Here is a 72,089-nt window from a genome sequence, read left to right on the forward strand (position 1 = left end):
CAGCTTTGCTGAGGTTTACCAGAAGGTTAAGGCTGGGCAGAAGCTACTCTTGTTTTATAGGCCCATGATGTCAGGTGGGAGTGAGTGAGTGGAATCTCAGGTTGAAGAACGTCTTTTTGTTCTCATGCTCCAGATCAAAGTCTATCTTTCCTGCATAAAGCAAGGTTATATTTCTCCAAGGCTTCAGGAGATAAAATTCTGCCTTGTGTTAGATGTCACAGAATCACGGAATGCGAGAATTGGGAAGAACAACCTTTAGGGTCATTGTCCTCGGAATGTAGTGCTCTGTGGAAGTGCTACAAGGGCAAGGGGTGGAAGAAAGGATGGGTTCTCTGGCTTTTTGCTTTCACTCTCCACTTTTCCTATTTTATGTATAGGAATTCAGCATAAGGGTTTTAAGAGAATCATAATGAGTTTAGCTGCTAAACAAAATGTTACAAAACCCTTATTACTCAGTGTTTTTCAGTTAAGAAAAGGTCAGAAAGACAAAATTGGCTATTTTTTAAATTTATGGAACAGATTTTAATGAGCATCTTCTGAAGGCCAGATGTCGGTCTAGCTCTTGGGAATACAGTGATACACTCAAAGTAGACCGGATTCTTACAACAGCGTTGGCTCTTCTAGGTACCGGTGATTTTCTCTATCAACTCTGGAAAGCAGAATTTTCTAAAATCATGTATATTTTGTAAAATCTAAATCATGTCTTTCTGATTGTCACCTTTCTTAAGAATATTCACTGAAACTTGGTATGATCACAGGCTAATCAGATTTTCTTGTTTTTGTTTACTTCTGTCCTATTCCTATACTCTAGCTTCTCAGGGAAGGAGTTGGTGAGGAAAGATGGAACTAATAGTTGTGATGGTGTTGGTGGGTGTGGGGAATTTAAAATTTAAATTTGGTAGGAGGAAGTGATTTCATAGAACTGGAGGCAGCCTTGTGGGGAAGAGATTAAGGTTATGGTTGGTCGAATCCTAGAGAGAACTCTTACACCTACCAAAACTATTCCTAATGATACTACATTATAGAATTAACTATTTAAAGTTAACTTAAGCACAAATAGAAACATCTTTATAATTACTTCATAATCATAAATATGATTTTCTGCTGGATTCTGATGAAATCCTAAGACAGGTGTAGATAAGGAGAAATTCCTTGTCCTACTTCCAATCTAAGTACTTTCTTCCATCGTCCTGATCTTAGGAATTCTCTTCTTTGTCTTTGTTTTGCATTTCACCTAGATTAGTGAATTCCTCATTGGACCTAGTCACTTAATGTTGATAGTTAAGCCAGTTGCGGAGGATTCTCAGTCCCTCTTTGTAATTATTCAAAGTTTAGATTTTAAAAACATGACATCTTTGTTAACTGACTCTATTTTCTTTTTGTTTCCATCCAATGTGATGCTAGATCTCTAAGGATCAGCCTTCCTCCAGTTAAGTGAGCATTCTTACTGTAGCTGCTTTGGAAGGCCTGGAAGGGCAAGAGGTGAGTAGAGAGAGGAAGTGAAGAGGGAAATAAAAAGATGATCATTATAGGCCATCTTGGCATTTACCCTGAGGCCTGAGTTTTTTCTTCCTATTTCCAAAAACACACAACACTCTTTGATTACTTCTTATGTCCCACTCTGAGATGTCATCCCTGTGAGAAGCAGCCTGGAATTTTGTGGTTTGGCTATTGTAACTACAGAAAAGGTGTGTGTGTGTATATAAAATTTTTTTAAAATAGGGATGAAGGCCTAAATAGGGATTACTTCATTCACAGTCTGACCACTCTGCATTCTCTACTATTAGATCCCAGATAAAAATCAAAGCAGCTAGAAAGCTCATCACATAATATATACAATTTGAGGCCACGCACTATTACAGTCTTGTCTATTTCAAAATGTGTTTGACCTTCATTTATACAAAGGAAAAAGTCACAATGACAGCTGAACATGAAAACAATTCCAAGACATTGTGATATGGAGAATCAAAAGGAGAGACTTTGGAGGCAGAATTTGTGGGTGACTGATAATAGCACTGAGGTCCCTGGGACTGACTTTGCAAAGTAATTCTACAGTTACAGGGACTGTTCTATCTGTACAGCAAAGCAGTAACTGCTGTGCTTGGAATCAGACAGGCAAAAGTCTGGAACATATTAATCGCCCAGGTTCAGAGAGACAGAAGATTGGTGCACTTACTCTTTTCTTTGTAAAAGAGGGCATGCAGTTCCTCCACTACTCTTCTTTTCCAACCTACTGATGAATGTCATTTCTGCTTTTATTCACTATATCAAAGATGAATGATTTAAATTCTGTCCAAAAAGGAAGAATGTAAAAGAGCTAAAATTTGGTATCCTCTAATATATTGGACTGTTCCATATCTGTTTCTATACCTATATATCTCCTATATATCATCTATAACTGTATGTTTATCTATACTTCTTCCTGTGTCTATTTGTATCTATATCTATATCCAAAACACAAGGCAAAGAAGGAATGAGATAATCCAGATTTATCATTTCAGTGGCTTTCAATCTTGCCAGTTTAGTAGTTGGACGGAAATGAAGTTATCTTTTGGCACAAAAAGTCTTGATAATTGAGTTGAAAGTCTTCCAATGCTTAAACAAATACAAGATTTTTTCACCTTAATTTGGGAGGCAGTGAGGTAGAGTTTAAAAGGACCACATCTTTAGGATCATCTGTACCTGGGCTCAGACTCTACATTCGTCTCCTCACTGGCTAACCCTGGGAAAGCTACTTTTCTGTGCCTCAGATTTCTCTTGTGTAAAATGAGGATATTGCTGACATTGTAAGATTGTTGTAAACTTTAGAAGGAAGCCAGGATGTTCCAGAAGGGAAGAAGGAAACTGATAGAACAGAGTTAAACAGATCCTAGAGAGCTGATGCCTTGAATCTGGTGTTCAAGTAAAAGGCTCAGGTGTTGCTTTCTCTTATTTTATCCAAATTGGTTTTCCTCTTCTTTGTTGTTGCTGACTTTCCCGGTCATCTGTCCAGCATCACCACTGCATTACACTTCACTGTGGCTTTGCATTTTAGAACATGCTCTCTTTTCTCAGATGGTTGGAGTTAATTTAAGGCAAAATAGCTTCAACAGCTCAGCAAATACCAGGCTACTGAAGAAGACAATGTAGTTAGAAAAGAAAACATCAAAAGACAAGAAAACAGACCACTAGAAATCTTCAGCCTGAATCAAAGCTTAGGTAGGGAGGGCAACTGTGAAAATAAACCAGATGATAGCAGAATGCAGAAATGCTGCAGTTGCTGGTCAGACTATTTTAAGTATCTGTTTAGAAGTTAATGGGAGGGAAGACTGTCCTTTGTGTCAACATTTGAAAACTTAAAATTTGCTTCTACCTTGCCTTTTGGAGCAATGCCTATCCATTCTGCAGTCAATTAATTCAACCATTAGTGAAATGCAGTCCCATCTGGGACAAATCCGTTGCTCTAATAGTGAGAAAGTAACAAGGATTATGTTCTTCATTTGAAAGAGGGTAGTGCTGTGTTCTTATTCTTAGAGGGAGGAGACTTGGTTGCCGTTAACCTGTGAAAGCAAATTAACATTCATAACAACTCTCGTAAGTGGAAAGCTCAGGAAAGAATCCAACTCCTTTCATTCTGTCCATTGCAAACATACCAAAACTTTACTCTTATATAACATCTTTCACATAGGACTCTGTGGATAATTTTACCTATTTCCCCAAGATTTATTGTGTGAGGGGAAGAATTGTGTATCTTTAAGGGTAGACCCACTTGTGTTCTTGTCATCATTTCTGTCACAAAAACATTAATTTGATACCACTATCTATGTCCATGATAATCTTTGTCCTGTGAACAGATTCATTATGCACCACTTTTGGTTCCTTTTTACTGTGTTTATCAGAAACTGGAGATTGCACAGTAAGGGTGAGAATAAAACTTTTATTGAGTCAGTGAAAACTTATCGGCTTCCATGACAACGGTGGTAAGTGACATTGTAAAAGGGATCAGGGCTCAGCCCTGGTGCACAAGTTTATGTGAGTGAGCATGTTGGAGGGTACCTAGGAGGCTGGGGGAGGCATTGTCAGGGCGAAGGGTAGAGACCTAGCGTGCAGAGAGCACCTGAAAGTTTTCTTATGGATGGAGCTTACCAATTTTGTTCCAGTTGCTAGAACTAGCACCTGCTTCTGCTCATCAAAATGAACATTAATTGATTTTCTTTCAGAGGCGGTTTTATATAAAGAACAGGATGCAGGCTGGCTTCATTTGGAATACGAGCTCTGACTTAACCACTTTGTAGCTCAGTTTCCTTAACTGTGGAATGAATATAATAATAGAAACTCCTTCATAGGCTTCTTGTGTGAAGAAATGAGTTGTGAGGGTAAAGCACTTGGAAAAGTGCTAGGAACGCAGTGTGCATTTATACTGTGCAAGTTGCTTTGAATCACTGGTCCTCAGTTTTTCTCATCTGTAAATTGGAGATAACTGCTTTTCAGTATTGTTGTAGAGATAAGCAATAATGAACATCGAGTACTAGGTCCTGCCTTATAATGGATTAATAAATGAAGATGTTACCCCCTGTGCAGGTACAAGGTCGGTCTAGGAACCATTAAAGAAGAATAATGTTTATGCATTGCCTCCACCATTTGTTTGCTGACCGTCTCCAGCTTTTTAGCGGTGATAGAGATAATCGAAGCCCTCTAATGTTAAGCTCCTGTGGCCATTTCTCAGTTCTGAGCTGTCTTCTCTGCTTTTCTTTACTTTTTTGTACCTTTGTCACAGGCCCTAGACGATCATTTTGACTCCCCTACTACTCACTGTCCTATGTGGTCTTCTACAAGTCTGACTGCAGGCAGACTTATCCTGATAGGGCCTCCAAAGATAATTACACAAGTTCTTCCTTTTAAAAGCTTTACCTCTGATCCTTGGGAGGAGGCAAGAACAGAACAAAACAAAACAAAACACATGGCAAAATAACATGGATTTCACAATAGCACAGAGTAGTACATAGAGTCTTGACTTCTGGCTGACAGTTTCTAACTCCTTCTTGTATTGCTCAAAGACCCTTCTGCTCTTTTGTTTTATTCCTGCTTCTGGAATTTAACCAGCTGTATCTCTTGATGCTGAGGACTGGTGTTGTAATCTAGGCACCCATGAAACTGAATTCATGTCCTCTCAGAGGCTACTTGTGCCCAGCAGGCCATATGCATTTCTGAGACCTGTGTAATATTGAATAATGGTTGATCCTTAAGTTCCTCACCTTCCAGATCATGCAAATGATGCTCCCTTAGACTCTTGCTGTTTTCCCATTTGGGGAACTTCTTTTTCCGTTCTTCTCTATCTATTTGGAGGCAAAGCATTCTTCAAGGTTCAACCGAACACACCTGTATCACAGTGCTGCTCCTGAGTGTTTCAGCCTGTCAATAAATATACATTAGGCATTGTGCCTACTCTGATCAACCCTCTTTACCAAATCCCAGCCAAATTTCAGTTCCAAAATCCTATAGGATTTAGCGTTTGTCCATAATGGTTAATTTTTTTAAATAGTGAGTTAACATTCCATAGTATTTATATTTTTCTGAAAACTTTCATATCTGTGAGTTTATTTTATCCTCTTAGTAACCTTATCAAACAGGTAGGGAGATGTTTTTATTCTCCTTTGACATATAAGGAAACCAAGCCCCAAGGAACGTGTGTGTGTTTATGTGTTTGAAGGGAACTAGTAAATAACTTCAGTAAGACCTCATAGCTAATTTGTGGTTGAGCTGGGACCGAAATGCAAGGCTTCTTTTCTTCAAACCTGCACTTTACCCACGAGCTCATCCTATCTTCTCATACTCTATTGTGCCCTTTATGTTTTAACCTATTAATATGATTAGTTCCAAATTCTACCCACCCACAGACACCTGCAGGTGAAAGCTCTTATCAGTGATCTTTTAATTCTCATTCTAATTAATACAAAACCATTGTGTTTAATGAATGAGAAGTATGTTCCATATTAAGCTGGTAATATCAGTAATATGCATGCATAATATATACAGTAGATAAATGTAAGATTTGTCATTACACTTAAACGAAATACCAACCTTTCTGAAGTAGACAGAGCTCATTGGAGCTGCAGTAGCAGATCTTGTTATCTTGCCAGTTGATTAGAGACTGCAAATCAGGACAAACTGGCTGAAGCATTCCAAGGGTATAGGAGTTGCATCTGCACACATTTTTTGAGATAAAACACTGAAATTTTTGCTGAAACACAGTATTTCAAAGGGAGAGCATGAAGAAGAGTACTAGAACCCTAGACTGAGACTTAAGAACATCGGCCTGATGGAACACTTGACGTTTCCTTCCTTTGTGAGAGCTTTACCATGTTCCTCCTTTGCTCGAACGCTGTAAGGGCAAATTAAAAATTCTCCCTGTTGATTGTGGTGAATATTTCACAATGTATACATATATCATATTGTTAAGTTGTACATCTTCATATGCACATCTTTAATTGTCAATTATAACTTGATAAAGTTTGAAAAAAAAGGGAAAACAATTCTCCCTGTTGAAAATAGGGAAGAGACTCACCCCCCCCACCCCCGAACTCCTTCTGTTTTCTTTAGGAAATCTGTAATTGAAAATTCTTTTGCTGTTTCTTTGAAATGGATGTAAATCTTTTTAAAAGTTAAATAAGCTGCTTGTCAGCTTCACGGCCCAGGAATGTCTTTCTAAAGGACTTGGCTCTATCTCTGAAATGTAAGCATCAAGAAAGACAGTGCCCTTATCTCCCAGTTTCTGTGCGGGGCTAGAAATCTAACTGGAGCGGTGCCTTGATCCCAGTTGCAAAGCTACACTTGTCATAAACATGTGAAAAGTTTGTATTTCCTTTGGATAAAGCCAATTAGTTGACACAGACGGTCACCTCAATTACAAAGTGGATTTATGATAAGCTATGTGTGACAAATGGCGCTGTCAAGTTCTCTTACTGGAGGATTCTTTATCTTGAGAGCATGTATGTAATGGGTTGTGTCTGCTTAGCCATATAAAAGGATGAGATTTTTTCCTGTTTTTGCAGTCTCTTAGTGGATTACCTGGGATCACATTCTGGTTTAAATTTATTAAATAATAACATTGTTTTCTTCCGCCTACTTTGTGGAGAGGTTTTCTGGGTTAGGAAGAGATTGAAATTTTTTTTTTTTCCAATAATGTGTTTGCCTTTACATGAACAAAAACTTGTGAGGAAATAATTTGCATTACATGGCTCCAAACCAAGTATTAGTTTCTTTTTTGTTTTCTTTTTTGTTTGGTAGTTAATTTTTTTGGTGGTAATTAGCTTTGTTTGTTTGTTTGTTTGTTTATTTTTCTAACAGAGTTACTGGGGATTGAACCCAGGACCTTGTGATGCTAATCACACACACACTCTACCACTGAGCTATACCCTACCCTTCACCAAGTATTAGTTTCTTAAGAGCTATGTCTTCTGTCCATATTTTTGTATGCCACAAAACACTGAAAATATAATAATCTGGAACCCTTAGTTAAATCTGTGGTTACCTCTGTGCTGTGACCAATAGAAGGCCCCGGATAAATACTTCATCTAATTTGTGATATGGTCAACTTGCTAAATAACAAAATTATGCTACAAGAATTTTGTTTAATATTGAGTAGAACATAGCAGCATTGTGCTTGTTGCTGGCATTTAAAGCTATTGCTGGCATACTCATGAGAGCTGGAAAATTGAGACATTAAGTTCAAACTTCCCTGTTTCAGTTTGTGTAGACACAACTTGAAGAAGACCATTTGGGTTCAGTAATCCTCAGTGTTTTGAGACTTGTTCTACAATCTCTAACATATCGTCAGTTATACATTGATTTCTCTCAAGGGAAGTGGATAAACCAACCAACCAATTTTAGTTTTCTTTTTCCTGGTGTTGCCATCTTATCTTTTCCCCTACGCAAACATCATTGCTTTTTCTGTCGATATTTTTCTTGGCAGAAAGGTACCTCTGGTCTACTTAAGACTTTAACTCCTTAGTGAACTCACTCATCCATCCTCCATCTCTTAATACCAAAAGAGATGGCAGAGAAAGCTTAGGTTGTTCACCTTTTTGAAATGTCCAATTATCTAGTGGGTATCAGAAAAATGTATCCAGGCAAGGCTACAACCACATCCAGACCTGAGTCAAGACTAAAGGCTCCCCCACCAACAAACAAAAAACCAAAAATAATCTTAAAATGTCATGTTAGAAGCAGAAATAAAAATTGTTAAAGTTTTGATCTGGGGAAAAAAAATAAAAGACTGAAGCCCCAAGCTCTGTTATTAAGGATATAGGACTTGCACAGCCTGAATTGGGGAAACGAGTTCTCTGCAGGATGGGAAGGAGTGAAAAAGATCCTCAGTAGTGGTTTCTCTAACTGACTTAGCAGAAATAGTAAACTAGGGGTTTTGCAAATGCCTTATACATCTACTCTCCACTTTGTTCAGGCCATAAAATGTGGGGTTTAATTGAATTTCACAGCCAAGGAAAAAAATGAAATCAAACATAATAGAACACATGCAGGTCAACACATTGCCTTCAAGACAACTGGGCTAATGGGAGGTCAAGCCCATGTGGAGAATTTACAAATGAGATGACCCTGGTGAAATCTGGGCACAATAACACCCTGATTAGTGAGCACAGCTGCTCAGGATCCAGAATCATTCTGTGTCAGTCTCTGTTAAGCTTATTATTGCCTTCCCAAAGTTTGGTGTCTCATCACTGCTCCCTCAGCACTGTTCAAAAGTAGCAAGGGGGCAAATCGAACATCTACACATTCCCAAATGATCAGCTCAGATTTCAGAGATTTTTAAAAAAGGTTTAAACATCTCATCAGTTTTCTGATTATACTGATTTCTCTTCTCGCCTCTGCCACTTTCTTGATGATATTCTGTGTACTGAAATTTCATCACATGAGTAGTTCTACCTATGTTTACTCCTCAGAAACCTAGAGAAAGCAGAACTACCAGAGAGTCCACTGGGCTTAGAATTAGGTGTGGCTCTAATTGCCAGTTCCAACCCTTAGCAGCTGCTGAACTTGGGTAAGTTACTTGATGCTTTCTATGCCAGTTTCTTTACTAGTGGTGCAGGGTTAATGGAAATATTGTTCTGGCCAATAGGCACCACTGCACAAGTGTTAGGTACATTTGATTCTGAAAAAGGAAGTGTGGAAATAAAAGCAAAAGGTTTTCCAGATGGGTCAGGATTTGTATTTTTCAAAGTAGTCCCAAAGGGATAGAAATGCTTCCTGGGGATATGTCAGAATATAGAGAGGAGTATGAGTATTTCAAAAAAAGCTTTATATTTTCTGTCGTTAAACAAATCAAAACATCAGGGGAAAAAGTTCCACAGAATCTTCTTAACTATTGGAGGATACCCAGAAGAAAAAAGAAAAAAGTAGGAAAGAAGGAAAAGAAGAGAAAAATAATCACTGGGAAGGAAAAACAAATAGAAAGTAGAAAATAAGATGATAGAAGTAAGTCGAAATATAAAGAAAATAATTGTAAATTCTCTGGACTTGCCAGTTAAAGACAGTTTTTGTGCTGAATTAAAAGAAAAATTCAGCAAGAGGCTGCTTATAAAAGACAGACCCACTATGTTAGTCTTAAAATGGGAAAAAAAATTTGAAAGTGAAAGAATGGGAAAAGATACACCAAATACTAACCTAAAGAAAAAAATATTACATGGATTTAAAAACTTAAAAAGAATTATTACAAACAATTCATGAATCAGAGAATAGAACATAATGGATATCAGAAAAATACTTAAAATTGAATCATAAATAAAAGTGCTGCACATCAGACAACTAAATCAATATAGTAAGTCCTCAGTGATTATATTGGACAAAAAGAAAGACTGGAAATTAATGAACTAAATTTGCCACTCAAAGTTAGAAAAAGGAAAACAGAGTAATCTTGAGGAATGTGGAAGAGTGTAATTAATATATGTACAGATATTAATGAATAAGAAAAAAGGTACAGTACAGTAACTCAAGGTCAAAGTCAGATTATTTGAAAAGTATAAATTTATTATCATACTTTTTTATAGATATATTTTTGGCAAGATTGATGAAGAATAAAAAGGAGAAGGCTCACAGTAAAAAATATTAGAAATTTAAAAAATGGAGCATACATAGGTATAGCAGAAATTTTAAATAATGCAATATATTAAGACTTCTATAATAATAAATTTGAATGTAAACAAATGGACAATTTCCCAGAAAACTATACCTTACTAGTACTCAGAAACAAAAAGAAAACTTGAATAGATGTATAACCATTAAATAAATTAAATGAGTGGTTAAATAATTTAAAAAATGAAAAGTCAAAATCATATTGCCCAGATGACTTTTTAGAGGCAAGTCCTAGCAAATATTCAAAACCAGCTAATTCTAAGTTTATGCAAACTTATTCTAGAGCACAGAAAAAGACAATGCTTTTCAGCTTAAGTCAGGTATAATCTTGATTTTGAAATCAGATGTGAGAAAGAAGAATTAAAGACCAATCTCACTAATAAATCAAGATTAAATAGCCCTAAATTTAAAAATGTTTGAGTATTTCAAGAATGTTTTAGAAAATTTGTTAATGCAATTTACCACATTAACAGATGAAAGGAGACAAAACATATTAGATATAGGAAACAAATCAAACAACAACAAAAACAATGACTCCCAAACCTCTTAGCAAACAAGCAATTATCACAAGAACTTCCTTAACCATGTGAAGATATATAACAGAAACAGAGAACAAGTTTAATGCCTGATGAGAAAATATCAGTATTTCTTCTAAAGACCAGGACAAACCAATGATGCATTTATCACAGCTTCCATTTTATATTATATGAGAGGTTCTAACCTGTTGTAATAAGACACAAAAATGAAGTAAAAGGTATAAAAAATTCAAAAGGAAGGAACAAAACTATTGTTACTTTCAGAGTCTATCATTGCTTACATAGAAAATTCAAGAGAACCTGTGGCTGAACTAGTAGAATTAATCAGAGTTCAAAAGAGTGACTGGATACAAAACCAATATATAAATATCTTTAATGTGTATCTTGTTTTTATTTTGTATCGGCCACAAAACAGCAAATATAATATAAAAAGATAATATTTAAAATATCACAATTAAAAATGTGTAATATTTTTGTGGAGAAAATTTTAAATCTTTGTTGAAAGACATTAATGACCTAAAGAAGTGGAGAGAGATGATATGATTGTGAATGAGAGGTCTCAAATTATAAGGATCCTTATTCTCTAAAAATTAATTCATAAACTCATATCATTTGCATTCAGAGTACCAAAAGGATTTTCCATGGGCCTTGACACACTCATTCTAAAAAACCAGGGATTGAGAATGGTCAAGGCAGTTTTGAAGAAGGAGATTAAAATAGGAGGACTAAACTCACCAGATTTCAAGAATCCTTACAATGTTTTATTAATTAAAATAATGTGTTGCTAACACAGAGATAGAAATATTAACCACAATAGGAAGCCTGTACAGAGTTTGTATCTAAAGAAACTTCATATATGATAGAAGTAATACTGCAGGTCCAGGAGAAAGGAGCAACTATTTAAGTAATGATTCTGGGACAAGTAGTTACCCTTATGGAAAAAGTGAAATTGGATTCATTCCTTACAACATATTCTAAGATTGGTTCTATTTAGATTAAAAATCTGCAGGAAAAACAAAATTTAGCAGTTTTAGAACACAATATTAGAAAATATTGACAGGACTGTGGTAGAGAAGGATTTCTTTAGAAAATGAAAGGCAAAACGATAACGGCAAGGACTGATAAAATTAACTGAGTTAAATATTTAAATCTCTGCATCAAAAGATATGAAAAAACAGAGTGAGAAAGTATGTGTCGCAGATTGAGAGAAGATTTTTGAAACAAAAATAATATACAGGATCATTGTGCAGCACACTAAGCGAACTCCCAGAGGACAGGAAGATAAAGACAATTCAATTTAGTAATAGACAAAGAATATGATCAGATGGATCACCAAATAAAAAACTCAAAAGGCCAACAAATGTGAATAATGCATAATGTTAATAGTACTTAGGAAAATGAAAATTAGAGCTACAATGAGGTATCATTCAGTACCAATGAGACTGACAAAATTAAGACAATTAACAATTTCAGTTGTTGCAAGAAAGTGGAACCATGGGCCCTCTCATGCACTGCTGGGAGAAGTGTAAATTGATCCAATGACTTGGGAGAGCAATTGACAACAGTTGGTAAGGAAGTGCCTACCCTATGACTTACATATTAGAATGTTGACTGAAGCATTGCTTGTAATGGCGAAAAAATTAGAGACAACGTAAATGACCACTAAAAGGAGGAAGGATAAATCAATTCTACTGTGTTCATACAACAGAATCCTTTACAGTGGTTAAAATTAATTAAGTAGAGATAAATGTATCCATATGAATAAATCACAAAAACATAATGTTAAGTGAAGAAAGCAAATTGCAAAAGAAAACTGTGTCAGTTTAAGTGCTCTGAAATGCAGGCACCAAGACAAAATCAGACATGCAGCAGATAATTTAGTGGGGGAGCCATCTGTGAAGGAGAAAGGAAGGGAGCTGGAGAAGGCGGGGAGAGTCTTCAACCAAGATGCAGGTCTAAGTCCTATGGAGGAGCTATACAAATTTGCGCAACTTTCTTAAACTCTTGTGTATTTTTGAAAATGTAAAAACAGTATATTATTTAACTATGAAGGTAGGAGTTGAGAAATGAAAAGTGTTTGCAACAGTCCCTGGCACATAGTTAAGAACTATAAAGCATTTGTTCTGTTATTTCCACAGCACTACATAATACTCTAGATCTATTATTGATGTAACAGGCTGGAATGATGCCTAAACAGTAGAATTTAAGAACCAAAGTTGCCCATTAAATTAGACCTGACTTTGGCAGGAGTGGATCTGCATTAGCAATCCTCTTGTCCTCAGTTATTGGCTAGGAGTAGCCTAGGGCAGGGGAGGACCCAGAGGGCAGCAGCTGTGGCCATCAGGCAGTTGCTCTCCACTAGAGCAAGGAGATCTGAGTGGCACATTACCATGGCTACCACAAAGGCACACACTATGATTCTGATTATGTAAAGTTAAAATCTGTGATACAATTCTTCGCATTGTTTGTGGATGCATAGATATATGGGAAACATTTTAGGACATGCTTTGGAATAAGGGCCAAATTCAGGGTTATGGTTGACTACAGGGACCAGGGAAAGAGGAAAATGGGAAAAAGCAGGGCACACAAGGACTTCATTTCATAAATCTTTATTGTTAAACATCTAGATAGTGATTACATTGGTATTTATCATATTAACCTCTATTGTTTTTATTTTTCTAATGTATTTCTAAAATAATAATACACTAAACTAATTACTTAAGAAGCAATGTAGTGTGTATGAGTTACAAAAGTGGTTGGGAAATCTTGTTTTAATGGAAGAGCAGAAGTCAGGGAGATACGCACAAAACTCATAAGTTTCCATTTAAGACCACTAATGTGAATCAAGTTACATGAAACAAAGTGAAGAACAGTTTTTACTACAGATCAGCTTCCTTTTTTACTTTGAGGTACTGCAGAGGAAGATTTTTTTAACAGATGATTGAGTCTCAGATTAGTCTGTATAACAATTGCAAATGCCCTGAAGCACAGAAGGGACTTTTCTTGTCTTGAGGGGAGGGAAAGATGGAGTAACGCCATTGCTGTTCTTTTTCTGTCATTGTTTCATTACTCATATTTGGTCACTGGTATGAACATTTTGCAGAGATAGTTAAGAGTTTACATAGATCCTCCTGAGAATGGAAAAAAGAGTATTTAATTTTTAAATCCTGTTGTTTAGGCGTCTAAATTCCAGCTCATGTATCAAATGGATCTAGGGTATTATGCACTACGGTGGAAATAATAGAACAAATGCATTATAGCAGTTAACTATGTGCCAGGGATTGTTGTAAACATTTTACATCTCCTACCTCACTACCCTGAGTTAAATAATATACTAATTTTGAATTTTTGAAAATAAAGACAGAAGAGTTTAAAAAAGTTGCCTAAGTTTGTACAGCTGGCAGATTCCCTACAGTGGCTTTAAGGTACCGTATGATCTTGTCTACTGCCTACCTCAACCTCATATCATGCCTCCTACTTCCCGTATGATGAATGCCCCAGTGACATAGGTCTTTTTTCAGCTCCATAAACACATCGAGTCCTTTCTTGCTGTTCGGTGTTCACACATAATGATTCTGACCTGGAAAGTTATTTCTCTCACTATTCACTTGGTGAAATATTTGTTCAAAACTTTAGCCCAATTTTTATTTTTTGCTTTCTTATTGTTCAGTTGTAAGAATTTTTATATATTTTAGATACTAGGCCCTTTCAATTTTGAAACCGTCTTTTCAAAACCAGAGTTTTTAATATGTATAAACATATATTTGATGAAGAACTTGTATCTAGAATTCACCAGAGAATATATACAGATGGCCTATAAGCACCTAAAAATATACTCAACATCATTAGTCATTAGGTAAATGCAAACTAAAACCACACGTAGATACTACTATACTCCCACTAGAATGGAAAAGATAAAAATTACTGGACTAATGAAGTGTTAGTGAGGATGTGGAAAAACTGGAACTCTCAAAAACTGGTCATAGGTATATAAAATATACTTTTTGAAATGCATTTTCCAAATGCACTTTGAAAGATAATTTGATTGTTTCTTAAAAAGTTAAACATACATCTACCATGTGATTCAGTCATTCCACTCCTAGGCAATTATCCAAATAAAAAGAAACCATATGTCGAAGAAAAAATTTACTACACAAATGCTCATAGCAACCTCATTTGCATTGGTTCCAAACTGGAAACAACTCAAATGCTTATAAACATGTGAATGGATTTAAAAAAATGGGGGTATATAATGTAGTGGAATACATGCAACAACATGGATTGATCTCTAAATTTTTTTCGTATTTCCCTTATCTTATACACCTTTTGTCTCATTTATTCTGATAACTTTGATACGGATTTCAGAGAATTTTCTCCATAGACGATCATGTCATCTGCAAACAATGACATTTTTACTTCTTTTCCAATCTGAATATTTTTAATTTCCTTGGTTTGCTTTATTGTATGGCCAGAACCTTCAATACAGTGTTGTATAGAAGTGGTGAGATTAACATGCTTGCCTTGTTCCTGACTTTAGTGGAAAAGCATAGGAAGTTCATTTATATTCCTAGGTTACTAAGAAGCTTTATTAAGAATGAATGTTGAATTTTGTTACTTTTTTTTCTGCATTTATTGAGATTATCATATTTTTTCATCTTTTAGTTCATAATATGATTCATAACATTGATTGGCTTTCACATGTCAATTCAAACTTGCAGTCCCCCATATGTTATCCTCTTTATATATTATTGTATTTAGATTTGATCAGGTGAAATTTAGTTAGGAGATTTTGCATCTATGTTCCTGAGGTTTTTAATGTGTAGTAGTTTTCTTCGCCTGCTTTCAGTATGAGTGTGGTAATTGCCTAATTAGATAGGCTGGCAAGTATTCCCTCATCTTCTATTTTTTGGAAGAATTTGTGAGGAAATGGTATTTTTTTCTTCCTTGAATGTTTGGTCAAGTTCCCCAGTGAAGTCATCTATATCTGAAGTTTTTTTGTGGAGAGATTTTTTAATTACAAATTCAGTTTCTTTAAGAGGTAGACGGTCATTCAGGTTAAATATGTTAGTCTGTTCAGGCTGCTGTAACAAAGTACCATAGGCTTGGTGGCTTATAAACAGCAGAAATTTATTTTATTTAGCTCTGAAGATTGGAAGTCCAAGGTTAGGGTACCAGTGTCGTCGAGTTCTGGTGAGAGTCCTCTTCTGGATTGCCACTGACGACTTCTCACCAGACCCTCACATGCCAGAGAGCAGGGAGGGAAAGACAACTTTCTTGTCACTCTTATAACAGCACTGATCCCATTCATGAGGGCTCCACTCTCAAGTCCTTATCTGATCCTCATTCCCTCCCAGCCAGCCTCCTAACACCATCACACTGAGGAGGTGCAGTTTCAACATAAGAATTTTTCAGAGACAAAAACTTTCAATCCATACAGTATTTTTTTCATGAAGGAATTTTGATAGCTTGTATCTTTCAAATAATTTGTCTATTTAATTTCTGTTATTCAATTTATTGGCCTAATACTGTTTAAAATATTCCCTTGTTATTCTATAAGTATCTCTAGGAGTCTCCTCTGTCATTCCATATTTTGCTAATTGGTGTCTTTACTCTTTTTTTTTTTTTGCTATCATTCTGGCTAGAGATTTGTCCATCTTTTCAATCTTTTTAAGTAACTGACTTTTGATTTCATTAATTCTATTTTTCTGTTTTGTATTTCATTGTTTTCACTTCTTTGTATTACTTTCATTATTATGCTTACTCTAGGTATAACTTGCTGTTCTTTTTCTAGTTTCTTAAAGTAAAAGCTGAGATCATTGGTTTGAAATCTTTCTTATTTTTCTAATACATATGTCTAGTGGTATATACATTTTATAAACTCTATGGCTTCCTTACAATATGGTGACTGGGTTTGAAAGGCAAGTGTACAGAGAGAGCCAGGCAGAAGCCTTTTTGTCTTTTACGACCTAGCCTCAGAAGTCAGGAAACATAACATCCACTGAATTCTGTTAGTTGAGGTATTTGTGAAATTCTGTGCAGTTTCAAGGGAGAGGAAAATAGACTGCATCCCTCAGTGGAGACGAGTGAACAACACATTTTAAGAGGAACGTGTGGGATGGTATGTATAGTGGTGTGACCACCTTTAGAAAATACAGCCTGCCACATCTTGTTTATATTTTTACCTTTTCTCCTATATTTTCTTGAATTGATAAAGTTTGCTTTGTTCTGTTTTCCTTCACTACTGGCTTCAAAGTTATACATTTTACTTTTAGCTTACCAGTGATTACTTTTAAATTTTAATATGCATATGTAAACTTACATTTTTCTAACAAACTTAGAGATAATTCATATCTAGTTCTATCACACAAGGCAAAAAATAGCACACTTTTACTTCCCTTTTCCTGCCTGCACTCTGCCAAAAAACATGTTGCAATTGACTGGCATTTCAATTTATGTTTGTTATTAAAACAAATTTAAAAAAAAATCAGCATTTACTTTATGCTCTAATTTCCTTTTGCTTGCTGAGAGGTGATAGAGTGAAATGCTTAATTTCACTGAAGAGTGAGACAGTCTGGGTTTATTAGGATCTTACTAGAAGTGTGAGTTGACAATTACTTAATTTGTTTGTACATCAGATATTTTGTCTTTAAAACAGAAGGGTCTAAAATATTACCTACCGGTTTCATTTGCAAAAATTTTCTCCCATTCTGTAGGTTGTCTTTTTGTTTTACTTATGGTTTCCTTTGCTGTGCAGAAGCTTATAAGTTTCATTAGGACCCATTTGTTTATTCTTGCTTTTATTTTTACTAGGAGAAAATTTTTGAGATGTATGTCAGATAATGTTTTGCCTATGTTTTCCTCTAGGAGGTTTATTGTATCTTGTCTTATGTTTAAGTCTTTGATCCATTTTGAGTTGATTTTTGTATATTGTGTAAGGGAGTGTTCTAGCTTCATTGTTTTGCATGCTGCTGTCCAGTTTTCCCAACACCATTTGCTGAAGAGACTATCTTTATTCCATTGTATATTCTTGCCTCCTTTGTCAAAGATTAGTTGACCAAAAGTTTGATCTCCAGAATATATAAGCAGCTCATATGACTCAATAAGAAAAAAATAAACAACCCAAACTAAAAATGGGCAGAAGACCTAAACAAGCCATTCTCCAAGGAAGACATACAAATGATCAAAGGCACATGAAAAAATGCTCAATATCACTAATTATCAGAGAAATGCAAATCAAAACTACAATGAGGTATCACCTCACACCAGTCAGAATGGCCGTCATTCAAAAATCCACAAATGACAAATGTTGGAGAGGCTGTGGAGAAAGGGGAACTCTCCTACACTGTTGGTGGGAATGCAGTTTGGTGCAGCCACTGTGGAAAACAGTGTGGAGATTCCTCAAAAGACTAGGAATAGACTTACCATATGACCCAGGAATCCCACTCCTGGGCTTATATCCAGAAGGAACCCTACTTCAGGATGACATCTGCACCCCAATGTTCATAGCAGCATTATTTACAATAGCCAAGTCATGGAAACAGCCTAAATGTCCATCGACAGATGACTGGATAAAGAAGAGGTGGTATATTTATACAATGGAATACTATTCAGCTATAAAAAATGACAACATAACGTCATTTGCAGCAACATGGATGTCCCTGGAGAATATCATTCTAAGTAAAGTAAGCCAGAAGGAGAAAGAAAAATACCATATGAGATTGCTCATATGTGGAATCTAAAAAACAAAAACAAAAACAAACAAACAAGCAAAGCGTAAATATAGGACAGAAATAGACTCATAGACATAGAATACAGACTTATGGTTGCCAGGGGGGTGGAGAGTGGGAAGGGATAGACTGGGATTTCAAAATTGTAGAATAGATAAGATTATACTGTATAGCACAGGGAAATTTACACAAAACGTTATGGTAACTAACAGAGAAAAAAATGTGACAATGAGGGTGTATATCTCCATGTATGACTGAAAAACTGTGCTGAACACTAGAATTTAACACAACATTGTAAAATGATTATAAATCAATAAAAATGTTTAAAAAATAAAATATTACCTACCTAATAGGTAGAAAAATAAATGAGATTATACCATAAAGCAGTTAGCATACTGCCTGAAACTCAGTACATCTTTAATATTGTTTAAAGTATTATCAGTGGTTTCAAAATATTTAAACATAAAAATCTCTTGTATTTCCTTGCTATTTATATCTCTTACTGCTGAAGGTCTTCCAATTTTTTTCTTTATTACTCTTGTCTTTCTATTCAGGTATTACATGATAAGTACATTGGGTACATGGCTTGGGTGTGTTGTGTAAGCACTGACCTTCCTAATTATCAGTTCATACTTTAATTACTCCTACATCAGTTAAACAAGGCTATTCTCAATGAAAATTGAAATAAACTTTTTTTTAAATCACATAAGATTAATTCTGACATGGACAGTTTGAACCAATATCCATCACATATCCTTACTATAAGATTAGAATATCTTGAATGGCATTTAGGCGTGTGTCATAAATGAAATAATATATGTCAGAATGAGGGAATAAATTGGTGATCTTTTCATTCTCCCTGGAAATTTTTTTTTCACCATCATTATCTTATTATCTAAGATCTTTGTCCCTTTTATTTCTATTTTAATCTCTTACTCTTTCCTCTTTTTGGTGTTTCTAATGACTTCTCAATCCCTCACCTAGTTAAGAACACTTGGGTAAAGCTGGGTAGTAATTAATTAGAGGGTCGGTTTAAAAGAATCAGAAATAAGGTACAGTGATGATTTGGGGTCATAGGTAGCATCACATGTCCCGGGCAGGGATGGAAGTGGGAAGGTAAGGGTTTGGGGGGGGTACAACAGTAAGTGGGTTTGGTGGTAGTAGTTGTAGTATAGCTATGCTAGTGCGAAGGGGCGTCATGACTCACCACTGTATCTCTGGAAATAATGTGGAGGTTACAAAATCTTTTAATATTTTCCTATTTTGCAGAGTAACTTACGGGACAAGTCAAATTGTCTCCACTAGGCAGTGACTCCATTCTGATTGTTTACAATGGGGATAGAAGTTTGCAATCAGGAGGATAACTCTATTAGAAATTCTGCTTGCTTATGGATTTGGAAGGATTTGTAGGTATCCTGAGAAGACTGCATGGGTTATCTGGAAGTCATTGATCCCTTGAGGCATGTGGGAAAGGAATGTGCTTTGTACACACTACACACACACATATATATGAGCAAACCTCTTTACTGGCACAAAACCTATTTCTTGCAACACATCTCTTCTGAAGAAATTTCTGGGCAAAGAATAAGAATAGAATAGTGGTTAAACAAGCTAGTCCTTCATTAAGACTGCCTGGGTGTGAAATCTGACTCTAAAACCTACTGGTCATGTCCACTTTATGGGAAGTTATTTAACTTTTCTCTGCCTCATTTTTCTCATCCATAAAATGGAGTTAATATTAGCTACCTTATAAAGCTATTGTGAGGATTTAACAAGGCAGTATAGGTAAAATACTTAAAATAGGGCTATTTGCATCCTAGGCACTTGATAAATATTAGCAATGATTCTTTACACTTGAGAGACTGAGTGGGGACGTGGAGAGTAAGTGTAGCATATTTGGAATATGTTCGTATACTTGCGATGATTTTTAAAAATTTATTCATATCTCAGGATGTATTTAAGGATTGCTGCTGGGTGCGCAGATAGTTAGAGTAGATGGCTTAATGCAATTGAAAGAACACAGCTCAAGGCTTTTTGAGTTCTTGATATGGACTTAGGGAAGTTACCTTAGTTTTTTAAGCCTCAGTTTTTCCTTTTCTTCCTGACAGTAATATTAATCTTTGTTCTTACTACCTCATAGAGTTGTCAGAAGATGGAATGCTTTATAAATTATAAAGTGCTGTAGCTGTCTCACATCCTTTTTGGGAGCAGCTGTGTATAAATAATAAATAAAAAGTACTATGCAAATATAAGGAATTATTAGTGTTGTATATTCTGGATGTGCCATTCTGAGATACGCATCCACTTAACATGGCATGTGTGTGTGTTTGCCTGTGTGGGAAGGTACCTAGTTCTAAATGACTGTGTGTGTGTGTGAGTGAAATGCGTATATATCAAAAAAAAATGTAATGCCTTTTAACAAGTTGATTGCCCTAGAAGGAAAAGGAAAAGAAAACTCTTTAAGTTGTCCCGAAAATCAAATCATCTGACAGTCACATTCCACCAGAATGCCCAAGCGCAGCTGGCTGAAAACATAGCAGCCACTCATCACTCAGTCCTGAGAGACAGTGACCAATGTAAAGGGCAGGTTGCTTGGAAGAGCAGTTCTTTGAACACAGAATCATCTTGGGAATATATTGACAGGTTTATATATAATTGTCTTTTGAACTCACATGCTCTTTTCACGTAAATAGGGGTAACCTTGTTATGGTGCACCGATGTTGACTGTTTGGGAACTATATTCTAGGCATCTTTTGTTTTGGTTTGGGTTTAAGAGGTAAAGAGGCACTGACGTGTATTTGATTTGATTTGATAAGAAATGGTCTTATGAGGTCTCCGTATTTTCTTAATGAAGCCCATATTCTTAGACTTGAAGAAATAAAAGCCTGTACCATTTGGCCCTTGCTTTTTTCTCCAGACTTATCTCTTCCTGCTCAGTGTTAGCAATTTTCACTCCTAGATTTCTGAACAATTTTCAGTTTCCTGAACAATCACATTTTCTCCTGCTTTGAACAGTCTGTTCCTTCTGCCTGCAACATTCAAACTTTAAAACCCATCTCTTCACTCTCCTCCAGCACATCTTCTCAACTCCCCAAGATTAGATCATGAGTCCCTACTATGTGGTCTCCTAAGGTGGCCATTATGATGTCTGTGATCTGGACCATAACTTCTTGTTTACTTATCTGTATCTCCGACTAGGCTATAAGCAGCTTGAGGGCAGGTAACTAGATAAATTTAATTTCAGTTTTAAATGTGCTGTGGTCTGTATGATCTTAATCATGACAGCCCCTTTAAAGTTTATTTTCTTTATCTGTAAAATTATTGATTAATACTTGTTCTTTTAACCTTGAAGAATATTATGAGGATGAAAAACAGATACAAATGTGAAAGCAAACTGAAAGCAGAATCAACAAAAATATAAGTTTTTTTTTAAAGTAAAGGCACTATGGAAATAGAGCATTCAAATTTTTTTGTCTTTTTGATTTAAAAGACTTACACATAAGACAAGATACAATAAACCTCCTAGAAGAAAATATAGGCAAAACATTATCTCACATACATCTCAAACATGTTCTCCTAGGGCAGTCTACACAAGCAATAAAAATAAAAGCAAGAATAAACAAATGGGACCGAATTAAACTTACAAGCTTCTGCACAGCAAAGGAAACCATAAGTAAAACAAAATGACAACCTAAGGAATGGGAGAAAATTTTTGCAAACGATGAAACCGACAAAGGCTTGATCTCCAGAATATATAAACAGCTTATACAACATAATAAGAAAAAAACATGTTTACTTATTTGATAGCCAAACAAACTGGGATATTGTGGAGATGATCAAAACTACTGAAATCCCTAATATTCAAGAGGGAAAAATGGTCCCTGTAGTCAACCATAACCCTGAATTTGGCCCTTACTCCAAGGCATGTCTTAAAATATTTCCTTATATCTATGCATCCACAAACAATGTGTAGAATTGTATCACAGATTTTAACTTTACATAATCAGAATCATAGTGTGTGTCTTTGTGGTAGCCATGGTAATGTGCCACTCAGATCTCCTTGCTCTAGTGGAGAGCAACTGCCTGATGGCCACAGCTGCTGCCCTCTGGGTCCTCCCCTGCCTTAGGCTACTCCTAGCCAATAACTGAGGACAAGAGGATTGCTAATGCAGATCCATTCCTGCCAAAGTCAGGTCTAATTTAATGGGCAACTTTGGTTCTTAGATTCTATCGGGGTTTCTAGAGGCTTCAGCCTGTAGGCACGATTGATTGTTAAAACCATTTTCAGCCCTTCTCCCCTCTCAGGAAAATGGAAATTGGGGTTGAAAATGCCAGGCTTCTAATATGGATTGTTGTTTCCCGTGACCAGCCCTCATCCAGGAGCTATCCAGGAACCCAGTGAAAGTTGCCTCATTAGAACAGAAGACACTTCTATCACCCAAGAAATTACAAGGGTTCCAGGAGCCCTGTGCCAAGAACCAGGAGCAAAGACTAAATATTAGAACAAAAGGTACTCCCAGTGCTTTTATCACCCGGGAAGTTACAAGAGTTTCAGGAGCTCTGTGTCAGGAACTGGGGGCAGAGACCAAAATGTAATTTTCTATTATCTCCCACTAGCTTAAAGGAAAACCCTCTTATGTCCTTACTTAAATATTTTATGCTTCAAAATGATTTTTAGGATTTTTAGTAATAGAGGCATAAAGGTGGCATGCATGGTAGTAAAATAGAACAATTTAGGGGTTTGGAGTCAAATCTAGGTTTGAATCATGGTTTTCTACTCACTGGCTGAGTAATTTTGAAAGGCCCAGTTTCCTTATTTGTGAAGTGAAAATTCTAACATGTACTGTTGGCTATGTTTCTGGAATATTAATGTCAGACACAAGTACAGGGTACTAATATTTATGAGCCACCATCTCTGTGAATACTTTGAAGGATATCACTTAATATTCATAAGGCAGCTATAGATTGGCTGCATATGCTAAAATTTAAACTGTAGTACATAGTCAGGATTTCTCTGCCCCATCTCTTTCTACCCCAAAAATGTGAGGAAGAGATCCGATATGGGTCAAAGGTGAAATGGATTTCAAGAGCCAGAATTCATAATAATCTATTGCACATCTATCTTGATTCTTGCCATCACTCAGTGTTGTTGTTACTCACCTCCTTAAGCAGGGAAGAAACTCCAGAGAAATAAAGGCTAATAATTCTTAGCTAGAAGTTTGGCTCCAAATCCCTACATAATCTCTCACACTGTTGAATGTGATATAGGACACCAGGACTCCATTGTCCTCTGCAGGCAATGTCCAGAATCAAAGTAGCCTTAGGTACTTGAATCCCCTTTGGGAAGAGAGTCTACACCAGAAGGAAGCCAATAGAGGAAAGCACAGCCTGAGAAAGGAGACAACACAGTGAGGAGAGAAAGAAAGATTAAATTCCTAATGAAATGATCCAACTCCTGAATCCAACCATAGCTGAAGGCACAATTTCTTTGGAGTTTTTAGTTAATGAACTGTTAATAAGTTCCTTTTATTGTTTAAGCCAGTTTCAGCTGGTCCCTGCCCCTTGTATCAAAAGATTCCTGCCTAATATAGGCATGAACAAAGGCAGTGGACATGAATATAAGGAGATGAATGTGACAGAAATGGTAGAGAGAAGGTTGATAAGATTTCATAACTGAGTTGAAATGGAACTTTGGAGAGGAAAAGTAGAATATGGCTCTGGAGTTGATATTCTAAATGATAGAATAATCATAACAAAGGTTGTTTTCCACTGTCATGGATATCTGCACTTTTCTCCCCTTTGCATCTTGCTCTTTGCCCTAGGATCCTGGCCTGTGTGACTTACATGTACAAAAGCTTTTGCATCTTCTGCCTATAGGTAGGGTGAAGCCAATGAGGAGAAACCAGAATACATCCCTCTAGTTCCTTTACTATGAGGTCACCTAGGGCTGGCTGTGTATGTGAAAGACCTTTGCTCTTCTCAGTGTAGCTTGTTCTTCATAATTGTGTTATTCTGGGTTCTTTAGGTAATCGTTCCCATCTTACATCTTTTCAGGCTAAGAGTAATCATAGTCATGATGCTGATAGCTTCAGGTCCTGCACTCTCTCTTGTGGGTCCTCTACTCCCACCCACACCTTTGTAATTAGTCCCTTGGTAAATCAGATCCCCTCGGAATTACTTTAATTTGAGTATTCCATCTGTTTCTGCTTGGAATACTGAACAGGCACACTTGTGCTTGATAATGAATTCATAAAAGGACATGTTTATGTTGAAATAGTTTCCTCATCTATATGGAATACTTTAAATTTTTTAAGTTTTCCTTATTCACACAGTAACCTCTTGAGGTAGGCAGGTCAGGTGATGTGATTCCAATTTTGTAAGGAAAACCAAGCCTTGGATACAAAATAGATGTCTCAGGTCACACAACCAACAGGCCACTCTTGAACCTAAATCTTCTGACTTCAATAGCTGTATATATATTCTATCACACTTTGATTTATTGGAAATAAATTAATTTGATTAAAGGGATTACATTTTACTTTCTCTTTTATCTCTAAACCAATAGCTAGGTCTTATAGGAGTAAGTGTAAACAGATACAGTTCTCCATTAGATAGATGCAACAGACATGTGGTAACATCCAAACAGAGAAAGAAAAATTATGTAAATGGGCAAATAATGAATCTACATTCTGCACATAAAGAGCCACCTTAGATAGACTGCAAAAATGGGAGACAAAAATGATTATAGATATGTTTGTACATCTTAAAACAGCAAACAATTCAATATGATTTATGCAGTTGAGATAGGCTAAAAACCTCACTAGTATAATAGCTGAGTCATTTGTCTTAGCAAGTATCTTGTTATTGGCAATCAATAATGCAGCCGAGATGACTGATGGCTTTGTTTTCTTGCAGTGCCTCAGCTGGTCTAAATTATTTATTTGACATATTGCCTCTTGGCAGATGTAAGGAAACTACTGATAATACGTTTGCATTGCTTGGATGTACATCTGAGAGAGAAAAATGGGTATTTCCTTCCTGTCCCTGGTCTTTGGGCATATTATATACGTAATGATATGTTTTGTAGAATTGTCATGTCATCTATTATATGTATTGGGAAGAATGAGACCGTGAGGTTTTAAAAGTGCTATTTCTGGTTGTCTAAGAGCAGACATTCATTGGCAGACGTCTGACTTCTTCCCAGCCACAGTGAATGTATATGGGCCTAGGGCCCAGGGCTTTATATCCCACACTCTATTGTGATTTATAGGTTAAGATGTCTTTCTTTCCCAATAGACAGAGAGGTCCTTGAGGACAAGAACTGTGTCTTATTTATCTTTGTAATCCCAGTGCCTGGCACAAAGTCTGATAGTTATTTAATAAATGTTTGTTGATGAATGAAATCAGGAATGAATGAATCAGGCAAAGAATTTATACCCTTTGCCTTAGGTTTAGAAGTTATTAACCTTATTCAATAAAGTACTGCTTTGGAAAGAGTCATAAACTAAATGTCAGATTTTTTTTTTTTTTGGAATCTCAGTGACAATAGACAGTTCTTTAACCACTTTAAACTTCAGTCTTCTTTATGCAAAATAGGGAATAGAATTCTTTCTTTGTAGTGTTATTATGGGAATTCAAATGTAATAATGAACTTGAAAAACTTTGTGAACTCTGATTGACCATATAAATAAGAAATTTATGTGAGGGTGGTGGTTTACTGATATAAAAACAATAGTAACAAAAAACCTAGTTCTGATTTGTAGCATTTGCCAATTTCTATGATATTACTCCCGCATGGATGATTTCAAACTAACAAAGTTTTGAAAAACAGCTTACAAAATTCCTGAATACTTAATAACTGGCTCTTGTGAACTGTCTTTTAGACACCACTGGGTGAGAGGAAGGGATATGGCTTAGATGAGCAAGAAATGTGATGCTCTTAGTATTTGTTGGCATATGGAGGAGAGTTCTGTATTTTAAGAGAGGGAAAAAATAGCAGGAAATTTCTGGCTGGGATAGACTGAGACTTCAGATCTGTGCTAAGTTGATCAATATGACATTGTTGTAGTGATTATTTTAGTGACAGAGAGGTACCTAGAAATTGTTTCACCCTTAACAGAATTTTTGGGGACCAAAATTGAATGATTCATTTTACAAATGTTTATTTATCTTGGGTGGGCAGAGGGTCACTGCTGAAAAAGTACAAAAATGGGGAATCATTAGATGATTTGGGATTCAAGGAATAGTTTCACATTGGCCTTTTTTAGGGAAAGGGGGTATAATGGAAGAGCACCTTGGACCTGACCAGGAGACATCCGAATCTGGGATGGCTCTACGGATATCTCTTCTCTTAATCCTTATGATTTCTCATGGTTTCTGTTTCTCTCTAACAGTCTTCATCTTTTCTGTACTTTGAATAATATAGACGCAATTATGTTACAGGTTACATTTCTAGCTGATGGGCTTTGCTTACCCTAATCTATATTGATAGGGACATATCAAAAGTTTCTTGTGACCAAAGTTAATGTGCAAGTCAGGAAGTGTTTTCAGCATGCATTAGAATCACCTGGAGAGTTAGTGAAAATCAGATTCTGGGAATATAACTAGAGTCACTATAATTCAATATCCTGGGGTGGACCCCAGGAAAATAAGCAACATTGATGATCTGGTGCAGGCAGTTGGAAAAAGACATTTGGAAAAATCCTGACAGTTTTTAAATACCTTACCTTTCATGGTTGGACTTTATCTTCTAGGTCAGTGGTTCTCAACTTTGGCTGCACATTGGAATCACTTGGGAGCTTTTAAAGAAAGTACTGGTGCTTGACATTCAAAAAATTTGGATTTAATTGATCTGGGTTGTGGTCTAGCATGAGGATTTTTTAAAAGCTCCTCAAGTGACTCTAATGTGCAACCAAGTTTGAAAACCATTGTGCTATGGGGAGCCTCTGAAGGGTTTTAAGCAGGTTAAGCTATTTAAGAGTGAGACAATCAATTTTGCATTGGAATTATGCTAATGGCCAAGTAGAAAAGGGAACTGAGAGCTGTAATACTGGCAGTCTCAAACAGAAATGAAAGGACAGGACATTGGGACCAGAAAGTGGGATACTCAAATTTAAGATTTCAAAGGTAGAGGACAAGTTCAGGTGAATACAAGAAATGGAGTGTGGCCATGGGATTGGGTGGTTGAATTAGAAAATAAGTGAAGGTCATTGGAGTTAAGGTCAATGAACAGAGAAGCTGGGCTATCTGATAGTGCCAAGGAGGGATAGAAGGGCTAGAGTCACGTTTAAGAGCCTCAAAGAAAGATCCTTTTACACAAGAATGAAAGAGTAATGGTCTGCAGGTAGGATATCATGAAACAAGAAGTATTCTGACCCTGGATGATGACTCAGAGAAGTAGGTGACTGTGTGTATGAGAGAGAAGGGAAAAAAGAGGAAAGGAAAAGTTTGGAGAGGAGTTGCTGTGGGTATGGTTATCTAAGAGAGAGACAGATACTAGTTAAGTCAGGAGTTGGAGAGAATATTCTTGGATAAGACACACTTTTTAATGATTGAAAGTTTTAGAGGGTGTATTAGAAATGCAGAATGAAGACTGAGTTTGGGGTTGGATGGAACAATTGGTAGTCATTAGGACTGCTCACAAGTATTATAGTTCTCTCTTCTTCAGGGCACCTGGCATAATTGCACTTTCCATCTTCCTGGAATTAAGGATGTTCCTGTGTCTTGCTGGGACCAACATGACAAGTGAACAGAAGTGGTATTTGTTACTTCTAGGTGGAATCTTTAAGAGCTTGTTCATAATTTACCATAACCACTTCTCTCTGCCTTGGCAACCATTGACATTCTAAATACTGAAGCCACATTAGCCTGGCATCCTGGACCAGGGCCTCTGCTGATCTGTGATAGACATAAAGCAGGAACAGGGACTGAACCTTTGTGTTTTTAAAACCACTGAAATTTTGAATCTGTGGGTTGCCTCAGCATAACATAGCTTTTTCCTAACTGATATAGAAATTGGTGCCTGTCATTTGAAAAAGTTAAATATACATGGCATTTGTTTAGGGTCTTAATGGTTAAAAAATAAGGAACTGCTTCAAAGCCTGGAAGAGTGACAATCCATGCTATTCTGTGCTAAATAAAGCATTTGGTAAAACTGGTACTTGAGGTGACTTGGGAGGCAGACCATGTACTGATGAATGTGTAGGTCCAGGGTAAAAGCTCAGAGAACAAAGCTTTAGTATCATGTTGTAGATGTAGATGTAGTTGGTTAACTTGGCGGGGCCGGGGCGGGGGAGGGTGGGTGGCAAGAAAGGCAGATGTGCAAGCAGTAATGAAATGAAATAAAATATATACACAAAAAAGTATTGCATGGTTAGAAGAGTAAACTACTTTCCAATTCCAAACAGAAAAAGATAAAATTGAGAAAACTTTGGAACAGAATTAAAAAAAACAACAATTAAAACTCAACATTGGAGCAGACATCAAATTAAAAGTTTAGCTATCACACCTATTGTAGATTGGTTTACTCAAAGTAAAGGTCCAACTAAGAATTTGCTGCCCAATGATGTGGTATAATACGGTACAGAGGTCCTCTGTGGATAGGGTACCCGATTGTCCTAGCTTTCTGGAACTTTCAGTGCAAAAACTGTGAAAGTCCAAGACAAACTGGAAAGAATCTATGATGAACATCTTGTCTGAATGAGAAATAAACCTCTGTCCTTTGTGGTTCTAAGCTATTGAGTATTTTGGCATGGCTTGTTCTGTAACACCGACTAGCCTATTTTGACTGCTGCAGGAAGAGAGGAGTAGACGTGGGGAGCTACCCAGAGCACTCTTTTTTTTTTTTGCAGAAATATTCAATTTTATGTTTTTTTTAAGGTACCAATATGTTTATAATTTGTTATTCTAAATAAAATCAATGATAAAGAGGACATAGCTAACCTTTGTGTCATTTGGGAGGATTCTAGTATATAATCCCTTCTCCCATTTGGAGATAACATTCAACTGATACAGTGTCAGAGGGGAGAGTGTGTTTCCTTCCATAACAGAATCTGAACAGGGCAGATCCTCCTTCTCCCCATGGCTTCACAGTAGGACACAAGCAGCCACAAGACCTAGTCTCTGCCAGCTGGACCTTCACATCTGGGGCTTTGAGTTCTTTAATGAAAAGAGGGATAGGATTTATTCCTGCTATCTGTGAGAGTGATCAGGAGCAGTGAAAGGCTTTCCTTGCCAGAGCACTCTTTTTTGACCACAGATGAAGTATGAGTATAAATTCACACACAAACTTTTGGATGCACATCTATTGCATGATATGTGGTATTTTTACCCACGAAATTTTTTGGGTCTCAGCATTCCGTGGTCAGATAGAGGTTTCTGGACCAGTTTGAACTGATTGGAGAAAGCATTAGTTGTTGCATTTGTAGCCTCCCTTTGGAGGATAACCTTAGGCTCAGAATTACAGTGATTGAATGTGAATGAGATCTGGGACTTTTTATTTTTATTTACTTTTCTTTTTCAAATGAAATGAATATGCATTGTACTGGGAAGGCAGACAGGGCTATTACCAGTGCAGCTGAGAACAATTAGTTCTTATTTGCTTAACACCATTTCTTAATGTGCAATTGTAAAACTTTTCACAGGATGTTTTAAATGTAATCAATTTTTCATTGCTGCTTCTAATAATTCAAAGAGCCTGACATTTGCAATCAAGCCAACTGTGGTCGATACCCATTTTCTCTTAGTTAAATAAGGAATTTAACTCAATGACACAAGTGGTGGCTTCTGGAACGAATTCTGTGTATTTATTCTTTTGTGAGGACTACACCAGTTGCATGAGTTTGCAGGCTAGACTGTCAAGTATCACAGGGCCAGTAGGGCTTACTGTCATCAGTCCCCTCTGAACTCACAATCCAGCCCTACTACTTCTCAGATATGTGCACTTTGGTAACTTGCTTTTCTGTACCTCAGTTTCCTCACTTACAAAATGAGGAAGAATTTCTTTCATAGAGTTGTATTAGGATTAAATGAAATGATGCATTGTTAATCGGGATATATTGCTCACTATTAGCTGCAAGTGACAAAAATCCAACCTAAACCAACAAAAACTAAAAAGGAATTTAGGGGTTTGACAGGATTTGGGACATGTTACCGCCAAATGTGGCACTTTGGCATATTAAGTATTTTAAATTGAAGGAATCTGAGGAAAAGCAGGTGCAGGAAGGACTTTCTGACATTCCCCTGAAGCAAGTCACAAGACCCTTATGTTGGAGGTGCCCTCACTATACCTGGAGGAAAGGAGCATCCTTATCTCCAAAGATGGAGGGACCAAGAGGAATTTGAACAAACAGGCTTTGCTAAGTTTCCCCTAGCTTACTGCTCTTGGCTTATACTTCTCTGTGCCATCACATTTTTCCATGTCTTTCCACTCTTCATCAAAACTAGTAGAAAAATACTTGAATTGTTTCTGTGGGTCTTTATTTCCTTATGAAGACTCCTCTGTTGGTTATAGCTTATATTAAATTTGTATGCTGTTCCCTTGTTAATCTGTCTTCTGTTACAGGGACCCAGCCAAGATGGGTAGAGGAAAGATACTTTCCTTTCCTTCAGGCTCCTGTAGGAAGCGTATCTACAGTTTTTCTGATTTCAGGGATAGCTGGATCCAGGCGATCAAATGATGTTGCGATCCTTTTTCTGCTGTTTGTATTAATATTTGTTGGTTTCATGGTCTCTTTTCAGATCAGGTTCTAAATCAGGGATACCAAACAGGTCTGGAAACATGAGGAAGAAAAGAGTTTTGGGGGAAAATAAACAGAAAAATGGCAACTTTAATGAATTTTTCAATAGTTCTCAGGGGTTTACCTTCACACTACTTCCCTGAACATCTCTTCATCATATTCTAACCCATAGATCAGCAAACTACAGCCAGCCAGTAGGGCCATACCTGGCCTGCTGCCTGTTTTAGTAGGTGGAGTGTTATTGGAATACAACCACACTTGCTCATTTAGGACTGTCTATGGCTGCTTTTATGCGACAGTGACATTGTTGATTAGCTGTGACAGCAACAGTGTTTACTACCTGGCCATTTCCAGAAAAATTTTGCTGGCTTTACAGAAAAAGGTTTAAACTAGTGGTCTTCAAAATGGCTTATTTACCAGGTAGTATGCAAGACAACCCATTGGGAAAACAGAAAAATATATATCAGCTTGTACTTTTTCTCATTGTCTTTCTTTAAATATCAGCTTTATTGAGGTATAACTGACATTAAAATTGTAAGATATTTAAATTGTACATTGTGGTGATTTTATATATGTATATATTATGGAAAGATCTAGTTAACATTCATCACCTCACATATTTATCTTTCTTTTTTTTTGGGTGACAATTAAGTTCTACTCAAATTTCAATTATATAATACTGTGTTATCAACTATAGCCAACACGTTATACATTAGATCCTTAGACCTTATTCATCTTATAGCTGAAAATTTGTACCTTTTTACCAGTTTCTCCTTTTTTCCTCCTACCCCACTTCAGCCCCTGGCAACCACTTCTACTTTCTGTTTCTAGGAGTTTGACCTTTTTTTAGATTCTATATATAAGTGTTACCATGCAATATTTGTATTTGTCTGTCTGGTTTATTTCATTTAATGTAATGCCCTTCAGGTCCATACATGTTATCACAAGTGGCAGGATTTCCTTTTATCCCATGGCTGAGTAATATTCCATTGTATAGGTATACCACACCTTCTTTATCTCAGTTTCTCATTTTCTTTCTAAAATATTTGAAGAGTAAGCTTTTATAATATTTACTATATATCTTAAAATTTTTTGTATATATGTATTTTTATTGACATATAGTCAATGTCACACAATTTACAATATTGTGTCAATTTCTGGTGTACAGCATAATGCTTCAGTCATACATGAACATACATATATTCGTTTTCATATTCTTTTTCACCATAAGTTACTACAAGATACTGAATATAGTTCCCTGCACTATACAATATGAACTTGCTGTTTATCTATTTTATATATATTAGTATCTGCAAATCTCTATATATCTTGATGATATTTAGTAAATGTATATAACTAAAATGTATATATTTAATATATAATATATAATATTTGTATAATATGACATACACATCTTATTAAATATAGAGCTATATATATTTATATTAAATATGTAAATATATATTTGTATTAAATGTGTAAATTACATTTAATATATGTTATAATATTAACAATATATAGACATATAAATATTAACAATATATAATATTTATGTTCTTAATCTAATATATATGTGTCTAAATATATATATATATATATATGTATAGTATTAGACAGAGAGAGAAAAAAAAAGAACTCAAAATTCTGTACCACTGCTACATTACTTTAGGACAATATGCCTGTATTTAACTCCACTCTCCTTCCCATCCCAACTGGATATATGTATTTGTTGCTAGTGAGACCTGTGTCTCTCACCCTTGCATGATGAGGTGGTATGCTAAGTCTGTTCATTTAGAGATAGATGTAAAATAATAAAAATTCAGCAGAAGGAGGAGTAAAGGAGGCAGGCTGTGTCTCTGATTATTCAAGTCAGGCACATTGTAGAAGCATCAAAAGAATAAGCAATCAGATCTGTCTTATTTCTGAATTTTAAAAGAGAGTAGTGTTTCTATTCATCATTTATCTTGCCTGCGATTTGAACAAATACAAGATTTCTGGCAGCAATTATTGATTTTTCAATATTTATAGAAAATGATACATGTTCTGCCAAATGTGATATTTAGGAAGTGAGGTGAGTTCTGTAAATCCAATGGATTGGTGATTGTGCTACCAGGACAATTTGTAAAATATGTTAAAGCTGATTAATGAGAAACAGAAATGTTGATGAGTTTATTAAAGTGAAGGGATAAAGGGGTGTTGGAACTTAGTGGGAATACCTCAGGCTTAATTCTACAAGGACTGGCTGGGCTCAGAGCATGGAAGCCTGGATCAACCCTTCATCCTCCTGGAAAGATTTGGTTATGGGGCAATGAAACCTCTACTGGGGAGCAGTAGGTATGTTCTAGGAGGGGGACATATTTCCTGATGTTCTTTCTGTCAGTCTGGCCCTCTTTTTCTGTAGGATTTGTTTGGATCTGTTGAATTTCTCCCTCTCTTAAAATATGCATATGTGCATGAGAGAGAAAAACTATCGTTATGTGGTGAAGGTTGCTTAAGAAATATGGACCTATTTGCATAAGGGGTTGAGAGAAAAGGTGTAGATCCTAAATCTTCATTCCTGGAACCTCTTGAAGTGGGTGAACCAGGTTAACTCAAATCAATTCCAGGGCAAGCATTGGCCCCAAGGCTTCTGCTACAGAATTTCCACCAGAGAGAAGAGATAAGGGGCAGCAGACTGGCTCTTGCACTGCATGTGTTGAAAGGGGCAGGGAGGAAGAGCAATTAGTCTTTGACAAAACGATGGTCCAGGTTCTTTCCTAGTCCTGCCCATCTCTCTGTGGCAAACTTGTGCCCTGGGGAAATGGAGAGAGAAACTTGTTCCAGAGTTGTGATACTGGAAACCTAGGTCAATTTTGGTGTGGATCACTTGACTATTACAAATGAGGAAACATTTTTTTCCTTTCATAAATTGAAGAACGTTTATATTCCTGGCAAGGAGTTGTATAAGTATAAGGGAATAGATGAGGAGATCTGACATCAACCTCCTTGTTTCAGATGAGGTAGGCAGCCCAGAGCATCTAGCCAATGGCTTTTTTCCAAGTAACCAAGTTTGTACAGTTGTTGTGGGATGTGCCAGCCACAAAGAGGCACCACTGAGTTGTGGCTCTTGTGCTGAAGCAAAAGAAATTAACTTTTTTTTTTTTTTTTTTTTTGAGATGTGGATTCTGGGACAAGCAGGAGAAAGAGGTGCTGCATAGGGAAGAACTAGAGTTCTTGCTTGTATGGGTAGGTGGGGGACATGAGTTGAAGCCATTGTTCCCACCCCTTTTATAAAGTGGGACACTACATACACTTGTAGTATGCCATGCAGTGCTATGCTAGCTTGTAAGCTTTTGAATTAGACGTGTGAAATGTGTAATGATAGGCTTACTCAAGTGTACAATGAGGAACAGCTGAGAAGAGCCCATGATCTTGGGGCATAGTCAAGAAAGGCTTCTTGGAATAGAATATCAGAACTGATTCTTAGCAGAAGGTAAGAGGACTGGGGTTGTGTCCAAACAGAGAGCCCACTTGTGAGAAAGAACAGACATATCATAAAGTAATGTGACTCAGTGCAAATAGTTTGGTATGACAGGGGAGACGGCTCTGTGGGAGAGTAGCACCCAACTGGAGTTCTTACAAAGAAGAAAAAGTTTAGGTCATCAGAAAAAAAGACCTTGTATGCCACGCAAAGATGTTTGGATGTTAGACAAAAAGCAGTGAGGAACCATTGAAAGATTTTGTAAAAGGGTAATATCATTGCATTTTTACTTCATCAAGTTAATATTGTTATGCATTAAGATAAATTGAAGATCTAGAGTCGAGGTAATCCTGTGGGTGAGAAATGTGGTAATCAGGATTTGTTATCAAACCTTACTCACACTCTCTGTAGTGCTAATCATGTGATCTGGGATTTGGACAAATAATATGCTTGCCTGTGCAGAAGAAGTCCCATGTACCAATCTCAGACCAGATAATTGAGATAATTTAGATATGAAACCCAATGTCTTTAACTTCTTGACCTATTCAGCCCTAACTGGTATTCTTTCTTCTCGGCTACTCATATGTCTACTTTTGCCCCTTCACAGTATTAACTTGGGTATTGACTCACTGTATATTCTCATTGGGTCCCAGGGTTCAGGATAAGTCTAAAATTATGAATGTAAAGTAAAAAACATTGTCTTCTAGTCAATGATGTAATATGATTTCTCCCTTTATGCTACATAAGACTATAATTGCAAGTCTAACCCAGTGTGCTCATTTCTTTCTGGTTAGTTTATGAAAAGCTATTTTCTGAGGTCAGTCTGGGAGAATCACAGTATATATTAATGCATACTAAAGGCTCTGAGAAGTCCTGCAGGAAGACTCTGGCTTTGCTTTTTAAATCAGGATTTTTCAAACTTACTGGATCAAGTAATCTCTTACGTAAGTAGTCTATTAGATTTTGCAGAACCAGAGTTTCAGATAATGCATAGAAGACAGTCTCAAACACTGGGACTTTCTGTCTTATATGATTTATTTATAATTAAAATATTAACATAAGTGCCAGATACCCAAGGATCAAGCAGGCCTTTCTTGCATTGAACCTCTTGGTTATTCAGTGATCCTTCCAGGCTCTTGGGTAACATTGAACTGTCTGGCACCTAGGAAACAGATAAAGGATACTCTGAATAATTGAAGCCAGTTCCACTCTTACAGAAATGCAAGTGGCAATACTAAGCATTCATGACAAAAGCCCAAGAGTTAATGACAAAAATGAATCCTGATTTGTTAATAGAGATGGGGAAGAGATACAGACTATGAAGTTTGGGTTTTGTTTTCTGGTCTGAACACTCTGGACCAGATGTACTCCTTGGCTGTATGTACATGGATAGGGCACCTGCATTATGCAGTCTGGGCTGTGAAATGCCACTGAGCTGAAAGGGTTAAAAATCCAACCTACAGACATTGTTGATTTCAAAGGCAGAGTAATACAGTGTTTAAAAGCACAGACTCTCACCCAGATGGTCAAGCACTCCCACTTATTAGCTATGTGACCCTGGACACATTAACTTTTGTGTCTCAATTTTCTTCTCTGTAAAATGGGGCAAATTATAATGCCTGTGGCCTAGAGTTGTTGAAAGGACTGAATGAGTTAATGTACATGAAGTTCTGAATATAGTGCCTGGCACATAAAAACTGTTTTGTATGTGTTTGCTTCCATTCTGTGCTTGGTACTATGTCAGATGTGAGGATTATAAAAACGAATTAGCCATCATCCTGGCCCTAGAGCTCAGAGACTAATATGAATAAATTATAATGATTTAGGGTGAGAAATAGATCTATAAAAGCACCCAGGAGAGAGGCAGTATAATGTCTGCAAAGAGAGTAATTTCCAGTGTCAAAGAGATGTGGGTTTGAATTCAGACTCTGCTACTAGCAGGAGCTTAGACAAGTGACAAACTTTCTGGGCCTTAGGTAATCATGTGGAAGGAGGCCCAGTACTGCAGTTAAGTCTACAGCCCAGTTACTAGTATTATTAGTGTGCTAGTGTAGGGGAGGAGAGAGCTCTGTGGAGAAGACAGCTTCTGATTTGGCCCACCTGCCTACTGTGGGCACTTCTTCCCACTGAATCTCCGCCTGCCTCTCTCCTCACATGGTGAAGAAGATGAGGTTAAAGGTGTGAAGTGTGTGCCAGAAGGGCCTCCCCAACACTCTGCTCTGTGACAGATGAGCACGAGATGCTTTCCTAGCCTGCCACACCATTTCCTCCAGGTTCTGCACCCTTCAGCCACATGGGGCTGAATTCAGTCCAGGAATCCACATTTGGATGACCTGATAGCTTCCTCTCCATCTCTCTGAGTCCTGTAACCTTGTCACAAACATGGCTGAGGCTATCCTCGGTGCTGATGTGAGCTCAGGTTGGCAATTTTGTGTAGATGTTGGGGAGCCGTCTCTTTGGAATCTCACTGTAGCAGGTACTCAACATTCAGACTCCCTGGCTTGGAGAAGTCTTGCCAGGTGGGTGCTATCTAACTGAGCTGTCGCAAGGGCATATCTGGAAGGGCAGTTCCGGCCAGTGACTTAGAAGGGGGCCAGTGGGTGGTAAGGGGTTTTTCAGCCCTTCTGGTGTGGAGCCAGTATAAACAGATCCCCTGCTGCATGGCCCTGACTCCTCCCTTTTTCTCACTGTGTGAGGGCGACTTGGCTTTGCTTTCAGTGCCACAGACTGGGCTCTGCCTTGGAGGACGATGCTTTCTAAATAAAGCACTAACCCAGGCAGCTGCCTGGAACAGAAGTGTCACCTGAGGGGAAGAGAGGACCGACCAGTGCAGCCAGAGCTCTCTCCTGGAGGTTCTCACTTCTCACTCCTCCCTCCCTTCCTGGGAGCCCAGGAATCTTCTTGCAGAAGAAGGAGGGAGCAAAGGCAGACACTGTAAATGCAGGAATGCAGGCAGGAAGCAGAGTGAAAGCAGTGGTTTGTTTAATGACTTTTTTCATGTTCTCTATGTGGGTTTCTTTGGTTTTGTTTTTGTCACTGGCTCCCTTTGGAGAGATAAAGCTTTCATCTAGCCAGGAAAACCTTAGCTTTAGGGATATGATTATATGATTAGTTTTGGCTGAGAGAAGTTCCAATTGCTACCTCTGCTAATTGCACACTGGAGGCATTTACTCTTTGGGCTCACCTCTGTCTTGTGGAGGTGTAGGGACCCTGATAGATTCCTGATGGAAGGGAGAACTGGTGCAGATAGATATTCAGGGTCGAAATTTTGCAGCATTTAATTAAGTATATATACACATGCCTTATGATCTAGCAGGTCATCTTCTGAATATTCATTCAAGCAAATTCCTACTTGGATCTATAAGTGGACACGTATGGGGATATTTATTGTAGCATTGTTTGTAAAGATTTGGAAGCAATCTGGGTGATTTGGGTATTCATCCCTGGAGAAGTGAATAAGTATAATATAGTAGGATCCACAAACGAGCACCTAGAAGCAAAAGAAGGTGTACACCTAGCAACATGCATAAATCTTAAAAACACAATACTAGATTTTTTAAAAAAGTAAGACACAAACTGAGACTTACAGCATAAACCATGTTGAAGACGCATTCAGAGAAAACAATAACACATGTTTTTGTAAAAACTGATACTAATAAAAGAGTAAATATCAAATATATTAGAATATTTGGGATAAATGAGAATAAATAATACAGGAGATAAATCTTATGCAAACCAGTGACGATGGTGTTGCAAGAAATGAAGAATGTATTAACCCTCTGAAAATTAGGTAAACAAAATCTGAACAAAATCAATTAATACTTGAAGTCATGTGAAATTAAATAAGCAAGAGAGAAAATGTTCTTGCCTTTCACTACTTTATCCCCAAACCTGATTGTTTGGAGCATTAACTCACAGTTGAACCCTTTCAAGTCAAAACTGCTCTCCTCCTGAAAACCCCCGTGGCAGCTAGAAGATTTGGCTCATAACGTTTCTCAATTCTTTAGCGGACTGTTCCAGACGCAGTCTAGTTTTTTGTGGCAGCAAGTTCCCAGCCATTTTCACCCCTTGCTTCTCTTTATGCTTATTTGGCCCTCTCCTTGCAACACTGCAGACCCCACCAGCTTAGGTTAGGCTCCATCTCAGGATTGTTTGGGATCTCTTGTGATATTATTTTCACCTCCATCACTCCTGTGTTTGGCTTCCAATCTCCGTATTGCAGGACAGCATTTCTTCCTTCATCTAATAATTTTATTAATTACATATGTATTTTGTTCAAGCCCTTGGATTAGGTGTTAGGGGGAAAAACATATGGTAGAGTCCATATTAGTTTCCTATTGCTACTGAAAGAAATTACCATAAGCTAGGTGGATTAAAACAACAGACATTTATTATTTTACAACTTTGGAGGTCAGAAGTCTAAACTCTTTTCCACTGGGCTAAAATGAAGGCATCGGCATGGCTGTGATCCTTCTGGAGGCTCTGGGGAAGACTCTGTTACCTTATCTTTTCCAGCCTTTAGAGGCCACCTTCGTTCTTTTTCTCATGGCCTCTTCTTTCATCTTCAAAGCCAGCATTTTAGCATCTGCTTGCCTCTCTGACCGCTGCTTCTATCATTACGTCTTCTCTCTCTGACTCTGGTCCTCCTGCCACCCTCTTATAACTACTCTTATGATTACATTGGGCTTATCCAGATATTGCAGGATCATTTCCCAATATGAAGTTCCTTAATCACATCTGCAAAGTCCTTTTTACTCTATAAGATCACACACACATTTATAGGTTCAGGGGATTAGGACATGGACATCTTTTGGAGGGTAGTTGAGCCTACAACAGAGTTTTTGTGCTTAAGCTGTTCACAGCCTAGCAGGGGATACCAACTGATGAGTTGGTAGGCAGTTATAGTAGAGGATGGTGAATATCATGACCAGGGAAGTATAGGATAAAAGAAGAAAACTTAATCTGGTCTAGGGTTAGGGCTGACTCCCCAAAGTTAGGTTCAAGAGGGGTGTAAGCTACTAGGGCACGGCTATATGAAGAGAAGAGGGGGTGAGCACCATGTTCGCAGACCTAGAGGTGAGAGAGAATCAGCAGAGTCAAAGCCGACCTACTTGCTGCTGTCCCTATGCATCCTGCTTGTTCCACCTCACTGCCTTTGCTTGTCCTCTTATTTCTGCTTGTAATGCCTCTCCAACCACCCTACCTAGCCTTCAGTCTTCCTTCAGAAAGTCTATGTTCATATTCCACCCGTAGCATGATAACTCCAATGAATTCCCTTAACTTTTTGTCTGTACCCTTCTGATACTCATTTATACTTTCGCATATAGGTTATAGGCGGTGAAACTCTTGTTACAAGTGTTTTCTGTATCTCTTTTTTTTTTTCCTTCTGAACTTGTGAATGGAATGAGTAGGAGACTGTAAATTCTCCCCCTCTCCCACACCCTCTCCTCTTTCCCAGCTGTTTCCAGCAGCTTCAAGAACATTACAGGCTATCAGCAAGTACTGAATGATTCAATGAACAACACACCTAAATTCAATCATGTATCAGTTTCTCTGGCTCCAGCCACACTGGGCATACCTGAGAATCACATGGTTTCTCACATTGAGGAAGTCTTTAATTTGATTTTTAAAAATACAGTGAAGACACATTGAGCCAAATTACCCATCTATTTATTTAAAGTGACCATTATAATAAGTATAATGTATAAGACAGAGCCCAAACAATGCCCTTTATTGATAATGATTGATTGTACTAACAGTTGACTCAATATTAACCTGAGAAAGTGGTGGTGGTCTGTGTATATTCACTGTTTTGGTAGAAAAATAAAGAGGGGATAGATAGTGAAGAATTAGATTTGTAGAATAGGAAAAAATCATAGTTATCATTATTTCACATCATGTACCTATTATTCTGATGCAAAATTTAAATATCAAGTAAGGCTTATTGAAAAATACTTGTATGAAAAGAATTCAGAATCTCAATTACGTACACCATAGCGTAATTTCTACCTATGTGAGATAATATTTTTATCCTCTAGAGAACAAATGCATATCTGCTTCAGTCCTCCAAAAACATCTTTCTTGAGCAAGATATACCAGTGTAGATAAAATAAAATTCACATCTCACCCAAAAACAAGGTAAATATAATATTTAGGGAAGCTTTTAAAATCAAATAATTTTTATTGAAGTTTAGTTGATTTACAATATTGCATTAGTTTTAGGTATATACCATAGTGATTCAGGTTTTTTTGCAGATTATATTCTATTATAGGTTATTACAAGATATTGGATATAATTCCCTGTGCTATACAGTAAATCCTTGTTGCTTATCTATTTCACGTATAGTAGTTTGTATTCAAATCATTTTTGAGATGTCTTTTTACTACATTTTTTTCCCAAGTTTTATTTTGTTTGTTTTTAGTGGGTATAATCAATACAATTGATATGTTCTTAGCAGTTTCTTGTGGATCTGGCTCTTATAGCCTTTGAGTCTAGATTCTATACTGGGACCCTCATAGTGTCTGCATCTCCTCTGAGAGAATCGCAGCCTGTTCTACCTCTACCTTTGGGATCTGACTCCAGATTTTACCTCCTGATCTGGGGGGCCAGCTGAACCCCCATGCTCAACTACCTACTTAAGTTCACTGCCACCTTAGGTGGCTGTTGTTCATTCCTTATTCACGTGGACAACTTTGGGATTTAAGATTTTGCCAGTAGTCCTATACTTAACAGCCAAGTATTCTGGGCTATAATTTCTTTCCTGCATGAGGCTATCAGGATGAATCCCACCATGATTGTCTTCCCTTTAAATCTTAGGTATCATCGCATGATCATGGCTTTCAGATAATCTGTCGCCTTAACAACGAATTGAGGCTAAGAACTTGATGAGACAAGCTTTGGAAAATGGAAAAAAAATGGCGGGGGCAAGGGGAACCTCTGATTTACAGAGTATGCATTTTTCAATCCTATTGCACAGTTAGCTAATTGTCTAGATGACTTCTCTTGAATATCTCAAAGGTCCATCAAACATAAAAGGTCCACAGTCAAACCATGTCCTCCCCTCAAAGCCTGGTCCTATACAGCTGTTCCTCATTTAGTGACTAGCACCACCATCTATCCAGTTGTACAGTCCAGAAATCTAGGGTGAATCCTGCTCCCCTCCCTCCCCTTACTTCCCTCATCCAATATAGCACCACCTCCTGTTGATTTACCTCCTAAACTTATCTTGAATTCATCTTGTCTGCTACCATACTATCTACCTATTATCTCTGAGTCTTCCTATTTGTGAAGGAAGTGATTATTTCCTCTCTCCAGCTATTGAAATAGTTCCCTAAAGTCCCAACCTTTATTTAGCCCCTTCTCTAATCCATTCATTGATCTTTAGTCCGAGTGGTCTTTAAAATATGTAGATCAGATCATGCAAGTATCCTTTTTAAAAATGTGACTTTCCACTACTTTTAGGATTAAATAAAATGCTGACATGGCTTACACTGACACGTGTGATTTGGCCACTTCCTGTCTCACACCGTTCCTATCTAAGCATCCTCACTCTGCCTACCACCACTACTACCTTGCTTTAGCCACACACTTTTTAGTTCTTTCTATTTACCATTATCTCCCTCTTTGCTCTCCACTGCATTTTATTACACTGTCTATATTCTCTGCAAGCGATACCCTTTTCTCCCCTCATGACTATTTTATTATCCTTTCATTTTTATCACTCACTTAGGGAAATCTCTGATGTCTCTGAGTGGGTTAAACCTTCCTGTATGGACTGGCAGTGTACACTGAATTTCTTCCTAGCCCTTGTCACAGTTGAATTTTACATTTCCTTGTTTAGATATTTAATTCATGTCAATTTTCCCTATTAAATTGTAAGTTCCATGAGGGTAGAGTCATGTCTCATCATTGTTTTCCCCAGAGTTTGGAACAGAGTCAGCACTTAATAAATGTTTGTTGAATGAATGAATGAAAGTCTCTTATAGCCAACTCTGCATGGCAGCTGTCTGAAATAAAATAGGGTTTACTCCTGAAAGTGGCAAACAGTGGTTCCTGCATATTTTTAAAAATTTTGAATATGTCCCTGCAGGGTAACATATAACTATAGAAATACAGAGAAATAGGGAAGCTAAAGAGATTCAATTCAAAGTGCATTTCTAAAGGTAGCCTGCAACAGTCTAGTTCGGTCAGGAAGACAGAGCCACTACAAAAAAAAAAAAAAGATGAAAATGCTTTAAATCAGGAACTAGCATGCATGGGAATGTGGGAGTAGCTGGGGAGTGGAGGCTATAGTAAGAGAACTGGAGAAGCAATCACTAACCATTCCAAAGCACTGTCGCAGATAGAATAGTGGGAACTTTTGAGGAAGTTTGAGAAACCACTTGAGTCTGGCTATTGCAAAGAGGAAGCCCACCAAAGAGCAAGTCCTGCTAAACTGCTGTGATTGCAGAGTGGGGAGCTTCTGGGGAGGTCTGGAAGCTGCATTGCCTGACCCTTATGACCTCTTAAGATTAATGACTTCAGCTTCATTTGTACTCTCCAGCTCTCCTGGGAGGTGCTCTCATTGGCAAATCCTGGCTTAAAACCACATAAGAAAAAGATTCTGGGAAGCAGCAAAAGTGGTGGTGGTGCTGAAAATTTGGCAGTAGACTGCATTGCCAAGGAAGGCTATTGCTTGATTGTTTTCTGGGGCTTTCTCTGGGCACATCATTGTGAACTGGAACTACTAAATTCAGTCCTGAGTTCCACTCTACAATTTGACTTTTTTTTTTTTTTTTTGAGGTCTCATGGTTGTAGATTAAAATAAAGATAAGTTTTAACATATACTGATTAATCTTCCGGTGAAACCCAGATATTCTGGTCTTTGGGATGATTTTCAAAAGGGCAGATAATATATGACCTGAGTCTAAAGGGTTATTAGACAGTACATGAGCCTGACTGGTCTTGTAACTATATGCAGCCATTTCTCCTCTTTGGAGATACCTCATCTATTAAGGAAACGAAATCCCTCTCCTCCATGGTACAATAATGGTAATAATAACTACAGTGCTTGTTTATGGAATGCTTTCCATGTATGATGTTCATGATTTATGTACATTAGCTCTTACCCATACAATTACCCAGGAAGAATGAAGATACAGAAGCAGCAATGCATCTTTGGGTTGTTATGAATTTTAAACATCTGTTACGCACCTAGAATATTGCCTAGTACAGAATTGACATTCAGGTAACCTGCCCTATGCCAGTAAATGGTGGTGTAAAGATTCAACACTTTGTTCATCACGGATTTTTTTAAAGGTAGACATAATGCTAATATAATCCTCATGAATAATAGTGATTAATTGTAAAAAGAAAGAAAATTACAAATGCTTTATTTAGTATTTTGGTTCTCATGTATTCTTGGCATTCGTCTAGCATGGACATCTCCATACACAAGTCAATAATGAATAATAGGGATAGCATACTACCCTAATCTTTGTGGTTAATTTTCTTTTTTCAAAGTATTTTCACATATGTAACCTCATTTTGTCCCCTCAATAATCCTTTAAGATAGGTTGGCCAATAATTATTATCTTCATTTTATAGGTGTGGAAACTAAAACTCTTAGCTGGTTAATGAAGAAAAAAGAAATTATATTTATTGGGTTCTTCAATGTATGAGGAATTTTTAGGTTCTACTACAGTCATAGGAGTTTACCCTTTTACAGATACGAAATAGAGACTAATAATTTAAATAACTAAATAAAGGTTGACAACTGATGAAGATATTCAGTCTGATAATTCAAACTCAGTGCTTGTCTGGCCTCAAAGCCATTATTCTTTCCATTACATCTTAGTATTTGAAGTGTTATAACCAGTCAAGGATGTATCCTAAACTAGGATCTTGAATCTCAGCTCTTTTTCCAGACTGGTAGTGTAATCAACAAGGTATTGTTCTACCAAAAACTCTACTTATAGCAAATATTATGAAATTAACCATTAGAAAGAGAGTTGGAACTGTGCTTTGCTGGTATTTTATTCAACACAATATTGTAGAAAGGATGCCATTCAATTGATTAGGCATGTTCCTTTGTCTTTAATGAAAAAATTAGGTAATATAATTTCAGCTATTTCATGTTTGCTTTTGTTTTATTTTATTTTTCATTATTTTTGTTTCTTCTTAATAGTGTTCTGTTGTTTGTGTGCTTGTTAGCGTGCACACATTTATACATCACACATATGCACATCTAATTGGCCTCTAACTAAACAAATATTTCTATTTTGTATGCTGAGAGTTCTAGTTACAGTAGATAGCAAGGGATTAAGATAGTGGTTACCTCTGCCTTCCATCTGGGAAATGAGACTGTTTAAAACATCCCAGCCTCTGGAATGGACTTTGCAATTTCTCCTTATCTGAAAGGTTACTCATTCCCACCTTTAAACTTGCTAAGCAATTTACCTCAATAATACCCCTTGATTCAGAGCTCCATAGGTTAATTTTACATTATGTAAAGATCATTTTCCTTTGATCTAAACACTGTCATAGTCTTGTATTACGGGACAAGATTCATCGGATTACACCATTAATTTTTTTTATATCGTTCTCGTTATTTCACATATCTTTACCTCATCTTCTCTTATTATTCCCCGTTTCAGAGTCTCTTAAATCACATGCCACATGCAGAATGCATTTTAAAAGTTCTTTGAAAAGCTAAATTGCTCTGAGTTTAGAAATTGGCATAAACACTATTAATAATAGCTTCTCCATGCTATAAAGAAGTCTACCTTAATTATGGGCACACACACAATGAAAGGATCTTAAAGTCACAGCATTATAGTTAGAAATGATCTTAGTAGTCTGTTTTCTGTGGGAGTGGGTTCAAAAAATGCTTTTGCATTTGGAAATTGGAGTATTATTGGTGTCCAACAGAGAGAACAATTTTTTTGTGGAGTGATAGAGTTGAAGGCAGATTCCCATATACTGAAGAGGACCAGTGGAAGTCAAAGTAGAGGTGGATGGTAGACTATACTTAGTATTTAATAGAGAAGACATGGCAGCTTTCAGGAGAATTAGGGTTGACAGAAGGATCTCGAAGGGAATAGATGATGTGTACATTAATTCTTGAACAGATTGAAATTATTTCATAAATGAAATGCATTTAGTATGGTTATTTGGTCATTTACTGATTCACCTCAATAAACTACTGAGTACTTAAAAAAAATCTCATAGCTGCACATACCCCTCCTTCTTTCCTTCCTTCCTTCCTTCCTTCCTTCCTTCCTTCCTTCCTTCCTTCCTTCCTTTCTTCCTTCCTTTCTTCCTTCCTTGTCTCCCTCCCCTTCTCTCATTAACAGTAGTTGTTGAGCACACCGTATATCCCTGCAGAGTGTGAATCTCTGATAGTATATGATAAGGACATATTTCATGCAACAATATCATGATGTATCAACCTAAAACCACTGGTTTAAAGAAGAGAAGAGGAAAGGGAACCATGACTTGTTTTTAGTTAGTTCATTTGGTTCTAAGTGATCTCGAGTCATTTCAAAACACTTCGAGTCATATCCTTATTAGCCTGTTCCACAACGTTGCTTGGGATGAGTATCAGGCTTATAGGTTTGTATTTTCCAAATCCACAATGGGGTGGGGGAGAAGATTTCCCTGTCTGTAATCTGTCATTTCTCCAGTTCCCTGTGAATTTTCAGAAATTTAACACCGTGACTCTGCAAACATATCTGGGTTTCAGCATTCTGTTGTCTGATTCATTCCGGCCCAGAGACTCTTACTATCTTTTCATCTATCTTAACTTCTATTTTTCAATTCAGTTTAAAGACTATTCTTTTTACAAAATCAAAAACAAAACCCAAAAGAAAATAAAATTATAATAGTACAATAATTCAACTATTTTTCCTATCTCTTTTAAAATGCTTTTAAACTTTCAGTTTTCAAAAATAGTTCAAAACTATTTTTCTGAACCATTTGAGAGGAAGTTGTAGTCATGATGCTTCAATTCCCTTGAATACTTCAGTGTGTAATCCTTGCAAATAAGGACACTCTCTTATGATTTCAATGCAACTATCAAAATAAGGAAATTAACATGGATAATTACTACTACTTAATCCACAGAACTCATTCAGCTTTTGCCAGTTATCCAAAATCATGTGTTTCAGTTCTTTGTCATAGTTCTTTTAATAGTCTCTTTAATTTAATTTTTTTTGAGAGAGAGGAGATAATTAGTTTATTTAATAGCCTCTTTTTTTGGGGGGGTGGAGGTAGTTATGTTATTTTGGGAGGAGAGGTAATTAGGTTATTAATTTAACTTTTTTTTTTTAAGGAGATACTGGATTTGAACCCAAGACTTCCTGCTATGCATGCACTCTACCACTGAGCTATATCCACCTCCCCCCAATAGTCTCTTTTAATTTGGAAAAATTTCTTTAGTTTTTCCTTGGCTTTTATAATTTTGATTTTTTAAAGTTTACAAGCCAGTTAATTTGTATGTTTCTCAGTTAGGGTTTTTCTGATGCTTCCTCATGATTAGATTGAGGTTATGCAGTTTGGGTGTGGATATCAACGTGATCTTTTCATTCATTGCATCCTAACAGGTTGTGTGCAATTTCAGTTGGTCCAGTTATTAGTCACGTTGACTTTGATCACTTCTACCACCCTGTAGTGACTCTTTTACTTTTATATTAATAAGTATTTTTGGAAAGTACTGTGAGACTCTGTAAATACCCCATCTACATCCAAATTTCATTCATAAGTCATTGCATGTATTGGTAGTTTTTGGCTAAATTATTATGATGGTGATTGTCAAATGATGATTTTGTAATATCATTCTTTCAACATTAGTTGGCATTCCATTGTCAATAAATAATTTCTCTTCTCATTGTTTAATTTGCCTATTTATATCAGTTTGACCCATGGATTTCCACTTTACTTAATTAGTTATCATCTATGATTATTGTTACCAAAAACTTTGGCATCATTCTTCAGTGTTCTTTTCCTCATACCCCACAATCTAATCCATCATTAACAACTGTTGGAGGTATCTACAAATCACATTTGACATCTTTCATTTTTGCTACTACCAAGGTAGTTTAAGCTATCTTTATCTTTCTTCTAATTGATTTTAGTGACCTCTTGACTGGTCTCCTTGCCCCACCCTCCTTGCTTGTCTCTGAAAAACAATCAGTTTTTCACATAGCAGCTGAATGGTCTCTTCAAAATGCAAATCATATCGTGTCACTCACTTCTTTGCTTAAAGTCACCTTGTGACTTCCTGTTGCCCTTGGAGTGAAAGCCAAATTCATTACCCTAGACAATTCTAAAAGATTTATCCCTACATAACTCTCAGACATTATTTGATTTATTTCTGTGCTTTACTCATCATATACCAACTATTTATGGTATTAAAACTCTTTTGGGTATATGCCTAATTTATTACTTTCCTAGGTTTTGGACTTGCTGATCACATTTCTTCATTTGGTTTGCTTCTCTTCCCTTTCAGGCAGCAGTTTAAACCTTACTCATCAGAAAAGTCTGCCTTGACCACCTAAATTAAAATAGCTCCTCTTGCTAGACTGTGACACACTGCAAATATTTCTGTATCCCCTATTGCTGTGTCCCCAGGGCTGAGCAAATGCCTGGCACAAAGCAGGCATGCGATGAGTATTTGTTGGATTTAAAAAAGAATTATTTATTTATTTATTTATTTTACTTTGGGGGAAGGGTAATTAAGTTTACTTATTTATTTTTAGAGGAGGTGCTGGAGATTGAACCCAGGACCTTGTGTATGCTAAGCATGCACTCTACCACTTGAGGTATAACCTCCCCCCGCCCTGTTGAATGTTGTTTTGATATTGTCTGTTCCCATTACACCACCTTCCTCAAGTAGGTGAGTAGTTCTTTCTTATTTTATTTATGTAAATATAAATAAAATAAATGTAAATGTAAAATAAGTAATGACTATAAATTAAAAGTACTATCTTTTGTCTTCAATATTTTTCATAGGCTCAGATTTTGGGAAGCTATGTACAAAGATGATGCGATGGCCCTGTTATCAATGATGTCAAAAAGATTGGTATAAAGCTATAAGAATATGTGAAGGATTGATGTGCATTACATGCTAGTGAGGAAAATAAAAGATACAAGGAAAATTCTTGGTTTTTTATTTAAGCAAGTGACACTTAGTTGGATCATCACCAGAATCACTATTTATCTAGTTCTGAGATTATCAGAGAGTTCCCTGTATACCTGTAACTCCTACATAGCTGGATGTTTGTTCTAAACATTCTCTCATCTCTTATGAGTAATTTTCCTCTTGGGAGTTTCTGACCCCAACATCATATACTTTTCCTTTGAAATTTTAGAAATCTGCCTTTCTAAATTCTAGGTTAAGTAGCTGATAATCTAATATCTTTTGTTTGTTAATTGGATAATTTCACTTACAAAATTCCATGGTGACACCACTAAACTCCCCAAATTCCTATGATTACATATCACCAATGGTTTCCCCACAATCCAGTCCAGATAGTCTTTTTGTCTCCTCTGATTTCCAAAAGATGGAATGGCCAAAAAGGAAGGGAAACATTTACCAGGCTCTACTTCTAGGACAATGAGACTTGCATATGTCAGGAGAATTTATTTTTTATTGTATTTTATACATTTGCAAACTGTGCCCTTTGTTAAAAGAGTCTGGAGTCAGAAATGTACACAAAAATGCTATAAAAATCCTTTTGAAATACTTCTTACTAAACAAACTTTGCAAATTTGGTGAGAACCCCGGATGTGTGCTGTGTCTTTGTAGGTTTGAGTTTTCTCAACTAGCAATGCATTCATGGTTCTTTCTAATTAATATTAGGTTACACATTTTATAAATTATTCTGATTTATAATGTTTTTTAAAAATTTTGCGCATGAACACAAGTGGATTCATGAACTATTTTGCTTACCATCCTGTAAGATTCTTTACTGTCTTATTTATTTTTATACATACACTGCTAGATATATGAATGGATGGATAACCTATTTTAAAAGCATTATGCCTTCTTTCCATTGTACATACTGGGTAGAACATAACTTCATTTTTAAACTGAATTTTAAGGTGATTTCTTGACATAAGTGCGTACTGCCCTTTGAATTGGACTAACAAAATATTGCCAAGGGAAAATTTTGAAAATCACTTTGGGTGTCAGATGAAGGATGGGTTGTAAAGGGGCAAGAGAGGAGGCAAAGAGGCCAGTATGAGACTATTGCAATCATATTGGTGAGAGATGATGGTGGCTTGAACTAGGATAGTAGCAGTGGAGATGGAGAATAGTGAACAACTTCAGAATATGCTTTTGAGGTGCTATCAATTGTGCTTGCTTATGGGTTGCATGTAGGTGCTGAGGGAAAAAAGGGGGACATGTTGAAATAAATTGTTAAATTTATTTACAAAGCAAAACCAGATACATTTTTTTTCTCCTCTGCGTATTATTTTAAGTTGAAATGCTAGTTCACTCAGATAAAATTTAATTTATTAGGCATATGACAAAACAAATATATTTAATAATCATGTCTCCTAGGGCAATTTAGGAGGTCAGTGAATCCTCTGAAACTGCATGCAGAATTTTAAATTTATCTATGTGTTTTTACTAGGAAGAAAGTCTACAACTTTCATCATGTTCTCAATGAAGTTTTTGAATAAAAACAGATTAAAAGCTTCTATTAGCCTGTTATCCCATAAAATGCTATATAGCAAGTCACTTCAAAACTCAGTGGCTTAAATCACCATCATTTGTTCTTACTCACATGCTTGTGTGCCGGTCAGAATCATTCTGCTGATCTTGGGCCGGGCTGGGCCCTGCTCCAGGTCATGGGTTCAGATCAGAGTTACTCCTGTGTCACTGATCCTTCTGGGTCCAGTGAGTCCTTGGGATATGTTGTTTTCATGGTGGAAGAAGTACAAGAGTGAAAGGCCAAGCACATTTCAATCTTCTGCTTGCATCGTGTCTGCTGACATTCCATTGGTCAAAGTAAATCACATAGCAGATTCCAAAGACAAGGAATTCAGTGTATCTTTAAGTGGGAGGGCCTATAAAATCACATGGTAAAAGGATATCCAAAAGTTCCAAGGCAAACTAATATCTTGTTTATTTCTGATTTTTTATTTCCCTTTCCAAATTTGTACTACTGAAAAAAGTTAAGTTGGCATTTTATGGAGAATGAATGTACGAGTTTCTCTCACTTTTAAAGCACTTCCTCCCTGGGCTTTGTATTTGAGATCTTCCTCAACTAAAGTCTTTATCTTTGGATGTAGCTTGGTGAAGGCTTTTGTGAAATCCTGAAGGTTTATCTTTCTAATGAGCTTAGCTCAATATCCAACCTGAGGACCTGCTAAGATGAAAGATTTTTGCCCTGCTTGACTGTATGCTTCATTCTGACAGTGTAGTCAGATCTTAAAGAAGCAAAAACCCAATAAAACCAACATACAGACACACAGACACAGACACACATGGACACACACAGACACACACACCCCAGTGTCTATAAAGACATATTTCTACTCCTTGCAATACCATTTCAGTTTTCCAGCAGTTGGGTATCCCTGGAGCATTCAATGAAAGTCTCTCAAAACTCAGAATATCTTCTCTATTCCTCTAACTTTAAATCATTCCAAGAAGGAAATACCTTGTTTTGCCTCTTTTAAATAAAAATGCAAGCAGTAAGATGATCTACTTACAAAATCAGCTAGCAGATTCTCCTGTCTACCTCAGTTGACAGGATTAAAACTCATCTGTGGAATCAGAAACCCCCTGCAATCGCATCCAACCAGACGTCAATCAGAACTGAGGCATCTGAAAGCCTCTTGGTTTCAGATGTATTAAAAAAGATTTCCTTTCATTCCCCAGATCTTTCTTGAAGAATAAACTGTGCATTTTCTTGAGAGCATCTCCTCTGGTGTGTACATGCGGTTTTTAATCTTTTCCTCTCACCAGGGCAAAGATTGAAGCGATCTGTAATTAATGACTTGAAAAATATTTAGCTGGATTTAAAGAAAGAGACCCAAACAGTAAAAAGCTCCATATAACTGTCTCCTTTAATTGAAGGAATGCCAAAGAATTCTGTAAAAATTGCCAAAATACTGAGGCAGTTCCACATTGACTCGTACAAGGGCTGTGGAGGCCTGCATATCACTATTTTAGTGGCTTTCTGGACCCAGGTTACAGAGTCAAGATGATCTAAAGATGATCAATAATTAATCCTGAATGTTTGAGATATGTTTTTATTTGGTTGTGGGGGAATGACCTAAATGACCTGTTTGTATCTCTTCCAATTTAGACCAAACCAAGTTGACTTTATTAAATAGGATTCTCTTTCTCCCTCAAAACTGTCTGTGTTTAGGGAAAAGTATATAAATATATCTCTGCCTATCAATTACTCTCATTATAGAATATGTGGAGAAAAATCTTGCAAGATCTTTCTTTGGCATAGGAGTAAGTAGACAACCTAATTTTTTAAATTGAAGTATAGTCAGTATACAATGTTGTGTCAGTTTCTGGTGAACAGCATAATGTTTCAGTCATACATATATATATAAATATATTCATTTTTGTATTCCTTTCCATTATAGGTTACTATGAGGTATTGAATATAGTTCCCTGTGTTATACAGTATAAACTTGTTGATTATCTATTTGACAAACTAATTTTAAATTCATCAAAACATAAGGGAATATATATGGGGCTCTGAGTCAGAATGGTTTGCATTTGGACCCTGACTCGCTGGCTTACTTACTTTGTGACCTTGGGTTAGTGAGTAAACTGGTTTAGTCTCGGTTTCCTTCAAAGCTTTTTGTGGGGTCATGGGAAATTATGCACGTATAGTCAGTTCTCAGTCTGACTGCTGACAAAAAGTAAGCATTTTAAAACATTGTTTGATAATAAATTGTTCTATCTACTGGCTTTGTTTAAGTCTTCAGAAATAAGTGGTGGCATGGGCTATGAAAATGAGTGAAGTATTAGTTTAATTTGTTGATCAAAACTAACATTTGAATGTACTATGCAAAAAGCCTCATTCTACCTTTTGGGTGACATTAAACATTCTTTTTAGTGGGTTTTCTAATGAAATGACATCCTCAAAGCAACTTGTAAATAAATGCTTGTCACTACTTTCTGACCAAAGTATGAGAATGGAGGCCACATAGTCAAAGGGTGATCAGTCAGGTGGATTATTCTTAAAAGAATTCCTGGAGGGGGAAAATTTAGAACCCGATTTTAAATAGGTAGAAAGGAACAGGAAGGCATTTCCTCTCTTAATCACTTATCTTTTATTTACCTGATCCTGTGTGAAATGAGGGAATCAAAGGAGGAAAAACAAAGTCCCTAAGCAAGCAGAGCCTCTGGCCTAATACATGTTTGTGTCGAAACTTAGTGCTGTGCAGAAAATGCCTGATAAATCTATTTCATGGTAGTTGCAGGTTTGACTGGGAAAATAAGAAACGATGCTGGTGGTCTGGGTGGAAGCACTTGGGGAAAAATTTCAGAGGCCATCCTGAGAAATCTGAGAAAAATTTAGTAGGGAAAAATAACGGAGGACTCTAATAGGTTCTTGATAGTTTTGTAGGAAGAAGTGGAATGATCTGAATAGTGTTGCAGAATGCTAACATAGGCAGCTTTACGTGCAGTTGATTAGATAAGGGCAAGATTGGGGTTAATAGGATTATAATATACATTATATTGCAGGAAAACTTCATGTTTTACATATGTTCTCTAGGGAAAATAATTATTCTCTTCATTTGTGGAGTGTGAGAGAGTAAGTGAATAGTGAATGAGACCTAGAAGCAGCACCAGATCACCCAGTGGGTCATTCCAGAAGCTGATTATGAGAATCTTGTTCACATTTTACCAATATCTGGACTTATGACTGATTATGTCTCTGTCCTTCAATTCTTAGTTTATTGGCAAGAATTTTAAAAAGGAAATGATCAGGATTCTACCTCCAATGGGAGGGTATCTAGTCAACTTACCTATTTCTGGGACAGTGGTTCACAGTCAGAGTGAGAGAAACTGATATTCAAGTATTTTAGAAACTGAAAATGATGTTTACTTTACAGAAATAGAGATAAGGTGGGGACAAAAATCCTTTACTGTTGTTCAGGGACAAACTAGATTTGATATTTTATATTTTCTCATGAATTTCTCAGAAAGGTACGTAAGGTATTTTTTTTTTCTTTAAATCTTAGAGTGGTATTTATGTATTATATCAAGTGTTATTTATAATACCTGTTTTATTGACTGAATTGCATCCCCTCATTCATATGTTGAAACCCTAGTCCCCAGTGTAAATGTACCTGGAGACAGGACCTTTAAAGAGGTATTTAAGGTTAAATGAGGTCGTAAGAGTGAGGCCCTAATCCAGTTAAACTAGTGCCCTTATAAGAACAGAGACTTTAGGAATGCATGTGTAGAGAGAAAAGGCCACATGAAGACACAGCAGAAAAGGCCATCTGCAAGCCAAGGAGAGAGGCCTCAAGAGAAACCAAACTTGCCAGCACCTTAATCTTGAACTTCAAGCCACAAGAACTGTGAAAATAAGTTTCTGTTGTTCAAGCCACCTCATCTGTGGTATTTTGTTGTGAGAGCTCTAACAGACTAATACAAACTCTATATACAAAACATAAATGTGATATTTAAATGAAATATTACAATGCCTATTTTACATTTTTTTTAGGCAAGCAGTCTCTACTGAGCAGGTACTGGGCAATATCTCTCACTATACATTATTTTATTTGTCTCAGTTTTGCTTTCTGATAGTTATTTTTCTTTCCTGAGGTCAAATAGCTAGAAAGTAGCAAATCCCAATCCAATTAAATTCCAAATTTCAGTTTACAAGTATAATTATTTTTCCATAATTTTATGCTAGTTCCATTGAGTGGAATCTGCAACTGCATTTCAACTCACCACCATCATTATGTGGTATTTGGAGATAGAATTATCATGCTGTCCAGAATTATAATGCTGTCTCCTTAGTTCTCTTTCTTGAATTCAGACATGTACTCCTACCACATAGCAACATTGGTCAGCTGAAAACAGTGAGCATCTGGTTTTGCTGCAGGCAGCAAGCACATCACTTTCTATGAACACACATATTTTGAACTCATGGTTAGGAGACCCTTGCATCATGTTTCAATTTAACGGCTATTACTTCTTGTTCAAAAGTCTTGCTGTGTGTTCAGCTTTCGCTCCAAATGTCAGAGGGGAATGGGAAACTGAAGTGCTGTAAAACACTTGGAGCCTTCATTTATTACAGAGTAATTAGAGAATCAAAGGGGAGGAAAGAGCAGGTCTTTTGTTTCCAAACCGTGGAGAACTAGAGTGTACAGAATGAACCAAATAGACACTGGGGATTGAGATTTTTTTTCATGTGCCGAAGAATAAGGTTCATAGGAGCAGGACTGATGTGAAACTTACCATGTCATGAATAATGTAGATTAGGATAATGCAAAAGCAGAGGTTTGTTCACTAAATGCTGAACCTCTAGAATAAGGACCTTGATGAAACTCTCCAGGTGATGTGCAGCCAGTTTGGGAGTTTTATCTAAAGGATATCTCTCATTTCCAGATAATTAACATTCCAATTGACCCTGTCATTGACTACAAGTTTGGGACCTTCTCCTTTATATTGTACCAATTGTTCTCTCTCTCTCCCTCCACCCACAACACAACAGTTAAAGTGTACATGTAACAAGAAGTACACAGAGAGTAGGAGGGGAGCTTGTTTCCTTACTTAGCCACTGGATCATGACTATATACTTGAGAGTCCATTTTAAAGGGAAGAGGTCACATATATTATGTATGGAATTGCTTATGAACCACTGAACTTTTCACACAATTATCAATGCACTGGTGACTCCCTAATGAACCTGGAACTTCTTAACTTCTTGTTTAGTTGGAAAGCTCAGCTTATAGTGCATGAGGAATTGGAATTAGAGACTCCCAGACACTGTTTCTTTGGCTCCATTAAGGAAACATTTGGAGAGATGGCAGGAGGGGTGTCTCTAATAATGTTGGGGAATGTGCCAGAAAGGGTGAGTTACAAAATCCTCTAGGTCTACCGTCTTTTCCTTTGTATTGTTCTTGCTGTGAGATTAGGTGGGCATCCCAGTGACTCATTTTCAGTCCCTACAGTGTCTCTTTTGGTTTTGTTTTTCTCTCATGCTCTTGTCTCCATTGATGTGATAGTTAGGAATCTGACAAATGGTTGCCTTTGGATTCATGAAAGAAAATTCTATCCAAAGATGGGCCAAAAGCAGTCTATAAAGGATGCTGGATTAGCATTTTGGGATGATTTGTTGGAAAGATCAGAGTATTTTCATTTCCGATGAGATGGATTTGTCACAGCCCCAGAATGTATGTGTGTGTGTGTGTGTGTGTGTGTGTGTGAGAAAGAGAGAATTCATACTTTTAAAAGGCTTCTGACAAATATATTGTTTGTACAAGAATAGAAGTCTGTAGTTTGTATAGTGCTTTCCACGTAGATTATGTTATTTCATTCTCGTAACATCTCTATGATATAAATATTACCCTGTGTCGACAAATAAAGAGGCTGAAAAGCTAAGTGGCTTTGCCCAGCTGGTAGCTGGCATAAATATGGCTTGAATCTGTTTTCAGGCAAACATCATGCTCCAACAATGGTGCTACACTGAACATTTATACAGGGTCTGACCCAAACCATAGAATGCAGTACCCCTATTTACAGAAATTTAGTATAAAAAATAGAAACAGTTATTATTATTTTTTTACCCCTAAGAGTTATTAAGATTGGGCCTAATGATTTTGTTAAACCATTGGTTGCAGTGAAAGTTTTTTTTTTTCTCTCTCCTTTCTTTTAATATGGGTTTCTGGTTACAAAAACAATACACAGGTATTTGCTTTCAGCTCTGACATCAAGAAAGTTTGGAAGCCATCACTCTGTCTTTTCAACATGAAGAAAACAAACAAAATGACTGACACTTATTGGACCCATCAGATAATTGAGGTTGTAGGGCAAACCATCACTCTGAAATTTGAAGAGGCTGGTGAATACTAGGAACCATAACTGGTAGGAAAATTTCAGTGGTAATTTTGATAAGTTGCTGAAGGCTGAGTATACTCTAGTGTGAAGTGAGAAACTCCTGGGAGACCAGTTTTGGTAGGGATTCCACAATTTTGTGTGTTTTATCTCCAGGAACTCCATAAGCATCTCATGGTAAGATCTGAGAAATATCCTCTTAAGGGTCTGTCTGGGGAAGTGATAAAATAATCATTGTGAAATATGTTAAGGACAACAAAGGATTACTCTCCAGAAGGAAGGACTTTACAAGAGTCTCATCACAGCTGGTGGATGATCATTCTTCCTCTTTTAGCACCCTTTAGTGTTCTCATCTCACCTGAGGTGGTGGGGGAGGGGGAAGCTTTGCCACGGGATCAACACTTGTGAAGATCACAATGCAGGAAGACAGACCCACCAAAGATGAGGATTTAATCATAAGAATATAGAGTCCTTCTTTTCTCCAATTCCTTGTGCCTACATCAACAGGACTCTAGTGTAACAGTATGTTCCAGTTGAAAGAGCTGTAAGACACAGACTCTCTCTGAGGAGCGTGGCCCAAAGTCAAGAGCAGAGACAAATACAAGGACATTTGAGGAATTTGAAACTTTTGGCACTTAACAGTTTCTAAAAACATTAAATCCTAGCCAGATTTATGTAAATCCTTACACTAAAGGCCTGTTTAAATTTTTGTTACCTAGTATAACATGTCCGTCTTTTAACAAAAAAGTATAAGGCAAGGGAAAAAAAAGGCTATAGAAACAAAGCAAACATCAGAACCAGACATGACACAGTGATTGGCTATATTCAACAGGGACTTTACAATAGCTGTCGTGAATATGTGAGGGGCTCTAATGGAAAAAGTACATAGCATATGAGAATATATGGGCAATATAAGCATAGAGATGAATAATCAAAGGAAAATCTGGAAATGAAGAACTGCATAGAAATGAGAGCCTTTGATGGGCTCATCAGTAAAGTAGACATAGCTAAGGAAACAATCAGTGAGCTTGAAGGTAAATCAACAGAAATTTTGCAAACTGAAATGCAAAAAAATAAAAAAAGAAGAAGAAGAGGAGAAGAAAAAAAAAACAGACTGGAACATTCAAGAACTGTAGGATGACTTCAAAAGACGTAAATACCAAAAGGAAAAGATAGAGAAAATAAAGCAGAAGAAATATTTGAACAATGGCTGAAATATTTCAAAACCACCTAAGCACCAATTCAGGAAGCTCAGAGAATGCTATGCAGAAAAATATCAAAGCAAAACAAAACTACACCTAGCATATCTATTCAAACTTCAGAAAACCAAAGAGAAGGAGAATATCTTGAAAGAACCTGGAGGGAAAAAAAAATCCTTCCCTATAGAGAAACAAGGATAAGAATTATAGTGTGCTTCTCATAAGAAAACATGCAAGCAAGAAGAGAAGAGTTCACCTTAAAAGTGCACTATTTAAGGTGCTGAAAATAAAACCCACCAATCTAGAATTCTATATCCAATGAAATGATGCTTTGAAAGTAGAGGCTTTCACAGACAGAAGAGAACTGAGAGAAGTCATCAGCAGCAGACCTGCCCTGCAAGAAATGTTAATTAATGCTCTTTAGGGAAAAGAGAAATTATATAGGTCAGAAACATGGATCTGTGTAAAGGAAGGAAGAATATCAGATAACTAATAAATGAGAGTAAAATAAAATATTTTAATTTTCTTAGTCTTAATTGATCTAAATAACTGATGATACTGACATTGAATTAGGTAATTACAGTATATGGATAAGTGAAATAAGTGACAGAGGTGTCGTGAAGGATCAACAGGAGGAATTAGAAATACCAGGCATTGCTTGTAATGGGAAGGTAAACATGACATTGGTCGGCATCATGAGTTGTCATTATCATCATCATCATCATTATTCAAAAGTGAACTGCTCCACATCCGTGGCCATCATTCTTTTCAAAGCCTCTTTCTTTTATTTGGGCTGTAATTTAAGATACCTGCACTACACATAAAGTAGTATAGTGTTATTTCAAAGCAGAATTAGATTAGTTAAAAATGTATATTGGAAACTCTGTAACAACCACTACAAATTTTAAGAGAGAAGTATAAGTAATATGCTAACAGAAGAGATAAAAATGGAATCATATAAAATGCTTTATTAAAATCAGAGAAGGAAAAAGAAAAAGGCATAGAGGAAAGCAAATAAAATCTAAGTAGAAAACAGTTATAAACATGGTGCATATTAAACCAACTATACCAATAATCACTTTAATATAAATAGTCTAAATATTCCAACTAAAAGAGACTGTCATAATGGATAAAATGGCTTATTCTAGGATATGGCAGGATATATATGAGTCTGGAGAATCTTTTAGTACCAGAAAGTGAAGAACTGCTCTAAAAAACAAAATAAAATACTCACAATGATGTAAAATGTCAAAGGGACGCAGGAGCCTACTGAAGAGCTCCCGATGGCTACAGCTGGAACAATTTCAGCAAAAAAAAAAAAAAAAAAAAAAAGGAGTGTTGGATTACATCCTAAAGTTTGAAGTAAATATCCATGAGTTCATACTGATATAAGTAAGTAACTAAATAAATAAATGCATAGTGGAAAACAGATTTCTCATGCAGAATTCCAAGTAGTTTATGCTGATACACTGCCCCCAGGAAGGTGGGACACAACACCCCAATCTCTAAGTGCAGGCTGCTCACCGTGCTAAGCCCTCAATATTCAATAAATGTTAAATATACCTCCAAACTGTTCAAGGTATCATTATACCTTTTCTAAGCTAACATTGCTCCTGTATTAGTCTGCTTAGGCTGCCATAATGAGATAACATACACTGGATGTTTTAAGTAACATTTATTTTCTTGTGGTTCTGGAGGCTCAAAGTCCAACATCAAGGTGCATGAAAGGTTGAGTTCTGGAGATCCCTCTCTTCCTATCTCTCTGTGTCCTCACATGGCCTTTCCTCTTTGTACGTGTGGAGAGAGAGAGATCTCCAGTGCATTGTCCTTTTCTTATAATGACACCAGTCCTGTCAGAGTAGAACCCCACTCTTATAACCTTATTTAACTTTAATTATCTCCTAAAAGGTCCTTTCTCTGTATATAGTAATATTGGGGGTTAGGTCTTCAACATACGAGTTTTGGGGGCACACAATTCAGTCTATAACAGCTCCTAAGTGGTGGAGTCAGGATCTAGGATCTAAACACAGTTTCATGTGCAATTTCAAAGCTACATCTGCCAACTGGCATTGCTTGTAATGGGAAGGAAAACATGACATTGGTCGGCATCATGGGTTGTCATCATCATCATCATCATCATTATTCAAAAGTGAACTGCTCTGTATCTGTGGCCATCATTCTTTTCAAAATCTTTCTTTTCTTAGGGCTGTGATTAGATCCCTTTCCTGAAGTGATGTCAAATGAATGTCAGAAGGAGCTAATGAATTGTGACAGCAGACTAACAGGGGCTGCCTAATAGTGAGAGGGTTTTGTCAGCTCCAGCTGTGCACATCTCTCCTAATAATACCAAACCTTTGATCCCAGCAACTTCCACGCAGTCTGTTAGGATCCATGAATTCAGTCTTGTGAATGGCTGAGGTCATTTGGGGGTTTTTCTGAAGACTAAGGTTTATTTCTTTTTATGCTTGTATGGCCTTTGGTCAGTCTAGGTCTCTGTCTGTTCTTCCCTTGGTTTTATATCATAATCCCCACCACCCGTCTTTTTTGGTATGAGGTGCAATTTGTAGTCTTGTCTGAAGCTACCAGCTCACTTCACAGATGGTGAATTGCAGTTGAGAGTAATGGGCCTATTCGGTTCAGCCCAGAGAGTATATTAGTGTCTTATAGCCTATAACTGCTCAACATTAGACATCATTCACACTGCTCCAAGGTCATCTGTAGGGCCGCCTCTCCCTCCGCTTTCTCACTCTCCTCCATTCCTCTCTCTGCCTCCATCAGATATGAATTAAACAAAAGTCATGAAGCCATTAGGAGTTAGTTCTGGGAACATGGAACAAAGAGTCTTTGTTACCCATTTGGCTCACTATTGCTCCAAATGATTGAGAAGACTGACATCACTTGAATGAAACTCAATGAAAACAGTAAAGCCAGATTTAAGTGCTAAGAATACATGGGTCATCTCTTAGAGGAAGTATCAGCCCTGTGCTCTAGGAGGCATCATTTCAAATAGAAAATCAGAAATCAAGCAGCTGGTAGAGTGTATTAATGGACCATTTGAAATATTAGTTACAATATGTACAGCAAGGTGCTGGCAATTCTGATGCTACACTCCAGGCTTAATCTGAATTAAATGAAACAAAGTATGTGAATGTACCTAGCTTAATACTTGTAAATGTAATATTGTAAATATTGTCTGCTTGACTCCTTCCCTCCCTCCCTCTCTTCCTGCCTCCCTTCCTTCCTTCCCCTCTCTCTCCTTCCATTTTTCTCCTCTTCCCTCTCACTTCCCCTGCTTCCTGAGCCATCATGTTCGCTAGAGAACACCGAGTAACTGAGAAAAGACTTCATCATAGACTGGGCTGTATTTTTAAATGCATCTTTTTCCTTGGTTTCCCATCTTTGACATACCTTTCCAGGAAACATTGAGAATCTTTTTGGAAATATTTTGAAATTTTACTTATTAAAACTTCCATAGTATGACAGCTTTCAAACTATAGAAATGCCCAGACCCAACTCAGTTATGGAAGGTTGCCTTCCCTTTTATGTTTCACAGAGGTTGTCAGTGTCGAAGAGAAAGGATGAAGATAGAATAGAAACTTACCAATCCAAAGCTAGAAGTCTTTCTCAATGACGGGCAAGGGGTCCCTGGTTGGAAGACTAGATTTTGAGAACTATTAGAGAAAGGAGGAAAGGAGAATCCAGTAATTATCAAAATTAATAAGCAGGTCAAATGGCAGCTAGCCTTGGGACCATGAAATTTTGAAGCTCTACAGACACAGCTTTTTCAAAGATTAAAATAAATTTTACCTCATTTGTTCTCATTCACTCTGGGTAGAGGCAAAATTGACAAAGGCAGCACTGAATTTGTTTAGAACTCAGGCTTTCTAGCTCCTAATCTAGATTATTATTTTTTTTTTCTTTTAAGAAATACCCAACATAGACTTGGTTGACATGCCATTCTTTGGCTACAGTTCCAAACTGTCTCATGCTTTTTCTTTCACCTCCCCAGCTATACATAGGTAGATTTTGAGGGGGTAAGATAAATAGTACTTTTCTTTCCCACCTGAATATTAAGCCAACTGAGAGATAAGACAAAAGAGGCAAATGAAGACCACTATTGATTTTATCAAAATAGAACTGATAATTGAAGAATGATGAAACGGTGTGAGGCAACACTGACCTTTCTAGTATGGAATCCCTCCTCTAGAAATCTAACCAACCATGTCTCTCTTTACCTCCTAGGACAGAATATATTGTCTGATAACAGAATGTGGTATTTAAAATCTGGCTGCACCTTACAGATTCAAAGTAACAACTGTGTTTTCAACAGTTCCTAATCCTTATCCAAATCCCAGAACGGAATCTGTTCCTTATAAAATGGCAGTGCTGATATGATAAGTTTAGTGTGTGCTACCAAGCAAATTGGAAATGTCCAAGAGATAAGTACATAGTTATCAAGGGCTTACACTCCCTTTGAATAACCTTAACAAAATGATAGCTTTTTGGAAATATTATCTCTGCTTTTAGTTGTCTATCTCAGAGTCATCGTAATCTATCGTGGATGGCTTTAACTGGAATTTGTAAGACGTTTAGAATCTAGCAGTGGCCTGGATTCAAAGTTTAATATTTCTGTCACATGTTCTTTAGACATGTACGTTTCTTTATTAAATAGAGTCACGGACGGAAAACTCTAGTACCTTTCATCATAGAATACTTTGTCTCACTTTTCCTCTGGTTGATTTGTGGCACTGCTTTTTTTGTTCTCTGTTTTTTAATGCTGTTGAAACTTCTCAGTTTTTTGATGCAGTGGAAATGTTCACTGGAGACGTTTCCAAGCACTAGGATGAATGTGAATGGCACAGGATACTGACAGCTGCACACAAAGAGAAACTGGGAGAATGTCTCCCAACACAAACATCTCCAGATTAGGGTGAAACTCAGAGGGGCAAAGTGTGGAAGGAAGTTTTTATTTCTAAAACAGGGTTTGTCCAGAATGTCCATTTAAGAGGCGAGTGGGGTAGTGTGCTATCAATACCACTTCCTAAGGCTCTGCTAATCACACTGATATTTGTATTTATTAAGTATTAAGTTAATAAAATATTAAGCATTTATTGTGTTATGTCAGCACATCATAGAGCCATAGGAAAGGAGTTACAGAAAAGGAAGACTTCACACCTGTAACAAAAGGATGATAATTTTGGACTGGGTCAGAGGAAAGAGCAGTGGAATGACAGGACATTTGGTAAGATCTTGTTTGAGCAGAGGAGGGAGTGTGCACAGAGAGGAACCACATAACTTTACATCGTAGGGACATCTGTCTGCACAAATGTCAAATCCTGTTGGAGTTTCAAACCCAGTTGCTGCCATGAATTCCTCCGTCCCTGAGTGTCCTGATCTTCTCAGCTTCTTGTTCCTAAACTTCACCAGTCCCTGCTGTGGAACTTTCACTTGCAGGCTCTGCCTGAACTCTGGAATCCCCTTAGAACGGGGGATCGTAGACCCAGAGCTCAGGGCTCAGCTGCTTTAGCCATTGTGCTTATTCCATTTCCAATAAGCACATTTCAGCTTTTTGCGTGAGGCAAACTGCCTCATGATGTAGTAGCTTATTCTTTTTCTTTTTCTTGTTCTGCTACAGCTGAGTCATTGGGCTTGCCTAGGAATCCAGTTCACTCACACCTGAGGCAATCACTTGCCCCTTCATTTCTCTCAGAGATTGAAATTTTATTGGTGAGACAGTCTTTCCATCTAGTTCTCTATTATCTGCTGAACTTGAGGCCTCTCGTGAACCCATAACCATTTCTCCTCGTTGTGAGTCTCCAACCACTTTCTTAAGAATTCATCTGTTGGTCATTGACTCACGCATCTTGGCTTTATGTGGCTCTGGAGGCAAATGGTCACACATCAGGTTTTCCAGAGCAAACTTTAATTTGGAGACTTGCATGCAGGAAGTATACTAAAGAAGCCCTTGCCAGAGCATGAAGGAAACAGGATTAGATAGAGTTAAGTTGTGGTCCATTCTCAGCCAGCAAAGGCCTCAGCTAATTCCACAGACGCTCTGATGCTGGGAGCCCTCTGCTCTGATGCTGGGAGCCCTCTTTAGAGTTTCGCTGAAAGGAGGCAATGGGGCCAGGCCTTTATACGTTTGCATTTTCTGGCAGTGGCCTGAAGCTATCCCCGGGGAGGATGTATGATTTAGGGGAGGGGCTCTCTTCAGATGAGAGACTACCCTGATTGCTGTCAGCTGCCAACACTGAGCAGCTGGAGAATGAGTCCTGAGGGAGGTCCAGCAGTGCACATGACATTCACCATATAGTGCAGCCTGAAGGCCTGAGTTAGGATGAAAGAGGCCCACTGCATGCATTTTAAGCGCTTTTCTTAGGCGGTCTCATTCAGTACTCACAATGATCCTATAAAGCAGGTATCATTATTATTATTTTAATTTTATTTTATTGTGGTAAGAAGACTGAACATGAGATCTACCATCTTAACAAATTTTTAAGTATACATTTTTGTTGACTATAGGTACAGTGTTGTACAACAGATCTCTTGAGTTTATTCATCTTGCTTAACTGAAACTTTATACGCATTAATTAATAACGTCCCATTTCCCACTCTCCCAAGCCCCTGACAACCATCATCCATTATTCCACTCTTTAATTCTATGAATGTGACTGTTTTAGATACCTCGTGTAAGTAGACTCATGCAGTATTTGTCTTTCTGTGATTGGTTTATTTCACTTAGCATAATATTTTCAAGATTCATCCATGTTGTACTGTTATTATCTCTATTTTGCTATTAAGAAAACTTAGAGAGATGACACAATATGAGAGGATTCTAAGTCTGTGGCCCTTGTCCTGTGAGGATCTTTGGGGACTCGGAGGTTTCTATAAACTCCATAGAACTCTTGGGGACTCTGCAAAATAATGTGTATATGGTTCATGACCCCCAGAAGGTTAACCTCACACTAGAAGACCTCAAAGATCTCATCTAGCTTGAAAATACCAAATCTGGTGGCCTGTTTGTTTGTTTGTTTTTCTATTGCTGGCTTGCAGTCTACAGTATATTCTAGACCACACTTGTAATAAAACTGCTCAGATCTACGTACAAATTAAAACTGTGGGGTTTCAGTATTTGTCACACTTTTTTGCCTTTATCTAGAGAGAACAAGCTATGTATCATCATTAACTGATGTCACATGATCTATGGGCAGTGGCCAAGTTGGAAGGATTTAGGAGTCTTCCATTGTTTTGAGACCCAGCTGATGAAAGTCAGGGATTTCCTCTCATGGAGCTAGGACATGAATCTCTTAGGGACCCCAGCTCGTGTTTTTGGCAAGGCCTACAGCTGTCTTCGTCCTCCTCCCTCTTCTACTTCCTTCTCTCTTTCTTTCTCCTCCTGTTTTCCTTCCTTTCCCTCTTTTCTTTTTTCTTTCCTTTTCTTCCTTTTTCTTTCCTCTCTCTTTCTCTTTCTTTTTTTCTCTTTCTCACTCTCTCTCTTCCCCTTCCCACCCCACTCCTCCCCTCCCTTCCTCTCCCCAAAGATCTACAAAAAAATTGCCTCCTGATAACTGCCTGTCAGCTGAATAGGGCAGTAACCGTGTAAAAATCCCTCTATTTGCAAAAGAGGGGAGGGGAGGGTTATTATCTTGCTTATTAAGGTTTTGCCTGATTGGCTTTAATTAAATTGAAGTTGCAACAAGTTTATTTCATTTGTCTGTGTAAGTTTTGCTAGTAGAGCAGGGAGTGAAAACAGGAGTCCAGGGTCCAATTACAGAGTTCAGACCTCTGTGAAAGGCTGGCCTGGCACTAAGAAAGGCCCTGTGCTTGGTTTGATACTCTGCTGTTGATACCTTATAATTCTTAAGGATATTTGAACAAAGGGCCCCATATTTTCAGTTCACTAGGCTCTGCAAATTATGTAGCTGTTTTAGTAACCCTGAATCATTCATTCAGCATAGTTTCAATTTTTTGCATGTAGTTTCAAATCCTAGGGACGTCACTCTCTCCTTGAAAATATGATAGTTTTATTTCTTCCAGCTTTATTATCACTAACGTATAATGTGTAAGTTTAATGTGAGTAATGTGGTTTGATACACATATGTATTGTGGAATGTTTTCAACAGTAAGATTAGTTAATGCATCCTTCACCTCACATAATTACCTTTGTTGTTATGTTGTTGTTATAGTGAGAAACTTTAATATCTACTCTTGTAGCAACTTTCAAGTATGCAATATAGTATTGTTAAGTATAGTCACTCTATTGATCCCCTGAACTTTTTCATTCCTCTTTAACTGGAAGTTTGTCCCTTGAGTCAATGTCTCCTCATTTCCCCCACTTCCCAGACCCTAACCACCATTTTATTCTCTGCTTCTATGACTTTAGCTTTTTTAGATTCCACACATAAGTGGGATCATACAGTATTTGTCTCTCTCTTTCTGAATTATTTCACTTAGCTTAATGCCCTTAAGGTCTATCCATGTTATACCAAATGGCAGGATTTCCTCCTTTTTGTGGTTGAGTAATTTTCCACTGTATATATACCATATTTGCAGTATCCATTCATGCATTTATGGTTGTTTCCATTTCTTGGCTATTGTGAATAATGCTGCAGTAAACATGGGAGTGCAGATATCTGATTGAGGTAGTTGTTTCATTTCCTTTGGATATATGCCCAGAAGTGGGATTGCTGGGTCACATGGTAGTTCTATTTTTAATTTTTTTAGGAACTTCCATACCGTTTTCCATAGTGGCTGTGCCAATTTTTACTTTTTTCCTAAAAGTGCACAAGGATTTCCTTTTCTGCGTAGCCTCCCCAACATTTTTTATCTCTTATCTTTTCAATAATGGTAATGGGAGGTGATGCCTCATTGTGGTTTTGATTTGTATTTCCCTGAGGATTAGTGATGTTAAACACTTTTTCATGTGCTCATTGGCTATTTGTTTTACTTCTTTGGAAAATGTCTATTCAGCTTATTTGCTTATTTTATAAATTAGATTATTTGTGTGTGTTTTTGCTATTGAGTTGTATATGTTCCTTATATATTATGGATATTAACCTTTTATTAGATAAATGGTTTGCAAATATTTTCTCCCATTCCATAGATTACCTTTTCTTGTTGACTGTTTTTCTTGTTTGCTTTTTTTTGTTTTGGCAGTGCACAGGTTTTTAAATTTAATATAGTCCCACTTGTTTATTTTTGCTTTTGTTACTTGTGCTTTTGGTGTCATATCCAAAAAATCATTGCCAAGACTGGTGTCAAGGAGCTTTTTCCCTATTTTTTTTTTCCAGCAGTTTTAAAGTTTCAGGTCTTACATTTATTAGTTAATCCATTTCTATTTAATTTTTGTGAGTGGTTTAAGATCAGGGTCCAATTTCATTCTTTTCCATGTTAAGTATTCAACTTTCCTGACATCATTTGTTGAAGGATCAATTATGCTCCTTTGTCAGACATTAGTTGACCATATATGTGTGGGTTTATTTCTGTGCTCTCAGTTCTGTTCCATTGGTCTATAGGTATGATTTTATGCGAGTACCATGCTGCTGTTACTACCATGGCTTTGTAACATAGTTTGAAATCAGAAAATGTGGTGCCTCCAGCTTTATTCTTTCAAAAGATTGCTTTGGCAAATCCCACAAGGGATCATGGTGAATGATCCCTTTAATATGCTGTTAAATTTTGTTTGCTAATATTTTGATGAGGATTTTTGCATCTATATTCATCAGAGATGTTGGCTGTAGTTTTGTTTCTTGTAGTATTCTTATCCAGTTTTGGTATCAGAGTAATGCTAGCCTCATAAGTAAGTTTGGGAGTGTTTCCTCCTCTTCAAGTTTTTGGGAAGAGTTTGAAAAGGACTGGCATTAATTCTTTAAATGTTGGGTATAATTCACCAGTAAAGCCACATGGTCCTTGGGCTTTTCTTTTTTGGGAGGATTTTGAAAACTGATTCAATCTCCTTACTTGTTATTATTCTCTTCAGATTTTCTGTTTCTTCATGATTCAGTCTTGGTAGGTTCTATGTTTCTAGGAATTTATCCATTTCTTCCAGGTTGTTCAGTTTGTTTTGGGTGTAATTGCTTATAGTAGTATCTTATGAACCTTTGTATTTCTTTGGTATCAGTTATAATGTCTCCTCTTTCATTTATAATTTTATTTATTTGTGTTCTCTGTCTTTTTTTTCCTTGGTAAATCACTAGAAACTGTGATTTCCCCCACTGTGTTGCTGGTACTGGTTTCCCTTGCCCTTCTTCCTTCTTCCTAGCCATCTCTATACACTTCAGCTTGGCTGGTCTCTGGGTGGGGTGAAACTAAAGTGGGTTCTTGTGCAGTAACCCAAACGGCTGAGGAAGCTAGTCTCTTACCCCTCTCTCTCTTTCCCACTGAGGGGAGCTCTTTCTAGCCAGGGAGTTCCCTCTCAGCACTGAGCAGTGCCAACCTGGGGGATGAGATGATGCAGGCAAAATGAAATTATTCTTCCCTTTTTGTGCAGTTTTTCTAAGGTATTTTTGTTCCACTATGTGGCAGAAGTTTCTTAAATGGACTCCTGAGCTCCCCTAGAACTGGTTTTGTTCATGTATAGCTGTCATATGGTTGATTTTTGTGGGGATATGGAAGCTGGGTCTCCTATTCCCCTACTGTGGTGACTTCACTCCCCGAAATAGGATACTGATTTCCTATTGCTATGTGGGACATGGCAAGGAAAAAGATGCTAGGATTTGACTGGATTCTATGTGGCAAAACTCTTTTAAGAACCTGAAGGAAAATTAGAGGTAAAGATAAGAAAAGACCCTTACATTTGTTTATCCTTTACTATGTACCTGCATTTTATATCAATTATATCATTTAATCATCACAATAATTCTCTAAGGCAGGTCTTTTACAGATAAGGGTCAATGAGGCTAAGAAGCTTACCCAAGATCATGTAACCAATAAATGACAGAGTCTGGAATTGATCTTTGATCACTCTGGTCTAAATGTGGGCAAATACATTATCTTCTGAACATAGCTAATTATTTAATAAGTCTATTTAGGATTGGGTTTAAGAGAGGTGAAATGATTGGATTAAAACGTTTTGTAGAGAACTAGGGAAAGGGCATGATTTTAGAATCTCAATTTTGAGAGAGAGCTGAAGAGGTCAGACCTGGAACTAAAAACTGGATGTGACAATATGTTAAAGTGAAAGTGTTACAGAAATGCTGAGATACAGAGGATGCCACATTCAAAGTGAAGTGCAAGATGCAGTTGCACTTTTAAAAGCTTTAAGCAAAAAGCTGGTTATAAATCTCTTAGATCCTGTACCCACATTAGAGTTGTTTTAAACAAGTCAGAAAAATTGAAAATGGAGACAAGCTTTGTAAAGAGGAATTCTGGAGAAAGATTTTGGTGTGCTGTGAATCTCCTCACTCAACACAAGAAAGATAGGGAAGGTCCCTGACTTGTATCTCAAACCTAATGAGACCACGGCTTCAGTGGTCCGTACTTAATAGGTGTCCTCTTTGGTTTGGAGGGAAGAGTGGCCTGTTTCTAAAATCTGTTTGAGAAATCTAAAGGGCAAGAGCCTGATCAGCCACCTGGCTTAGGGTGGAGCAAAGGAGTGTAACTGTAGCATAGAGAATATCTTACATTCCCAGGGCTTGGTTGGGGGAAATGAAGGATTGTTTCTCATGGGTCAGATGCAGGAGAGAGCTGGAAGTTGGTTCACATTAGAGCTGCATGAAGTGCTGAACATTCTTTAGCCATCAGGAACTGACATTATCACCAGATTCCTAAAGACTGACAAAGGAGTAAGTGACTAGCTGAAATGAAATTTATTTGTCAAGATCAAGAAGATTGCAAATAAGAGCATTTCAGTGGTGAATGATACATTTTTGAAAAATCCATGAAAGTACCTCCCAGAGAAAGAGTTAGCTCTTCTGTACACTTGGCCCAGCAAGTACAAAGAAACTCTTAAAAGCGCAAGCCAAGTAAGAGTGTGCCTGCCTCGCCTTACCTCTCCTCCCTCCTCAGCACCAATCTGGGAAGACAAGCCAACCACATTTTCATTCCCCAAATTTGTGGAGCCAAACCAAGGAAGGAGAGAGTCTTGAACTTTATAGTAAGTTTGTAATTTTGACTGTTGGGTTTGATATCTTAATTTCTAGTCTGCCTAAGGAAAGTGAGAAAAATCATAGAGTTCATCTGAGTTTGTGCTTAGAAATAATTCAAAAGGTCTCCCCACTGAGCACATTTAAAACGGAGAGGGCTACAAAATAAAATGCTTACATTGCCTCCCATGACTCACATTTGTGCACCATACTGGCTGATAAGACATAGTCTCTGATGGTGGCAGAGGAGGCTGACACCAGGCAGTACCCAACAACACAAACAGTGGGTGGTGTGCGGGATGTATGGTGAAGGTCACATATGGCAGTCTAGGCAGGTAGCCAGCAGGATAGTTGCTTGACTCCTGGGTAGAGTACAGTGATAGGAATCTTGGAACTCATGTTTTCTGGAATAAACTCTTTTGGTGGCCCATTCAGATAACCTTTGCCACACTGGTGCACCCATCCCACACCTACATCTATCTTAAGAGCTTTTCTTACCTGCCGTGAGCCTCTTTACACAGAAATATTTGGGAGATTGTGCCCGCCCTCCTGGGGTGTTCCTTGGCCAATGCCTCACAAATGTGGGGGTTCAAAAGTCTGACCACCTTGCCTTAAAATAGGACAGTTTTGTAGGTCTGTATATGTTCTAGAGCTCTATAAGAGATGAGTCTAATGCTAGATTTCAGCAAAGTCACATCTTTGCTTTTCACCCTGGTCTGTCCTGCTTTCTTATCTTTCTTATAATTTTCATTTGAGAATATTCTCTCAATAAATCACTTGCACAAAAGTTTCATCTCAGACTCTGCTTTTAGGGAATCTGACATAAGACCAAGAGTGATCCTAGAAAGCTGGCTGTAAAAAATGGAATTCTGGAGCTGGATCATCTGCTGGCTGAATGGCAATGAAGTTCCCATTACTGGCAGTAGGTGAAGTGTTAATGATTCCTGGCATGATGTTGCAGAAATTGCTTAGATTTTCACCTCTGAGGAACTGGGACAGGAAAAAGGTGAAAAGGGACACATTAGCTTTTGCAATTCTGCTGGAATTTTATTGGAATAATAATTTTAGGGCTTGTGGAATTGGGTGGTGGTAAAGCACCACTGAAGAAAGGAAATTTCAAGCTCTCATCTAGTGATCATAAATTTGAAGCAAAGTATGAAATTCAGGGGGCCTCCTTGGTAACTTCTAAAGAGATATACTCTCCTGAAGCTTGGAGGGCATTCTGAGCTGATGAGCAGGATTCTTTGGGTTTTAGAAGGAACATTTTCTAAAATATGAATACTGCTTTCACCCATTTATTGAGTGATGTCAAACACTACTTATTTTGAGTGAGGCTCAGAGCAAGAAAATCCTTTGTAGCAGGTCCAGGCTGTTGCCTTGCCACTTGAACCATATGGCTCAGCAGATCCAATGTTACTAGAGGTATTTGTACTGAGCAAAGATGCCATTGGTGTCTCTGCTAAGGCCCAGTAGGAGAGTTACAGCACAGACCCCTAAGACTCTGGAACAAATCCATACCATCTGCAAAAAACAACTATACATTATTGAAAAAGTAGCTGCTAGAATGATACTGGGTCCTGGTAGGAACTGGTTATGTGACCATGGGGCATCAAGTGAGTGTGCAACCAGCAGTGTTCATCATGAACTACATGCTGTTAGAGCCAACAAGTCTAAGGTTTAGTGGACCCAGCAGCAATCCAGTGCGAGATGGAATAGTACTTCTGAAATTACGTTTAGAGGTCTCATGTTAGTTGCATGAACAGGTGGTCCTGACTCCCATGTCACTCACTGTTGTTGCACTGATGATGTACCCTCAGTTCATACTTGTGGCCTCATGTAGAGTTCTTTATGATTGGATTATAGAGGAGGAAACAAACAAACAAACTGTACTTTGTTTATGCAGAAGTCAACTGTAATAAATTGCTGCAAACCCAAAAGTAGAGTGTAGTTTCAGGACAGCCGTACTCATGAATGGCCCTCTAAAATAGTGATGAGTGGAAATCCTCCCAATGGGAAGAGTGGAAGAGCTTCAGTTGGTTTGCTTGGTCTTGTACTTTGTATGGACAACTAAGTGTCTTGAGTTAACACAAAATCAGGTGAGGTGGTGAATTGCTTTACTGGTTGGTTAGGAGCTTGAAAGGAACAAACTTGGAAGATCTATGACAAAGACAGAGTCATGCTGAAGGATTTA

Source organism: Camelus dromedarius, chromosome 12, assembly GCF_036321535.1.
Source record: "Camelus dromedarius isolate mCamDro1 chromosome 12, mCamDro1.pat, whole genome shotgun sequence".
In the NCBI taxonomy this organism is placed as follows: domain Eukaryota; kingdom Metazoa; phylum Chordata; class Mammalia; order Artiodactyla; family Camelidae; genus Camelus; species Camelus dromedarius.